A 72089-nucleotide genomic window follows, 5' to 3' on the forward strand; every position below is an offset into this window, starting at 1 on the left:
ATACTTATCATTGCAGTTAGAAAACACTACTGCTGATACTACAAGTCATGGTTATGTGGTGGGACTATAAATTTATGTGATTGCTCTCTTTGAAGCTCACTGAAAACACAAATTTTAGTTGCAAATTTTAAGCCAACGTACTTATGCACAACTTAAGTTGGGATATATAATGTTCCATTTAGTAGAGTTTAAAGTTTTGGTAGACTTGGAATTCAAGAGATGTTCCTCTTACATGTAATATTTTTACTCAAATGGACACCAGCTTTTTCACTGCTTCTTTTAAACTTCTCTGATTTGACAAATGTCACTCGAAAATTTATCAAACATTCTTTAAATATATAATAGCTTTCAGTGCCCAGTAAAGTTCACATCACGCGATGGTGAAATACAAAATACTAGTGTGTTTGTGCATGTACACGCACATGTGTATGTTGTCTATGTATATACGTTCATTAGTCATGTACATTCATTTCTAGTTTGAACATATTGGGGAGTTAAATATGCAGTTGAAACCCTGCCTAATAGCTTGCATAACTGTTTCAGTAATGGTAAAGACTGGCTCTTAATGAAAAACCCAAAACTGAGTCAGACAAATTGTTTTGATTGCAAAAGTCCATTATAACTATTTTTTAAAATAAATTAGATAATTCTTTACTAAAGGAACTATACTAGAAAGTAATTCAGAATTTTTTAAGGTTTCATTTTCTAAATAACTTACAACTTAACATAGGTCCAAAATATCTACAAATGTTTTATGATAGTTGAATACAAACTAATTTTTGCTGAACCACCTCCTTTTCTTATTATTAACTGTTTTATTGTAGATTTTTATAATGGTTTATACAAACTTCCATAATTTTACTACAATTTTTAATGGCTTTTTCAATTGAGGCAAATGTTTTTTAGCCATCCCCCCAAAAAAAATAAATCACAGGTCCTTTTATGTATCCATAACTTTGGTTTTGTCACATATCATTGTGTAAGAAACTCAAGAGCAAAGGTTTTCCTAATTATTTTTTCCCTGCAATGCTTAATACAGAGCATACTACACATAAGTTCCCAATAGATTATTTTAAAGTGATTTGGTATTAGACAAGAAAGAGGTTAAGTAAAAATAAAATTATGAGAGAGGAGCATATTTTTCCTCTGAGGATCAGAGTTTAAATTCAGTGAGGGGTATTAACGACACTGCATAAATGACTTCCTATTTCACTGAAGTGTTTAATAAGGCCTTTAAAACTGTACTTCATAGCATCCTGCTCTTCAGAGCAACATTTGTTGGTTCCTAATAAGTGATAAATAAGAACAGGATTTTTGGTTTGCATAAAGAACTAAAAACGAAAGTTGGTTAAACTGTTCATGTTGCTTTATAATTAGGCTGGTATAATTTTAAAGTGCTATGCCTACAGTTTACCACAGAATATTGTTAACTGCCTCTCTTATTAAATTAAGAAGGCTGTTCTTTAAAAGGGAAACCATAACAGAATGAACCAGTCATTTTTTGTCATATCACCTTATTAAATTCAGATTTTTCAAGAAGAGTTTAAATTACTCCTTACTTTTTATGTGTTATTATGCAGGGGAGATACAAAACTTGATACATTTCATGTTTCAATATTGCATATTAATGCATTCCTAGTTGAAAGTTAAATTATAAGACAAAGAAAAATGTACACACAGCCTTTAAAACACATTGCTTGCAAAGATTCTGAAAAGTGGAGGTTCAAATAACAAAATCCAGTATGCTCTCTGTCAACACAGTGTAGAATACGGAGCACACCAAATAAAGTATATTTGAGAAGGCCTTCCCGGTTCATAATACCTCTCCCTTTTCTAGGAACTGCATTCTCTCCTTCCAACAAACTAATAAGCATAGAATCTGGTGCCATAGGTGTACTGTGTGGCATTGCCTCACACTGCTAAGATTGAGTAGATCAATGCTATCGACATCTAACTCAAATTGGGACACAAAGATGTTCTTTTGGAGTTTTTAACCTGAGACTCATAGAATGAAAATTTGTGCTCTGCGTCATCCTCAATAGCACACAAGCAGAAGAAAGATCCATGTTTCTATCATTCCTGGGACACAATTGCTCTATTTTTATTGGATTCCACTCTTAGATACATCAACTCTCTCTCTCTCTCTGGCTCGCTCTCTCTTCCCCTCTCCCCCCCCCCCCACACACACTGAATACTGCATTGAATTGAATTTGGGTTAATGTTTCTTGTAAGGAAGACATCAATATTCACATAATAGCTTGAAAAAAAAAACAGTATATTTCCTAAGGAAAAGATGATACTACTTGAGAGAGGGAAGTAAGTAAGCAACAAGGACATTTTCAACAATATATTATCAAGCTATAGATACAATTTTTTTCAAGAAGTTCCAGGACATCTCAGTATTGTGTTGTTTTCTTTTTTATAAAACTGAAGAGGAATATATAGGAGGGAACGCTGAAAAAAATGTTTCTCAAAATTTTATATCAATAAGAGCTTTTGCAAAAAACCTTATATATGAGACTATACTGTTTCTTTTAAAGATTTATTTATTTATACAAGCACTGGGTACAGTCAGAACAGCAGACCGACGAAATACACTGCTGAGGGGAGCAGTGGGCGCAGCAGGAGAGGTCTGTGCGCCATGTGGGACCCTCGCTGGCAGCCGGGGATTGAAGAGGCTGCAGGCAGCTTTGCAGCCCAGCGCTCAACTGCTGCCCTACCGGGGAGGCCCAGAGACTATACTGTTTAGATAGAACTTAACAATAATGTAGAAACTACAATTCATTTTATCAATTTAAAAATAAATTATTTGATGTAAATCAAGTTTGACTTATTCAATTTGTTCATTTTTTTTGGAGATAGATAAAATTAAATAAATAGAGAATTCCAGAGAATTTCACAAATACACATCTCTAAGAAATCATAATTACTAAAACTTGCCAATTCACAGACTTAATCTAACCCTAAAAGAAAACAATATAAATAAGTTTGAGGGTAGTTTTTCTCCCTTATCTCAAGGTCTATTTACTTGTTCTCCTCTTTTTTGGTCTCTACCATATATGGATTTTATGCTCATCAGTTGGATACAAGTGTCCTATTCCTCACATGCATTTTTATATTCATAAAAATACACTATATTGTGTGTGTTTATGATCTTTACAGATTTACCTAAGCGTTAGATGCTTTTCACAGAGCTAACTAACTCTCCATAAAAATCCATTCACACTGTGATAGTGTTGTCGAGAGAGACCAGTTAGCTTGTGACCTCACATTCAGATGTGGTTGTTTGATTAGTTTCTCCCAGTGGAATATGAGTGGCAGAAATTGGTGTCAATTGTGGGCTTGGGATTTCGAAAAACTAATGTGTCTTTTTCATTCTCTCTTCCCCATTCAATGGTTAAGTGTAGAGTATTCTGAGATCAAAGAGATGGCAGAGCAATGGGATGGAAGAAATTCCTTGTATCACCACGTGTAGGAAAGCCACATGCTGATGCAGATTGCCATGGACTTTGATATGAGCAAACAATACCCATGTACAGTATGACAATACTGAAATTTTGGGTTTAATTTGTTGTAGTAGCTGGTATCAGAAGAACTAACATAATACATTCCTATAGGAAAACTTTCCCTTTTTATTTAACCTTACGTATTTCCAATCTGTAATTGTTGTTATCTATAGCTATAAAACACTGTTTCTCAGGAGCACTGTTGACGATTTCAACTGGATAATTCTTTTTTTTTTTTCCCCAAAGATTTTATTTATTTATACAAGAATCAGGGTACAGGCCAGATGTGCGGGAGGGTGAGAGTATTCACCAAAGACAGAGTGGGGAACAGAACAGGCAGACTGACTGAAATACACTGCTGAGGGGAGCAGCGGGAGAGACAGGAGAGGTCTGCCGTCCCATGTGGGTATCTTGCTGGCCGGCCGGGAATTGAACCTGCGCTGCAGAGGCTGCAGACAGCTTCACAGCGCGGTGCTCAACCACCTGTGCCACCAGGGGAGGCCCATCGACTGGATAATTCTTTGCTGTTAGAGGAGCAGGCTGTTCTTCTCATTGTAAGATATACAGTAGACTCCCTGACTTCTACCCACTAGATGCCAGCAGCCCCCCTGCCTTATTTGGTATTATAGAAAAAGTCTTCAAACAATGCCAAGTGTCCTCTATTGGCAATAGCATGCCCAGTTGAAAACCACTGATATGATACATTCCTTTTGGCTGTGCAATAAAATTCCATCTTATTCATGAGTTATTTCCTTTATGAAAACAGGACAGTAATGAACTTGCTTACCCCCCCAAAAAAAATTGATCTGTTACGCTATTCATATTAGCTACCTAAGAGGCAGCAGCAGCTCCTTTACTTCAATATCAACCAAAACCAAAGCATTAAGTAATATGTTTCTAAAAAATAGGCAATGGTTAAAATAGGGTGATAGGAATTTAGAGCACTAACCCAGTGCAAAAAGGACTAAGAATCTCTTGGTGGTGAACATGGTGTGGTAATGAACATTTGAAGGATGTGATCCTTTACCTTTGCATCATATACAGCAGCATATGGGTTAAGTCTCATCTCTATTACCACTATGGCCTGAGTCTGATTCCCAGTCAGGGAGCTGACCCACATGGTGCAGCAGACCTCTCCTTTCTCTGGTGCTGCTCTCCTCAGCTGTGTATTTCAGTAGATCTGCCTGTTCTGCTCCCCACTCTGTCTCTACTGAATCCTCTCACCCCCAGCACCTCTGGTTTGTACCCCAATTCTTACAGCAATAAATAAATGTTTAAAAAATAACTAAGTCCCTAACAGTGTTTTAAACAAATGCTACTTAAAAAAAAAAAAATTAACAAACTTACAAAAAAAAAAAAAAGCTGAATTCTACACTGAGATGTAATCATTTCTTAGTTAATTGGTGTAATGGATGCTTCTGAATTAGGAATGTCAGCTAAATGGCCCCACCACTCATTTTCTGGTATTCCTCTCCTCTATGATTCTTACTTTCTCCAGATGAATCCCTACCATTCAGCTCATCTTCACAACCTGTCAGTATTCACTGCAAAACATACCTCATGTGAGAATACATTTTTCCATCAAACCTGCTACCACTCTTGCTCAAGTCACCTGTAAAAAGTAGAAGAGTCTCCTGAATAGAAAAGAATTTTCTAGAATTTTTGAAAACTAGAAAAAGATAAACACCAAAGATGACACCAAAAATGATACGGTGGGCTTCTTGATTCTAAGTTTAGTTTGTGGAACAGAGAAAAACACATATTTATTTAGTATTACTAGAGATGGCAGTCTATCAATATTTAGTTCAATTTTCTAAAATGGTTATATAAAAGTCAAGTTCAACAAGGCAGGGCCATGATAATGATTACACTTTCTCAAACTGGACACTATTTTGGGTCTTCAGTGTCTTGAATATGCCACTGAGGGGTCTGATGGACTATGGGAATCTATTTTGGTGAGCAGTGTACATGTTTCCATACGGCCATCTATATCTGACCTGAAACTCTGACCGCCTGGCCTCTTGTCCTATGTCCTCTGGTGGGAAATAGCATCAGAGTAATGTCCTTAAAAGTGTACATCACACTATTATATTTTCTCATATCTTTCACTGACTTTCACTTGACTTTAAAATGAAATTAAAATATTTCCTAGACTTTTAAGTCCCCTGTTCAACTCCCTTACTTTATCTCCTGGCACTTGGCACAGGCTTCTCTTTTAGCTCCCCAGACACTGGCCTTATTCTGTTCTACAAGTTTCTAAGTTCTTTCAACCCTGAGAGCCTCTGTACATGCTATATCTCTATAGTGAATATCTCGCCCCATCTTTCTCCAAATTTTTTGTAGTGCATAACTCAGGATAAACGTCACATTTTCATAAAGGTTATTAGGTCACTGAAGATTCAAAGCACTTTAATAGTTTGTTGCTTTCATTGTTGTCTTCTTGTGATAGATGCTAACTAGCTTGTATAATGCCTGAAGCTCAAAAGGGATCAGCTTTTACAAACACATGCAAATGTGACCTGAGCTGTAAACAAAGTTGCTTCCAAAGACTCAAGAGAGGGATGGGGCTGAGAGGTTTCTGAGTTTGTGTACTGAAGGTCAAACAAGGAAGTCATTAGGCTTGTTTCTCTCTATTCTAACCATCAAAGTTATTTTTATGTCACAACAAAATATACTTAATGTTATTTATTAAAAACCTTCATTGTTGAAATTGCTGCAGGAAAAATAACTGCAAGTGTAAATAAAATTTTCTAGGTCCCAGACTCTCATATTTTTCCTTGAAAACAATTGCTTCCATAACATGATTTTGGAAATAATGTACAAATGTTCTTTCATAGAAGAGCCAAAAGTCATGCTATAATATATGAGTAGAATATGTGGGCAGAATATGGAATTTGAGTAATTTTTTTTCAATCTAGGGAAAATTCAGAATAAGATATTTTTGGAGGGATCTAAAAAGGCACTATTCAATGTACTTAATACATATACATCTTTTATACCAATTTCAATACTAATTTACATAGTTTTCAAAAACCTACACTCTAGTTTGGTTGGCAATAAGAAAATTTCTGAGACAATTTCTCAAGAAGGATCACACTTTTCAATATAATACTAAGTTAAGATGATTTCATAACACAAGACATTTTTATATCTGTTAACAAAGTCTCTTTCATTGGAGAATAGTCATTCAAGGTCTGTATCCCTAAATATAGCATGCCAGATAGCTTTCTATTTCACACCCGAAAGATTTTCTATGCTATTCTTTATGATAGTTACCAGCAAAACAATAGTTCACATTAGGCAAGTGTTTTCTGGTATGATAGATTTTTTATGTCATCATTTCAAGAATGATATTTTGAAAAAAAACAAAAGCTGCTAACTTTCAGAGTCAATGGCACTTTTCTGCAGAATGAGTAATGATTTAAGAAGAAATAATTTTTAAATGAGTTCTATGTCCTCCAGACATATATTTTCTACTACTTATTGTACAATTCCACCAAAATTTTAATATGACCAAAATTTTAAATGTAGTACAGTCTACTTCAAATCTTCTCTTCCTCAGGTGTATCCCTCTTTAATTAATGGAACTACCATTTACAAAAGCTCTCCTGTCAGAATTTTCACTTTAGGTGCTGGCGCTCTCTCTCTCTCTCTCTCTCTCTCTCTCTCTCTCTCTCTCTCTCTCACTCACTCACTCTTTTTCTGTCTGTCTCAAACACACACACACACACACACATGTACCTCCATCCCTCCCCATCATTTAATTGGGCCTCAACATACATTGATCCCACAACCAAATTTTTTTTTATGTAATATCAAATGTCCCGATTTAGTTCAAATCTCAAAACCTCCATGAACAGACAACTATTAAGACCCCTTAATTGCATTTTCACTCAGCCTGTTGACCCTCCAGTGACTACACAAGTATCTTGTACTTCCAATAAAGTCCCTTTCAAAAGCTAAAGATGAACATGTCACTGCATTTGATTAAAACTCCCCAATGTCTTCCTATTTCTCTTGGGACAAAATCCAAAACACTAAACACTATCTACAGATGCTACTATGAAGTAGTCTCTATTTACCCCCCCAATACCCACATTAATGCATTCCTCTTTCCATATTCTAGACACACTTTCTATTAGTTCTTCAAATGTACTTACTCTTTCATATAACAGGTCTTTAATACAGGCATGTTTTAAAACCCAAAAAACATATCATTGCCACCTTAAGGTAATACAAACTAGAAGAGTTTATCCCATGTTTTTATTTCATGACTAATTTTTATCTTCAAGTAAATTCATGACTACCACAAACTATGCTATAGTGAAAGTTTTTGTTTGCTTGGCTTATCAGATCACAAAAAGTTAAATTTATTTCCTTTTAGCTTAAAAATACATCTCATCTTTAGAAAGAGAGAACACATCTCCACAGAAGTTACTGCTTTCTAATATAAAAATGTTATTTCTTAAACCAGTAGTATAATTTCAACACATACATTTTCCTATCCATTATTTTTCCCATTAATCCTTATATATTCTAATCTCATGGCTGTTCTTCAGGAGTTATCTAATTATTTTGTCCCATATTTAAAATAGTTATAAAGTTATAATCATCATGCCACTAGAAAAAGTCAAGTATAAATTAAAAGGAAAAAAAAACATAGTTTATCACTTAGAGATTTATTGAATTATTTGAGGATCATATCCAAAAGATAGTCATCCATACGTGAGTAACTCCACATTTATGTCTCCTTTACACTCTATCTCAACCCTACATTCTTCTTCCATATAGTTTACCCTAAAAATCATACTATAAATAGTGTTTTGTTTTTTAAAAAAGATTTATTTATGCATACAAGAACTGAGGTACAGGCCAGGGATGTGGGGGGTGAGAGGATTCCCCAGAGACAGAGTGGGGAACAGAACAGGCAGAATGACTGAAATATACTGCTGAAGGGAGCAGCAGGCAAGTCAGGAGAGGTCTGCTGCGCCATGTGGGTTGCTCCCTGGCTGGCTGGGGATTGAACTCATGCTGCAGAGGCTACGGATTGCTTCATAGTGTGGTGCTTAACCCCTTGCACCACCAGGGAGACCCAACAAATAGTGTTTCGAAACCCATTTCTAAAATTCTGTAATAGGGCAGACATTTTTCTATTTTTGTACAGAAAAACATTTTAATATTTGAATTCCAAATTTTGACAACTGGGCAATTTCCTATTCTACAACTCTGTCATAGCTTACATTTATTAGGGAATATTTATGATGTAATTGTGTGTATGCCTATACAAATTTAAGATGCAGTACTATTCTTAAATTGCCTACATAACCTGCAGCAAATATGTAAGAATTTATGTATTCTTCCACCAATAGTGTACAAGCATTACTATTTTTTACCAATCTTGGATAAACTGACCACTGTGCATTTTTTTCCATCCTCACTACGAAACCTTTAATATGTTCTTACAGTATTTTGTCAGCTCCATATTCATTCCTAAGTAAACTTAAGACTCATTTTGAAATTCCTCTTATAGATCTCACTTAAATTATATGTACTACCTACAGAAGATACAGATTCCTCAAAACACTGATAGTTTTTCGATAGTTGGAACAGCAAACTATTTTAAAATAGTAATTTAGACAAAATCTATGTGGAAATGAAGCAGATATTCATCCCAAACATCTTATTCCATAATTAAAAATGTCCTATCAAAAAAAGATCATGAGTTAATGCATTGAAATATGTTACTAATAAACAAATACACATATTCAGATAGAGAAGACATATTCATTGTTTTACACTTAAAAGTCTAAGGGGCTGGAGTCTATGTTTTCTGTAAGAAACAAAGGAACACCCCCCCCCCCACCACTGTGGCACAGCGGGTTGAGCGCAGCCCTGGGAAGCTGTCCATAGCCTCTGCAGCATGGGTTCGATTCCCGGCCAGCCAGGAAGATTCCCACATGATGCAGCAGACCTCTCCTGTTCCGCCTGCTGTTCCCCTCAGCAGTGTATTTTTTTTTCCGTCTGACTGTTCTGCTTCCCGCTCTGTCTCTGGTGAATCCTCTCACCCTCCTGCACCTCTGGCCTGTACCCCAGCTCTTGTATAAAAATAAATAAATCTTAAAAAAAAATAACAAAGGAAAATGAAGTCTTTCTAAATAAAGAAACAAACATAGGGCCTCCCCGGTGGTGTAAGGGGTTAAGACACAACCTATGAAGCTGTCCACAGCCACTGCAGCACGAGTTCGACCCCCAGCCAGGGAGTTAACACACAGGGCGCAGCAGACCTCTCCTGTCTCGCCAGCTGCTCCCCTCAGCAGTGTATTTCAGTCAATCTGCCTGTTCTGTCCCCTGCTCTGTTTCTCGTGAATCCTCTCACCCCCCACATCTCTGGCCTGTACCCCAGTTCTTATATGTATAAATGTTTTTTTAAAAAGAAATAAACATAGAAAATAAGCAGAGAAAGAGTGACATGCACTAAAAAGACCCTTATCTATGGTTGTCTACACAGGGCCGCTAGGAAATCAATTTATTGGACAAACATTTACTGAAATACTGAGTCCTCCCTATATCTTTTTGGGTTAGGTAAAACTGATAATACATTGGCTATCAACAGGAAGCTCAACTTCTACAAATGGACATGCATTTTGTAAACTCTGTGACAAGAGACATTCATGAGGGCTAACTTATCATTTACTGACAATAAACCATGTGACAAATATACTAGGATATCTATCTGCATTATCTCAAGTAAATTCTATATGAATTCTGAGTGTCAAGTTTCAGTATGCCATTTACACAATAGATCCAGAAAAATTAAACAGTTGCAATACTTTGATTCTGAGTCCATTCTACTATTAACTTTTGTCCATGTCACTTATTCTCTTTCATAATTTTATTGGCTTCTTTCGTAGTTATAAGTTCTGTGAAAGGCCTTTCACACGAATCACATAAAGTCAAGGTTATTCCATGGTAACCACCACAATGAGCGAATGAAGTAAACATATCACACAACAGGAAAGCTTTTATAAATAAAAAAGGTATGAGAAAAATCATCATGGAAGTCACGTCTACTTTGATATGAACTACTGTTCTGTGGCAGTGTCTCCTATTTGACATCGCTGCTCAAATAAAGCAAATCGAGGGGGAAAAAAAGGTTGTGTCTTACATTTAAAGAACAAAGCAGAAAAAAAAAATAAAGAACAAAGCAGAAAGAGATCCTAGAAATTCAAAGTCTATTTTTAAAGCATCAATTAAATCCCATGATAACCTCTTCAGAGCTATTCCCATGTTTGAGTTTATGTCTTCTTCTAGGGTACACTGTAGTTTGTAAATAAGACAAAAACAGAAAATATTTTTAAAATACAGTAAGAATTCCAGTCTTATCATCATGGGAGAATATAGAGTATGAGAAGTTTAAAAGGTATCCGATGCTCTGATTTGTTAAGTATCACTACACTTCAGAAAATAATTTATACTTTTTGAGTCTACTAGATTGAGCACTCTATTTATATAAAATTTACTTTATAAAGAGATGATAGCTTATAGCATACAACTAAATTCAATTATGTTTTTCAAATGCATAATAATTGAAGAGAGCCTATTTGGTTCTATGTAACATATACATACACATCCCAACACACAATTTTAGTTCTTAGTAAAACATTCTGGTAAAAAATTAGTTTAACTCTTAAAAAAAATATTAAATTTAAACATACTTAGGTAGATTTACATTCACTTAGGCTTTCTGACATTTGAATAATTGTTTTACCAATTTTATTCTAGAGTGGGTAGCTGAATAGTGTAATGGTTTGGAGTAACATCTCTGAAGTGATACAACTTAGAATCGAGCCCCTGATTATCTGGGGTAACAGCTTTATGATTCAGTTTTTTATTTCCATATATGAATAGGATGTACTCATAATATCTATTCATAAACAGTCGGACATTTTTAAGAATTCATTATTATGTACAATTGACAAATCAAATTCATAATATATAATAGATTGTCAAATATAATGGGACATATTCGTTTACATCATTATCTTTGTTACCTTTTTAAAAACAATGCTTTAAATAAGAGGGCATAAGCTTAAAAGGAGTAAAGTAAACTAGACTGATTTCTTTTGGATGTATCAGTTATACTAATACTTGTTACCTGCTTTCAAATGAAAACTTCAAATCTCATTGTACTTTTTGAAATCTAATTTTAACTATTAATAGTATATATAGCACAGAAGCTAGAAAAGAATGAAGTGATAGTTACGAAAAAGCATCTGATAAAAATGATTGTCAATACTATTAAGTTACCTTTCTGTACTGCAACAAGAAAATACTTTCCAATGATTTTACAGTCCCTTTTATCCTGTAACATAGAGATAGGATGGTCCATGGGCATTATCTGTGTTAGTCTCACTTACATAAAATTTTACCCAAATTTACTTGATCATCTTCAGTGACAGAAAACAATTTCTTCCCAGTAAAAGACCTTGCTGCTGGACATTTGTAATTTCAAAGACCATTAACAAAATTCAAATCAATTTTTGGTTTTTTTTTGCATTTTTTATGCTTGCTATTTCTGTTGCAAAACAATCATTATTAAATATACCAGTCAATTTTAGGCTATTGTGTTGCAACAACAAATTTGAAAATCTTAGACTTAACTTTAATGACTCATATTATCTATGTAGAAATGATACAAGTTACTTCCACTTGAATCTGATTGAGCAAACATGTCATATAGCCAGATTAACTTCAAGAGGTGGGGATATATTTCAATGTACCAGTAAGCAGAAAATGTACAATTTCTAAGACATAGGACCTGTTACATTACTGTTGTAGTTTCAGAGACAACGTCTTTCTTGCAGTGAACAGACTAACAAGGAACAATAAAACAGTCTCTATGTGTTTCTTCTCCATGGGGAATTTGTGCTTAACCAAAGGTAGAATTTTCTAGAAGTAGTAAAGCAGGAGGTAAAATAACCATTGTTATTAGAATACCAAAATCACTCAAGAGTTGGGACTTCTGATTTAGGGAGAAGCATGATTTTCCTCATTAGTAATACTACCTGTGGAAACAACCTTTCAGGTAAAGCCTTAGGGACCATACTAATTATTCTACCTTAATTTTGCAGGAATCTTCTTAAAGCAATATTGGAGGAGCCTGATGATTCCTACCTGTCACAATTAGTTGTGCTTTTAAATTGCACTTAGTAGTTATAATTCTTGGCATCATTTTTCTTCTAAGGAAGATATATACCAAGTATTATGATGCTAAGATATTGGGGAATTATTTCTTTTGGATTTTACAAAATTATGCTCCAGGTTTTTTCTTATGATAAGACAATTTTGTGAGCTAACATAGAGATTGCACCAAATCTCACCACATCAGAGTTTTAGTGTATTTTGGAAAATTTTCTTTTAATATTCTTTCCCCTCCAAAGATATTTTTAAAATAATATATTGGCCTATATCATATGCATTTTCAGATTGATACTTCATGCTCAATTTTTATTCATTCTATTAAATATTTTTCAAAACAATATTTTAATAATTGCATAATGCTCAATCACAATAATCTATCAATGTCTGTTTAACAAATGCTTTATTTGCCAAACTTAGCTGTTGGATGTTTCCTCTTTTTATATTAAAAATAGCACAGTAAAGAACAACCTTGTTCATATTATTTAATCATGTCCTTAGGGAAGAGCCCCAGAAGACAAATTACTAGGACAAAGGATTAAATATGCTCTTTATGCATATTGCCAAACTGCTTTCAAAAACCATTAGGCTGATTTATAATATCAGCAACAAGAAAGGGCATGTCCATCTCACTAACTCCCCTAATTTATTGACCATTTCCAAGTTGATAGGCAAACAATACACTATTGCTTTAGGTGTCTTGTTTTTTTTTTTTTTTTAACTAATTGTTTGAATATACATTCAGGCTTATTAGGCATTTATATTTTACTTTGGTGAGGTATTCTCTTTACTCTTTTTAATTTTTAATAAGGGTGGTTTTATGTATGTTTACCTTTAAGTTGCATGGTAAATAAAATAAGCCAAAACAGAATAAAGACAAAAAATGAATTTCAACTAAGAATCCTGAGTTTTAACAACTTACAAGATTTAAATGATAAAATAATGCCAGTTTGCAAAGAGTATATCAAACTAAGCCCTAATTCCTGGGCAATTCAAATGTGGGATAAGAATTACAAATGGATTATACAGATAACTAATATGCCTCTGTACTATATGGAGAGTTCGCGCATGAAATTGATTTGATAATCTCTGTTCTGTCTTTCGTGAATGAATTAAAATTGCTCTATTGTTCCCACTAAATTAGTTCATTCTTCTTCTATCATTTATTATAAACACAGTAAACACCTTTTGAACTTATACATGAATCTTAGCATAATAATCTAAAAATCACCAAAGAAGTTGTGTTAAATATTCTTTCCTGTTTTCTTTTATTAAGGCAACACTGGTTTATAACATTGCATATGATTCAGACCTCTAGGATCATACCCTTGTGATATATATTCCCACACCACACCCACCACCAAGGCACCTATAGTCCTCCACCATAGTCCATTGGGGCCCTCTGCACCCTGCTCTGCACCCTTCTCCCTCTATGGTAGCCAAAATTCCACAGTCATATATGTTTGGTTATATTAGATCTTTCTATAAGGGATGCCACAAAATAGAGTAAGATCATATCTTCACCAATTAGAAGTCTATACTTCATTTAGTACAAAAATAAATATAAGTGAAGTCCATTTGCATATTTATCTAATTCATGACAAGTGTGTATTCAAGAGTTTTTCTCTTTTCATTTAGCCCTATGTTATAAGAAAGTCTGTCTCATAAGTGATGTTATGAAGCATTAGTTTCTCTCCCAGGGTGAAAAGGATGAAATCTTAGTAATAATTTTAGAATACATCTTATTCAACATCTCAGGGGGATAAATATCTCATGCTTGAATGTTTGTCCACAAAGGCAAATTGCAGAAGTCTGTGCCCAAATGTAGTTTCTGAAAACTTGAAAAATATAAAAGGGGATTTCGTGAAGAAGAAAGACCGAGAGTAGCTCTTTTTGGACCATAATACAAACTCACATTTTCTAAGAAATAGGCCCTGGGGATCATAATCAACGAGTCTGAGCCTCACGGAATGGATAGGCATTTCTGACAGGCACTTTTTAGCTATGTGGCATGATGTGGAATTGGGATAAGAAAGCTTAAAAAGGCTGTAGAGACAAGAATCCAGCTTAACCTTTCTCTCCATGCAAGAATCTCCTTTATGACAGTCTTGAAAGCTGGTCATTTAGCTACTACTTGAATGGTTAACATGGTAAGAAACTCTTGCTTGATATTACATGTGCTTTACTCCTTTAGAATTTTTTTTTTTTAATTACGGTAACATTAGCCTGCAACACTCTATATGATTTGGGGGTATAAGTTCACATCTCTTCAGGTATATGTTACCTTACCACCCCCACCCACAAGGCACCCATAGTCCTTTCATTTCCATCCTCTCCCTTCCCCTCTGGTAGCCTCAATTCTAGTCTGAAGTCTAGGGATTGGTTTTGGTTTGGTTTTGTCTGACCCTTTGTTTCTCTATATTTTGCATGAGTGAAATCATCTGGTACTTGTCTTTCTCCTCCTGGCTTATCAAAGTCCTCTGAGTACACAAACCAAAGAACTGTGGTTCTTGACCTCTCAGAGCATCCAGTTTACAGCAGAGACTCCTGTAAGATCGTGATACTGAGAATATTTAGCTTGCTATGGAATCTATCTGACATAATTGTTGTAAAGTGCTGAAAACAGTATCTTTCAAAAAGTGTTCATTAAATACATGCCAAGTGTGGATTACAGCAAGAGTATCCACATGATGAGGCATGAACTCTAGAATTAAAAAAAAATAGAAGAGATCATAATTCATGTTTATTCAAACTGTAGATATATTATGTAGTAGAAAGTTCTTTCTGTGGCAAAACCATGTCTATTCCCCTTAATGCAAAGAATTCAACTTCTATTTGCCCATCCCAGGACTACTATTCACCTAACAGATTTACACATAATTAAAATGTGATGTTACCGTGTCTCACAAATTATACATATTTTTTAATTTTGGAAAAAAATCGAAGGATCAACGTGTCTAACATTTAACACATGGATTATCTTCAGAAAGAGAATGAGATCAGAAATACTATTGAAAGTACCTAGAGTTCAAATAGACAAAAGGCAGCACAGAGAGCAGAGCCTCTGGAATCAGGCAGAAAGCATTCATGGGCAGAAATTCAGGAAAGACAAGAACAAAAATCTTTTACAACATGAGTCCCATTTACTTTAACAGTTCTTTCTCCAACATCCATTCCAAATTCTGTAATATTCTGGACAGAGGCCAAATTTTTTAATATATTTGTTAAGATGTGAGACAGAAGCGAAATGCAAATCCAAATGTAATCCAGTGCAGAATAAAAGCTGGCAATCATCTTACTGGAAACCACATGAATCAAGTATACATTTAAATAGTCATACCTCTGCCATCAACTGGTGATATATACTGTCATTTACTGTGGATGTGTGATAAACTCCAAGCTACTTTTAACATTCAAGTGAACTATTATTTCTGAAATCTCCTCTGTGCCAGGCATTGTTCTAAAGGCTAAGACTTTAAGTCTCAGTAGCACAATGCTCCTCTTCTACACAGCCTTCCTACATGGCCTTCCACTGTTCTAACGCCCACCATCGACCTTGCCCAACCTTGGGATTTTCTAAGTAAGAATCACATTCCAAGTTCACAAACATATGAGTCTTTTGGTATTTGGAAATGTTTTGACATTTTTAAAATAAATAATTCCTATAAGAGACAATAATGAAGAATTCTATTTTAAATAAAACTAAATTTATTCTTTTGAGTTTTATTATTAGGTAATATTGGTTTACAGCAGTGTAAAAGGTTCAGGGGGATGGAGTCACACACCCTCAGAGGTACACTAACACACCACAACTACCACCAGAGTACCCATCTCCCTATACCATAGACCACTGGGCTCTCTCTCACCAACCCTTCCCTTCTATTAGCCTCAATTCTGCAGAAGTATTTTTAGGTTTAGTTTTGACAGTTCCTGGTTTTGTTTCTCTATATTCCACATGAGCAAGATCACCCTGTATTTGTCTATCTTCCTCTGGCTTACTTTACTTAGCACAATCCCCTCTCGTTCCATCCATGCTGTCTCAAATGGCAAGATTTCATCTTTTTTATTGCTGAGTAGTATTCTATTGTATACATACCACATCTTAATCCATTTATCTGCAATTGGGCACTTACGTTGTTTCCATTGCTTAGCTACTGTAAACAGCACTGCAATAAACATAAGGAGTACATATATCTCTCTGAATCAATGTTTTTGCATTCTTTGACTAAATATCAAGGAATGGAATTGCTGGATCATGCGGTAGATCTTTTTCTATGTTCTTTTTTTTTTCCTTCTAAGAGTCTTATTTTCCCAAAAAGATTTATTTATTTATCTATACAAGAACTGGAGTACGGCCAGATGTGCGGGAGGGTGAGAGGAATCACCAGAGACAGAGCGGGGAACAGAACAGGCAGACTAACGAAATACACTGCTGAGGGGAGCAGCGGGCTCAACAGGAGAGGTCTGCTGCACCATATGGGACCCTCGCTGGCCAACCAGGATCGAACCCGTGCTGCAGAGGCTGTGGACAGCTTCAGTGCGGGGCTCAACCGCCTGAGCCACCATGGGATTCCCTATTTTTAATGTTCTAAAATACCTGCATATTGTTTTCCATAGGAACTGATTTAGTCTACATTCCCACCAACAACGTATGAGGGTTGCTTTTTCTCCACACCCTCATCAATATTTCTTGGTTTTGGCTTTTTTTTTTTTTTTTTTTTTTTGGATATAGGCTATTCTCATGGGAGTGAGGTGTTGTCTCACTGAGGCTGTGATTTGCATTTCCCTTATGATAAGTGATGCGTAACATTTTTTTACATGTGCCTGTTGACCATGTATGTCTTCTTTAGAGAAGTGGCTATTTAGCTCTCCTTTCCTTTTTTTTTTTTATTGGGCCCTTTGTTTCTTTTATTGAGTTGTATGAGTTCTTTGTAGAGTTCTTTGTATATCAGCTCTTCATCAGACATATGATATGCAAATATTCTCTCTCATTTGGTGGGATGTCTTTTCATTTTAAAGAGAGTTTCTTTCCTGTGCTGAAGTTTTTTAAAATAAAACTAAATTTAAATAAAAACAGGAATTAAACCCTAATATTCTGAGTCAGAGTCCTTGTTTATAAAATTCTTTTAAAATATTTCTTAAGCTTTTCCTTCACTGGAAAGGCCTTGAGGAAAACTTACAACCATCTGTTTACAGAACTAGAGATTCAAGGCTTTTTACCAATATGCATCTTTAAAAGTTGCAATTTGGAAATGCTTTTCTTAGCATTTTTTTTTCATTCTGTCCTCTCTAAACGGTGAGCATACTTACAGAAATTAGTCATAAATACCCCTCTACTGCTCTGTTATTCCTTAGTACTGGGAGAATGCTCATGATATGTTAATTTTAGAAATTCTAATATTTTATTAGCTGCTACAAGACTATTACATGTAGCTTAGTCTCACAGCAGGGATACTCACAGAGTGTGCTGTTTGTGAGTAGAACATCAGCCACTGCAGACTAATATTAGCTTAAAAGAACTAAGATATCTTTCATATAAACAAACATGTGGAACCACACAGTCAGTAAAAATTTTATATACAAAGAGAGAAATCTAATGACATTCATTTGGCCTTTGGAGAAGATGCATTTGGGGCATTTTTCATTTTATAAAGGAGAACTGAATCCAAACATTGTTCATAAGGGAATAGTAAAGCTCTAAATGTACATAAGAGAGCCAAGTCAGACATTTTAATATTTATATGTTCTTTTAGTGAAATTGCTCTGGTTCCTGCAGATGATTAATAATACCTGCTGCATTTGCATAATTCATAGCTCTAAATAATTAACAGGATTATAATTATATTCATAATTCTTTATCAATTGAAGTTATTAACTTTGCTCTGTTGTAATGTGTTATGTTATTGAACTGAAATCTGCACTTCAAAACAATGATTCTAGTGAATATTAGCAACACACATTATATATCTAAGCATTTCCTTATATGCTCAATTTCATAAATGTGTATGTGACTAAAATTCCCTATGTTTAATGAAAAGAATAAAGACATTTTAAAATCTGGAAATCTGTGTATTTAAGTACAAATATTAAAAAATATAACAATATCTGTGTAGATCTACATATCTATTATACACGCTTACTTCAGGACCTGATCAAATTTTTCAAAAGCAATATTATAGTTTTATTATGCACATATGGAATGACTACTTTATTATAGTAAAATTCCAGATAATCCAGAAGTATGGATAGATTTCACCTTTCACCCTTGATTTCTATTTCCACCAACAACAAAGTCTGGAAGTATTTAGCCTGATATTTTGTTTTATTCTATCATTTGTTATAATAGCATAATCCATGACTGGAATTCAAAAGCAAAATGCATTCCAACTTTAGAGGAGAATGTAATGAAAATTAATGTGTGTTTCTGGATGAAACAAAAGCTAGAACTAAGGAATCATTTTTATTCAAAAGATGTGTGAGTAAAAATAACAACAGAAAGCTTCTATATCAGTCAGTCTCTTTTTAAAGAGCTTGCATTATAAAATATTTCACAATAGAAAAGATACCTTGTATAAACTGTATTTAAAAATGCATGGGCCTATTTTAGCTGTCTAATGGCTTCATAATATTTTTGTTGAAATTACTTCATATGTACAAAAATCTTAATTGCTAGTTACAAAATACTAAATATTTTACATCAATATGTTAAATTTAAAAAATGTGACCTGTCATAACCACAATAGTCCAGTAGATTGTCGATAATCTGACTCAAACTCTCTTAACAAGTGAGTATGTCTATAGAAAATTAGCAATCATGATTATGTTTTGAAAGAAAATATAAGACCTCTATTATTGAAACAGTGATTAAATATTTTCTTCTTTCAGAAAAGCACACTTTCCAAAAATTGAATTATAATACAGAGAATGTCACTTAAATTATTAATTCAATGAAGTCATTTCTGAACTACTTATATAGCAGATATAGTGAATTAAGAAATTAACTATATATGTTTTACATCTTATGTATGCTCTAATTTGATAAAAATAGATTAATCTATTTTCTCCCTCCAAATTGACAAAACACATAAAGTTAAATCTAAAATAAAGATCACAAGTCTATGTTTATTATTTCAATTTAGTTGATATTTTAATTCAAAGACTTCAAAATGTTCTAAAAGCATGCTAAAACATTTATTGCTGTCATTTTGACAATATTTGGCTTGGAGAGACTGACAGTGAATGGGATGTCTATGTTGTTTCATGCGATAGAAATGGTGAAGTAGGGCCTCACTGGGGGCACAAGGGATTAAGACGCAACCTATGAAGCTGTCCGCAGCCACTGCAGCATGAGTAACATCCTCTAGCCAACCAAGGAGCTACCCACATGGCGTAGCAGACCTCTCCTGACTTGCCCGCAGCTCCCCTGAGCAGTACTTTGGTCAATCTGTTTGCTCTGTTCCCCACTCTGTCTCTGGTGAATCCTCTCACTCCCCACACTTTTGGCCTATACCCCAGCTCTTGTATGCATAAATAAATAAATCTTTAAAAAAAAGAAAATGGTGACATAAAAGGGATGTTAGAGAGTGGCAGATGGATGAATAAATAAAAGAAGCTTTGATGCTCAAAATTATACCAAAGTCACATAAACTTTGTATTCCAGATCAATATAAAGTTTCATAATTTTATATATACACATACATTTATATGCATCATTCATTCATATAAACATATACTTATCATTTATGTACATGTATTATTTATGCACATGCATATAATTTCAATATATACATAACTCCATAGAAATACATACTTTATACCTAATATATAGGATATTTATATTTGTTGGATAGCTTGCTTTCTGTCCCCCTTCCCAGATATTCTTAGGAGAGTTGTGGTCAAAGTAATAAAGTGAGATAAAATGAAATATGAGTAAATTTGAGAAATTTTTGAAATATTATATATTAATTATATAAAAATCATCATAAGGAAATAGCAAACAGAATGATTCCATGTCTGACTGTTAAAACAAATACTATATTGAAATGACATCAATATCCAATTCATTTATCTTTCTCTGTGTATTCACAATGTAGAAATGGTAGAAGGAATTTCTTCAAGGCATATTTTGGGAAGTGATAGAAGTTTCTGAAATTTATCAATGCTATTAGTTACTGAGCACCCACTCTTATGCAAAAGGCTCTGTTTTAGACATAGACACACAAAAGATACAGATATATAAGCAGAAAAACAGAAGAGATGTTTGTCATGTGCCAAATGGTGTGAGGAGTAAGAGGTTAAGAATTTTATCATTTTATGGCTAGCATAATAAAAACAGAAAAGATAAATGTGATACAAAACAGATGGCTAAGAAAAATAATGAAGAGGAAGAGTAAAATTAGGAGAAGACCATTTAAGATTAGATAGATGAGAAAATGAAACGGAACAAGTTTTTCAGCAAAAAGATTTTGTCTTCACCACAGCTATATGACATCCATTTAAGAAACACAGAATTGTGGTGTCATTTCAGTTTTATGAGTCCTGGTGGTAGTGGCACAATTTTTAAAAATTGGAGTAGAATAATGGAGTAAATAGCATGTAGCTGGGAACTTTACTAACATTTTCCATTAACATCTTAAAAACCCAAATACAGCTAAATAACTAACCTGGCCCATTTGAATGCCAGTGTGGATTTGTTGGGAAGTGTAGACCCTACACGATGCAGATGACTGACATAGAAGTAGGAGAACCATGTACTTTTCCTTCATGCTATTCACGGTGGTTACACTCTATAAAGTAACTGTAAGCACTTAATTAGCAAATACTGAAGCATTTCTCCAAGGAGAAATCCAGTTAGTTTCCTGCAAGCCTCCGGTCACAAAATTTTTGTGAATGGGTCAAAATATAATCTTGTTTTATGTGTGTTTCTGTTTACAGATACCTTATTTACTATATAAGTTGACTCACTAATATTGAACTCAAAGCCAACAGCACTATAACCCAGGCCTGAAAAAAGATTATCTAACACAGATTTCCTCTGCAAGTCACATCAGAAACTTTTTGCGCACTTGGAAATACTAGACGTAAGTTCATTTCCAAGGTCCATTTTAAATCGCAAAATCTACAATAGCACAGAAATGTGATACAGGTGGTACTAAATAGGCTGCAAAAAGGACATTTCGTTACAGTATGAGAGCTGAAACTAGTAGGCAGAAAGACATTTTGGTTGACATGAGCTAAGAGTGTAAGGGAGAGGTGACTCAAAATTTCTGCTTCTCTGGGAGTATCTGTGAATGATGGTAAAGGTACTATGAGTGTTGATATTGTGTGTTACAAACAAATTTTAGCAAGTCATATCATTCATAAATATGAAATCGGTGGATTATGAAATCATCTATCTATATAAGCTTTTAGTCGGTGTCCTAATTGAATGGATCCCTTTTGTTAAAGACTCTACTGTTTTAAGTTGCAAATGATTTATTGTTTTCATCCCTTTCAGTGATGGAATTTGTGCATAAAACTAAATTATAGACTTATACATGTTGTTGACTTCTCTAATCATCCTTTGGAATAATCTCAACAGAAGATCAACTGCTAGGCCAAATCGTACAGCAAGTCCCTAATATCCAGATTTTACCAAGCATTATGGTTAAGAAATACTGTTAGTTAATGTCCACTAAAACCTTAAACAAAAGATTTAAAAATACCCAAATCTACCAAATAACCAGGATAAGAAAAAAAGTGCAACAAAATTCCAAGAACTTTGTTGTTAACAACTAAAAACCATATTATTAATTCAGTTGCATAAAGAACTACTTAAAGCTTCAGTGTCTTCTTAAGCAAAGTATATGTAAGAAAATGCAAAAGAATATAATAAATGCAGCAAATACAAAGTTGAATTTCTAAAATATGGAGCTTGTAAATGAACTGTAGGTGCCCTTTACTTTGGAATAGATACCAAATCCAAATTTTAATAGCATCTGTCACTTTGTATACCAAATCCTGTTCATCAGTGAAATGAAAAAAACCTAGATATATATTTGCTTTGATGATGTTTACCATGAATTTCATAATCCTAAGTCAATCCCTATGCATCTTATTCACAAAATTGTGAGCTGTCATTGGAGGAATATAGATCTGAATATGGTATGTTTTATACACGTGTACAAGTGTGTATATTTGTGTATGAATATTTGTTACCTTGTGTTTAAGATGTGCAAGTTGAAAGCATAACAAAAGTTTATTTTATGAGACTGATGCGCTACCTACTGCGCTAACGAGGCACCTAACAAAAGTTTATTTTAAATTACCCAAAGACACACATATGTATACACACAAACAAAAAATACACATATATAGTATTTACATTTTCAGAATTTATAATATTTATATTCTGCCATATTATTTTTCTATTGCTTATGTAACATCATTATGAACTTAATACCTTAAGCAAACACATATTTATTATCTTTCGTATAATGAGGAGGTCAGCGGTCTGACACTAGGCTAAAATCAAGTTGTCAACAGGGCTGTGTTCATTCTGGATGCCCTCGAAGAGAATCTGTATCCTCGATGTCTTCCAAGTTCTAGAGGCCTGCATTTCTTTGGGTTATGGACCCTTTCCTCCATCTTCAAAGCCAGCAGCATAGTAACTTCCTATTCACATCATGTTACTCTAATACTCTGTCTTCATTCTCACATTTCCTTCTCAGACTCTTTCAGGTATCTTGGTGACTATTTTGGGCCCATCCAGATAATCCAGGATAATCTCCCCATTTCATGGTCCTTAACTCAACCACATCTATAAAGTTCCCTTTGCCACTATGCAGTAAAAGATTAACTCTGCAGGCACAGGTTATCTAAACTCAGATTATCTAAACTCAGCACATTCAAAAGAAAGGTCTGGCTCTTGATTGGCTTTTGGGAGATAACCTCTAAACCTCTGGAATATTCTGACTGAGAAAAGTGTCTTTGTTTACTTCAGGTGATGGGCTACAAAGAGAGTCTATACTAACAACATGTTGTGTAGTATAGCCTTTGAGTTAAGTCATGTTTTATCACTTTGACTTCTGGAAAGGCTGGAGACTTAGGAACTAAGGCTAATAACATGAACATTACAAGTCTATATTACCAACCCCAATGAAACCCTGGAAACTGAGACTTGGGTCAACTCTTACTGGCAGTACTGATGACCCTTGCACAATGTGGGAGTTAGGGATGCTGATGCCCCCTACATCTCCTGCACAGTCAAAAATCTACATAGAACTTTGTAGTCCCCAGATGCTTAAAAACTAGTAGCCTTCCACTGACTGGAAGATTTATGAATGGCAGTCAACTAACATACATTTTTTATGTTTGTATTATATTCTGCATTGTTAGAATAATGCTAGAGAAAATAAAATGTTAAGAAAATCAAAAAGAAGAGAAATTAAATTTAAAGCACTGTACTGTATTCAGAAGTACCATAAATTTACATTGCTATTACAAGACTTGTCTGTTAGCACCCACATCAATAATAAAAGACATGAAATACTGTAGATGTATACACATATACAGTAAACATCAAAATGAAAAGATGTGAAAAATTCATACATATTGATAATGAAATATTTTCCAATGTATTTATTGAAAAAACTCTGCATGTAAGTGGACCTATATAGTTAAAACCCAAGTTGTTCAAGGGTTAAATGTATTTTATATTGCTGACATTCAACCTTGCTAGGAGAATTAGGTGCTATAGGATACTATTGAGAGAGAATGATTGAAAGCTGGTACCTGGCCTTTTCTGAACATTGCCCTATGCACATTCTGCCTTTGTTGACTTTATAATTATCCTTTCACTTATCAAACTGATTATATAAATAATGAGTATAATCACTTTTGAAATTATGTGAGTCCTAGTGAATCACCGAATCTGAATTTGAGTGTGGTCTTGAGGAGCATCAAGCACAGCCACATAAAGTAGCATTCACAAATTCTCAGATTGAGGACATCTTTGGAGGGGGATCATTATCATTGCCACCACACTGCTAAACAGGTGACTGTACTACAGGCATTTCCTCAATATATTTGACCAGAAGAATAGTTTTGAAAATATCATCAAGAATTTGGAAAAGTATTTCTTTATTGAGTACATTAAGAATTTCTCTAGAGATATTTATAAATTGTTTTATAATATGTTAACTTTTGCAAGATACTACTCTTTCCTGCATATAGAATAAAAATAGAAACAAAATTAAAGCAAATGCAGTACCACAGTACTAACATGTTGACTATCCATAAATTACTATTTAGTCAACTTTTATCTAGAGACAAATAATATACCCTGCATTCATCTATGAGGACAGAGGCAGTCAAAGGACTGGAAAAACTCAGTTAACCAATTAAAACTGCAAAACATCTACTTCGAACCCCCCCCCCACACTTACTTATCAATATCTTTAAAAGAATAAAAAGTATTAAATTCTAACAAAGAAAGATAAAATGTTCCTGTCATAATTACATTAAATTTGAGCCAAAGAAATACTATATATCCACATATTATATATGATAATTCTAGAACTTTCTTTCCCTCCCATATTTTTTCCCTCCCTTCCTTCCTCCTATCACCTATCTATCTACCTGAAACTCTAGGGTGAAACTGTCCAGGTTACAACTATTTCCATAAGAGGAACCACTTATATTATATAAATCATATAAAACCCAAGCATTATTTAATTTCTGAAAAGGGAAAATACTGCATATGACTTATTATACTGAACCTGATTCAGAGGCAAGCTTTCATACTGAAGGAAGAGATGATTTACCAGCTTTGTCCTGAAGCTTTGATTTCAGGCTTACAGTTTTATCATTTTTTAAAAATTTCTAGAAGTTTCAAGACAACTGTTTCAGAATATTTGGGAACAGATGATGACAAGGAAAAAGTGAGAAAAAGACGATATAAGACAGCATTACCATTGTTAGTATAACTGATAAACCAAAAGGATGCAATAAAGTATATCCTATGTGAACACTGACTATGGAAAATTAATCTCTAATGGTATAGGATGGTAAGAAAATGCACACCTACATACTTTATCTATAATAATTATTTTGAATATGGAAATCTACATGATACCAGTGGAGAGAGTGGCAGACTTCCGCTGTCACTGGCTACATCTAATCCTGCATAACTCAGACAAAAATTCTTAAAGTGTACTAAGCAGGCTGATATGACACTCAAAATCTGTATGACATTTTATGTTCTCTTTGTGAGTTTCAGCAATGACATCCTTTTTTTACTGCGGAGAGGAGGGTTAGAAGTGGCTCAAATAAAATTAGTCATTCAACCATATAAAATTTCAGTCACCACCAAAAAATCACAACTACACATATACCCACACACATACACAACTTATGTAAGACCACACTGGGTACTGAAACCCTGGGTTACTTTCACAGAAGTGAATCTATGAGATACTACAAGCCTCCAAGGATATCTCAAAATATTTTAAAAATTGAAATGAATACTATTAATATCTTGGCATGCAATTCAATCTCCATTCATGATTTTTCTTGCTTATGTCTCTATCTCATGGCATCCTTCATATTCTCAAAACATTGAAACATTCATCACATGTAGAAACCTAGTCATGCTGATGTCATGACACTTATTCAGGAGATTTATCATAGGTACCTGTGCTTTCATCAATTCACCTTACATAAATAACATATAAGTAATATGAAGCAAAGGAAGAGTAACTCAAAAATACATCTAAAACACAAATGCCTATTCTTTTTTTCCCTGATGAAAAAGGATACAGTCACACTACTTTTTCATTTTAACTAAAAATCACTTACTTTTGACTTCAACCTACACTACCCAATGATTGCAACAATAATTTGAGCAAATAGATTTGCTTTGATAAGTCTAAGTATGAGAATCCCTAATTTCTACCTTTAATCCTAATACATCAAAAAAGGGAATCAAGTTGAGGATAAAGTTTCCTGTAGAAATGTAACAATAGTCATATTTCACATTGCCACTAAGCACTGTATATTTCTATTCTCTTTCCTCTACATACTTCTCTTCCTCTTCCTATTTTCATCTCTGTGAAAAATTTACATTTGGATGTATAGATTCACATGAAGTTATAACAAATAATACAGACAGCCTCCCCAGTGGCCTGGGGGTTAAGTCTCAGCGCTAGCACCGCAGAGGCCTGAGTTTGATCCCCAGCCAGGGAGCTGACCCACATGGTGCAGCAGACCTCTCCTTTCTCTGGTGCTGCTCCCATCAGCAGTGTATTTCAGTAGATCCACCTGTTCTCTCTCCACTCTGTCTCTGGTGACTCCTCTCACCCCTGCAGCTCTGGCCTGCAACCCAGTTCTCCGACACAAAAATAAATAACTATATCTTTTTTTTAAAAAAAAAGCAATAATAAAGCAATATCATATATCTTTTATCCAGTTTTTGCCAATAATAAAATATGTATTTCAATATACAAATGAAGTTAACATTGATACAATACTACCCTCATTTGGATGTCACCAGTTTTTAATGCATATTTTTTGAGGTAACATTGGTTTACAATATTGTTTGTGTTTTAGAGTTATATACCCCCCCCACTTCTGGCAGTGTTACCAAACCACACCCACTACCAAAACATTCACAGTCTTTCACCATAGTCCATCGTGTTCCTTCCCTATATAGCCTCAGATCTATGGTCAGATTTCTAGGATTTGTTATTTGTTTGGCTTTATTTGACCCTTTTTTTGTTTCTCTATATACCACGTATAAGATGTCACCAATTTTATCTGCACGCTTGTGTATTTGTATTACTTTGTATTTAGCTCTATGCAATTTCATCACATATGTAGATTTATATGATTACAGCCACAGTTAAGATAGAGTCTATTTCCATCACAAAGACTAGTCTGCTGTCCTTTTTAAGCCCCAGTTACCTCCCTTCATAACCCTTCCTCCATAACTCCTGGCAACCAGGACTCCATAGTCTATACGTTTGTCATTTCGAGTACGTTTAAAAAATGGAATAATATAGTATGTGACTTTTGAGTTTTTTTTTGTAGTCAATATAATTCTCTTGAGAGCCATTCAAGTTGTTACACATACCACGAGTGCCTTCCCTTTTATGCTGAGCAGTATTTCATCATACGGGTATACCAGTGTATTTAATGATTCATCCATTGAACAACATTTAGCTTGTCTCCAGTTTTTGGCTATTGCATATAAAGCTGCTATGTACATACCTTAATGTGAATGCAAAATATCATTTCTCTGAAATAAATGTTCAAGAGTGCATTTTCTGGGTAACAGCATGTATGTTTGGATTAGAAAACTACTATACTGTTTCCAGAGTGACTATAACCATTTTTTTGGATTCCTCTCTGCAATGCATGACTGATCTAGTTGTTGTCATCACTATTATAAATTTAAATAGGTGTGTGATGATGTTTCATAGATTTTACTTTTAATATATCTTCAATGTCAGTGATGTTGAACATTTACTCAAGTGCTCCTTTGACATGTATATCTTCTTCTGTGAAGTATCTGTTCTTCTGCCTATTTTCAAACTGGAATTTTTGACATTTTTCATAATGTTGAATTTGGAGAATTCTCTATATATATCCAGATACAAATACTTTCTGAGACATGTGGTATGCATATGTTTTCTCCAATTCTATAGCTTTATTCTTTTATCATTTTAATAGTCTCTCCCAAGGAAAGAGTTTTTAATCTTGGTGATGTCCAATCTATCAATATTTACTTTTTTAAAAAAATATTTATTTATGCATAGAAGAACTGGGGTGTAGGCCAGAAATGCAGGGGGTGTGAGAGGATTCACCAGAGACAGAGTGGGGAGCAGAACAGGCAGACTGACTGAAATAAATTGCTGAGGGGAGCAGTGGGCAAGACAGGAGTGGTCTGCTGCACCCTATATATGTGGGTTGGCTCCCTGGCCAGGGATAGAACTCAGGCCACAGTGCCGATAGCACTGAGACTTAACCCCTACGCCAGCAGGGAGGCCCTATTAATATTTACTTTTATTAACTTTCAGTGTTATTATTATTATTAACTTTCAGTGTTAAATCTACGCCAGCAGGGAGGCCCTATTAATATTTACTTTTATTAACTTTCAGTGTCAAATCTACAAACTCCCCATCAAGACTGATATTTCAAGGATTTTATGTTACTTTTCCTAGAAGTCTTACAATGTTTATGACTCATTTTATTTCTATGATCCACTTTGAGTAAATGTTTGAATTAGGTATGAGGTTGGGTTGAGGTTCGCTTTTCTGCCTATGTATGCCTACTTACTCCAGCACTATTTGTTAAAAATGACATCATTCCTCCTGTAAATTGCTTTTGCACCCTTTTAAGAAACCAGTTGGGCATATTTGTTTAGGTCTATTTCTAGACTCTGCATTCTGTTTCATTGACTTGTCTGTCACAGCAACAATGTCACACTCTCTTGATTACTGGAGCTAGATAGTATGCTTTAATAGGAGTAGGAAGATTCCTCCCAATGTTTTTCTTTTTCAATCATTAAATCTACAGGGCAGTTTTGGGGGAGACTGACACATCTTCACTAAGTTTAGTCTCCTCATGAAAGAATGTGGTATATCTGCAGTTCCTTAGGCCTTAATTTCTTTCATCTGCATGTTGTAATTTATAAGATGCAGGTTCTCCATATATTCTGTTAGTTTTATATACAAATACTTCATTTTCTTGGGCAAAATTATAAATACAATTGTCCTACTAATTTCTAACTCAAAACATTTTTAAAATTACCTAAAATTTAAAATGTCAAGCTCCTTTTATCAATCATAGGAAACAAACACACATTTTGCGACTTCTTTTTCTCTTCTTACAGATGGTAGTGAACTTCAGTGAAAAATAAACCTTAGTGGCGATCTGAAGAGATTAAGAGCTCTAAATGCTCTTAAAGTGGTTCTATTGCTCCATTACCTGGAGAAGACCATCCAGAGACAGGCTTTAGATTTTAAATCATCAAGTATATATTATCATAAATATAATCCCTTTATACTACAAATTCTGCAATATTTTTCTAAAACATAAGCAATTTATCCTTATTTTATATCTACTCTTACATTTTAGAAAATAGCAGTGTTGCAAAGTAGCAACTTTCCTAGACAGTAATATTTCCACCAAGAACTGCATGGTAATCAAATAACGCCTTTTATTCAGATTCCCATACATAAACAACTTACCTCTAGGATTTATAAAATATGTTATATTTAACTACACAAAAATGCTGATGATAGAAGTAGAAACAGTTTTTACTCCTCATATTAATGATTGTACTTTATATCAACTCCTCTTCCATTAGTCTGTTAGTTTAAATGCACACTAAATGGGATTTGCAAAATTAATCATAATGTTGTCTAGGCAGACATAGCACTTAATAGAGTCCACTGTCTCTGTAGGAAAGGACTCTGCCTGGTTTCAGCCAAATTTATTTGATTTAGAGTTAGGTAAATTTGATTAAATATCAAAAAATTTATATCCATATTTAACTCCCTAGTTGTCTATTTTTTTTCACAGTGCAGTCCATTACTAATAGCACAAGGATTGTGTGGAATTATTAAGGTTTCTGCAGGAGAGAACTTTTTTCCTTTTCTGATTTCAGTAGGAAAGCAGATAGATTTTACAATACAAAACCACCAGTCTATTTTCCAAATATTTCATATGTTTCATGTATCCTAGCCTTATAGTACTGATTAAGTGGAGTGATATAGGGCTGGTGCAACACTTCTCATGCCACTTGATTAGCACACTAATAGCAGAATTACTAATTAGAAACATATTACCATTAATAAGTCAGGGATATCAAATATCAGTCCTATTGTATGGGGCAACCTATATACTACTCTTAGATATTTGGATTAATATATATAGATGGATGGATGAATGAATTCATTGGCATATGCTATGACTAGATGAATTTAAAAAATTGTGTTCAGGGAAGTGCAGTTCTCTGTACAACAAACGTTTTGCTGGGGCAATTCATTTTGTTTTATTTATTTATTTAAGATTTATTTATTTATTTATTTATTTATTTATTTATACAAGAACCGGGGTACAGGCCAGATGTGTGGGAGGGTGAGAGGATTCACCAGAGACAGAGCGGGGAGCAGAACAGGCAGACTGACAAAATACACTGCTGAGAGGAGCAGCGGGCAAGACAGGAGAGGTCTGCCTTGCCATATGGGGCCTTCGCCGGCCGCCCAGGATTGAACCAGTGCTGCAGAGGCTGTGGACAGCTTCACAGCGCTGCGCTCAATCTCCTGAGCCACCAGGGGAGGCCTGACAATTCATTTTAATCTTTATATATATACATATTTTAGTTATGTGACATAAAGTTTAAAATTCATAAAAATAACTTCAGAAGTTTACAAAGTAAATAATTATACATTTTTGTCTCCTTAGTCTTTCCCAGATTTTTTTCCTCTCAAGAATTAAAGATTGGCCTTACTCTCTTCCAAAATCTAATGAGTCTCTCTTAACATGCTCATTCTATCCACAAAACACTCCTAATATTTATCCTAGTTTTACTTACGGTATGTTATTCAGTGATAGTTACTTCACAGTGAGTAATATCAAAAAAGATTCAATATCAAAGCTATCAAAGCATCCATAGTCAAAGGCTGGGGCAGGGGGTGAAAATGAACAGAATCATAAGCATAATGTACTAGTGTACAGAGGAATATGCAGCAGAATTCCATTAACTGAAACCCCCTACACACACACACACACACAGAGAGAGAGAGAGAGAGAGAAAGAGAATGTATTTGAAAATTCCTAGTGAGACAAAAAAAAAATATTCACCATCATCCTCATTTTGCTCTGAACTCCCAAGAGATTTATGTCATTCATTTTTTTTTCTGTAAGTACTTACCGCATTCTACCTATAAGAGTAACCTATAATGAGAATTATCATAACCATCATCAACTTCACCATTACCATCTTTACTAACATCATCATGAAAGAACAGATATAAATCACAGAGAAGAAAAATATGTGAAAATTGACCTGTATTCAAATAGGAAAACTTTCAGCCTTTTCCTTCTATCAAAATCTGACAAGTTGACTTAAAGCAGTTATGTATGTTTATGGTTTCTTTTCTCCTTGCCATTTTCCCAGGTAATTATACTGCAATACTTCCATCAAATAAGGAGACAGCATTGCTTGGAGTCAGTTACAGGCCTTCTATGAACAACAAACTATGATCAAAAAGATAAGTAAATGTGTATTCTACAGATTTCATATGCAAACGTATGCAAATGTGGTGAGTTACACTTTTTGGTGAATGGGTGAGAGATCAGTTCAAACCCTGTATGGAGCTAAAAACCACCCAGCCTTAAATATGGTAGCATTAGAAGCATTTCTAGCAGTCTTTATATGATTATCTAGAGACATGAACACAGCCAGGAAGGGCAGCAAGTTTACTCGTTGCTTTATAAAATTTCAGTGAAAATTTGTCTGAGTCTGGCTTGAACAAAGGAAAACATGGCTTGATGGTGATAGCATGACTTTGTGCCAATGATACAATGAAATCACTTTATAAATTCTATACCTTTTCCTATACTGGCAATGGCCATAAGGGCAGGAGTAAGATGATTAGAGAGAGGCTGATGGAGTAGAGTGGAATTAGTTATTGTACAGCAATTATATATTCTCTGATTGTGACTTTTCTACCCTAACTACTGTCAGCTTCTTGAGTACAGAAATCTTTTCTCATTAATCGTTCTATTGCTCTCAATATTCAGCATAAGAACTTCCACATAGCATGTACCCAATAAATACATTAGAGAAGTGATATCTGATAGATACATAATGAAATGTGATGATAAATCAACTAAGAAAAGATATCTCTATGCTTCATTCAGAACACAGTAGGATACACATTTGTATTATCAACAATGAACATGTGGGACTTATAAAATATTATAATGCAATGTTACTTCAATTAAAAAAGAAACAGTGGGGGGGCCTCCCCTGGTGGCACAGTGGTTGAGCGCTGGGCTGCGAAGCTTCCCACAGCCTCTGCAGCACCAGTTCGATCCCCGGCTGCCGGGTGAGGGTCCCACATGGTGGGCAGACCACTCCCACAGCCCGCTGCTCCCCTCAGCAGTGTACTTCGTCAGTCTGCCTGTTCTGCTCTCCACTCTGGCGCTGGTGAATTCTCTCACCCTCCAGTGCTTCTGACTATACCTAGTGCTTGTATAAATAAATAAATAAATCTTTTAAAAAAAAATAAAAGAAACAGTGAGTATACAAATAGCTGATAGCCGTAATATGGAAATTGACCTAAAGTAAATCAATATCACTATCCTACAACGAGTTATAATATTACCTGTCCTGATATGATAATTGTATTACTAAGATATTGTTCAGTGGCAACACAGTGCTTGGTGTTGAGACTATTGTCGCTACGAAAATTTACTCTTAAGTCACATGGTTCCTCCCCCCAATGGTCTCAGACCTCCAATCTTTACCAGTACTATCCTTAGCACAATGCTACTTCCGTTTTTCTCCTTTATCACTAATTGTTGAGCTTAATCAAGCACAAAGTTATTTAGTGAAATCATCTTACTCCTGCCCTTATGGCCATTGCCCTGAATATTATGGTAAAACAAAATGTCAGTATAGGAAAAGGTATAGAATTTATAAAGACGTGATTTCATAGTATCATTGGCACAAAGTCATGCTATCACCATCAGGCTTTTGGTTGTCAATTGAGCTTCCTAAAGCCTAGGTGCTGTTTACATATCAATGTTGACTTCCATCATAAGTCCATTATAACTGGCAGACAACAGGATAGCAAATTAAGTCCTCTAATTAGTAACTATACTATATTCAATACCGGTTCTAAACACTTGTACTGTTGTATAAATATCTATATTCAGTCTTAGTTGGTATATATAAGCTTTATTAACTTAAAATGACCTGTTAGCTTTTTCCTGGTTATGGTAAAGTAGGTAAATAAACTCACTTCTAGAATTATATACTTAGAGTTAGAAGCAGTTATAAATATTACCTAATACTGTAGCTTTTTTTCCAATCCTCAGGGTACTACAGCTATGCCTATGGGGTGGAAGTGGGGATAAGTAAGAGTTGAATCAATTTCCCCTGTCACTTTTCATCCTGAATGCCTACATTTTCAATTTGTGTTTTTCTATTGGGATTTCATATAAGATTGCTCTTAAAGAATATGTTCTATATATTTTTAAAAAATTAAATGCACTCCAATCTATTCTAGATATGATAAAAATGGAACATAAGCTTCTGTATCCATTGCATACTTGCTGGGCATGTATGACATTAAATAATGGCACATTTTCCCACGAGTACTGGACAGTTTCAAAATATGTCACAGCACACATTTATATTATTATAAAGAAACTGTACCTGGTGTGAAAGTAACATATTATTTTCACTAATTTCATTCTTTTCTTTAACCATATGTGATCTAAGGTTTTCATTTTTTTTTTCAGATGAAAAGATAAGGTCCAGCATGATAACGACTACTACGAAATCACAGTGTAGTAAAATTGGTGTGCCATTTCTAACAGTTTCTGTAATGACCAAACCCATATGTCCTTTAATAATTGCCCTTGTTCTTTCCAAATATACATGATGTTAACAGAGAAAGGATGAACATGTTAGAGGTAAAATCAGTGGTAATAAAATATGTTGTCTTGGTTTGTTTTGACCCAGAAGTAGACCCTGATAAAAGGCTTTGAGTGCAAATAAATTATTTCAGAGGACATAAGCTCCCAGGAAATACAGTAATGAAGTGGGTGAGACTGAAAAAGAGAACAAACCCAGTATGGCATTAATAGATAAGCAAGTTGTTACTGTTAACAACTGAAGCTCAATGCCACTTGGGACCTGAAGGGCACTGAGCTGCCTAACCTGACTGAAAAGAAAGATAGGGTATTTTCACATCACTTCCCTCCTACAATGAGTTAAGAGCAATTCCTAATGGTCTTACTCCTAATACTTTCAGCTAAGTCAAAAGCAAGTGGAAACCATGAAGCAAAAAATCACACTATAGTGGGGAGTTTTAGGCATATTAATATTATTAATTGCTTACAATGTTGTTCTATTAGAATGGGTCTTAATGATACCAATTTTCTCCACCTTTGGGGCAAAGTTCATTCCACATTTGAAATAAGTTTCTAATAAAAATGGGATTTGTCTTCAATCAGTTAAAAGTATCATTATCTTGGGATGATGTATCCCAAGTGTCCCATCTGCTTGGGAAAAGTTTCTACCTGGATCCATTACTGGTTGAGTAATACCATCGCACTGGCTAACACAGTGATTGAGGTAATTGGTCTCCTAATAGGAGCAATTCTCTCACTTTCCCCAAATATGTTAGACCAGCATTTATTCTCTATCTTTAGTACATTAAAGATTACAAACATTTTCCCTTGATTTTTCTGGACATAAATGAATATCAAGATGACATTATTTTCTCCAAAATGGAAAAGTAAAACAAGCAAACATCTATAACATGTTCCTTTAACATGCAGTTATGAGTTTTAAATGCATCCCCACTAGATATTACAATTATATCTTTCCCCTTCTCTTTTACCCAATCTATTGCCATACCAAGGTCTAAATGTTCATTTTTTAAGCTATGCAACAAGTACCACACTATTTGAATTTTTTTTACATGTAGTGACACTATTTTATTTTCTTGAATAATATAATGAAATGTATCCAATGTTTTGGCTCCTATAATTCTACAAATGGTAGCAACATTAATTTACTACAGAATGAAACAATATGCACAATGAATTGTCAGACTCGGTGTGTTTTTTAAACACAGTGCACTAAGTTCCACTATGCATGAAAAGGATGACTAGATATAAATATCAATAAAGAATGAATAGAATTTCTATGAAAAGAATCAAAATAAATAATTAATTCCTGGCATAACTTCTGGCATGTGGTTTTCCTGTCCCAGAGAATTGTGATTTTAAGGAACGAATAAATTTTAGCATCAATTTGCTATATATTTGTGCATCTTGAGATTTTCTCTCCACAGAGATGATTTAGGAGATTATAAAATAAATACATTTGTTCAATTCTTTATTAATTCCCTAATCACTAAATTGTATATTAGAGCAATGAGGGCATCAACATCCCACGTCATCAGACATGTTCAATGAATTTTAATCTGTGCCAGCAGGGAACCTGTGATCTGTCAGACTGTCCAAATGTGCACCTGAGGTTTAGGCTGTAAACTAACCATACATTACTAGTATTGCTTTCCTACTGTTGGCATTGTATACCCCCTATTTACCAACTTCAAATTCTTTATCATCTCATTTTCTTTGTTTTAATTGTATTGTTTTTAAGATTTATTTATTTATGCATAGAAGAACTGGGGTGCAAGCCAGAGGTTTGGGGGTGGGGGTGAAAGGATTCACCAGAGACAGAGTGGGAGAGCAGAACTGGAGGATCTACTGAAATACACTGCTGAGGGGAGCAATGGGTGAGACAGGAGAGGTCTGCTGCACCATGCGGGTTGCTCCCTGGCTGGAAATTGAACTCAGGCTGCTGCGGAGGGCCATGGGGTAGTAGCACTGAGACTTTATCTCTAGGCCACCAGGGAGGCCCAGTTCTCTTTTTTTTTTTTAATGAAAATGCACTAGGGAAATGGAATTAGATACATATTTTTAATTTCAGGTATATCTTTTATAATAAGCAAGCTGAATAGCAGAACTGGGTGACTGGTAAAGTCCATTATTTTCTATTATTGATGAAAGAAGGAAAAATATAACCAGATTTTAGCTTGGTTATTACTTTACTAATATGCCTGAATTTGTTTACCATAAACTTGATTGTCATCTTATTCTTCTATGATTTTATTTGATCATTTCATTAAATTATTTTTATTGCTTTCTTGGTGGATACTTTGAATGAAGACCTTAGGATAATCACAAAGGAAATAAAACCTTAAAGTACTGTGTTCTACAGATATCGAATATGTAGGTGAAATATTATATGATTATAACTAAATATCTCAAATTCTATCAACATGTAATATATCAAAACAATAACCTCATTCAATGTATTACCATAAATGAGATATGTAGCAATCTTTAAAACCTACTTTTCATGTGCTATGTTTCATTACAATAGGAAAGAAGAAGAAAATGAAAATTATGCTATCATAGTGCTCAAAAAAACATCTTGTTATGTGGCTGTGTAATTCATTACAACTTTAAGTAAATTTTAGTCACTCCTCAGATGCTATGCAAGGGGTGAACAGAGAAAACACAAATAGTTTTTAAATAAATAACCTCTAAACTATAGCACAGAAAGGTAGGGGTTGATACAGATGAAGCTCGTGCTATGGGGTTCTATACAAGGGTCCATGATTGAACCAAAATTGAAAAAAAGAATGTTCTACCTATACTATCTTGGAGGATTATAATATGTACAACAAGTGAACACGTAGTAAGCATTGCTTAAAAGTATGGAGTGGGGTTAACATGACGAAAAGCACATGTCAGGGAAGTTTGTTAGCTTCATATTGTGTGGGAAATACTAGATGGGGCACAAAAAGGCAGGTAAATGCTGTAAAGGGCCTTTTCTTCCATCTAAAGTTTTCTAATAGTATACTAAATATAATGAGGAGCCACCTATGGATTTAAGTAGAGGAATGAAAGAGAAGAGACTATCTGCCTTGTACAGAGTAAACTGGAAAGAGGCAAGACCAGAGGTAACTTAGAAGCTATCACTATTAAGTTATAGGAATCTGAAGTAGAGCAGTGATTGGCAGGTTGTATGGAAAATGGATGGCAGACATAAACTCCCGACACAAACAGACATGTGTATATATAGAGAGGAAATAATACTTCCTTCCTGGGTTATCTCACATAGTTTGTATGAGAATAAAAAGTATGAATGCATTTTGTTAATTCTTAAGCTCTGCACATTTAAGGAATTAGTGTTACCAAATAACTTAATGCAGAGCCATTCCTACTTATTCAGACACAGTTAAATATCTATAGCAACAAAAGCATTTTTAAATAAAATGTGATTTATAATGACGCACCCCTGAAATTAATGTTTTAATGCAATATTAACTGTAACAAATAAGAAAAAAAAAACTGAACTCAAACTCGTATATATGGAAAACAGATTGGGGTTGCCAGAGGCAGGGTAGGGATAGGAACAATGGGATAAAGCAGGTCAAAAGGTTCAAATTCCCAATTATAAGATAAATAAGTCATAGATATATAATGTGTAGCATGAGGACCATGGCTAGCAACACTGTATTGTGTATTTGAAAGTTGCTAAGAGATCTTAAAAGTTATTAGAGTACAAAAATCAGTACCTATATTGGTGACAAATGTTAACTAAACTTTCTCTGGTGATCCTTTTGCAATTTACACATATAACAAATTAAAAGCAACAGCTCTGAATACCACTTTAGGAAATGAAATTATTTAATGAGATTAGAACATGGAAATATCCTAAATCCTATGGTAGAGGACTAAATGCATGTAATGGCCCATATATCCATTGTTAAATCAGTTTCCTACCAAGTAGGTAGGGTGGGATCATGGAAAGTATATGACATCTGAAATATGATAAATCAATTTTATAATCCAACTAGCCCAAATTCACTGAGTCTCAGTTTCTACAGCAGTAAAATAGGGGTAAATATTTTTTTTCATAATTCTAGCAGAAAGAATCCAAGGAAAGTACCTAGCATTGCATCTAGAATGTAAAAAACCAAATAGTAGGTATTATTATCACATTCACTATTTCATATTTTAATTAAATTTACTCCTGCTTGACAAAAGAAAAATATTAGAAAATCAATGTTCTTATTAATCCACTACAGAATATCTGAACTTTCAATAAACTAAACCAAATGTGAAATGAGAAGATAGAAGCAGCAAGAACAAGTATGAGAAATTGAATGTATTAATAAAGCTATGCATGAGGAAAAGTAAAATCTGATTCCAAAAGGAAAATACAAATTTAAATTTTGTATGGTCACACAATACACCAGTTGGTTAACTGGGTATATTTTTGTTCAGAGAATTAATCTGATTAATCATGCATTACTCTGCACTTGCTATTATAATAACTATGTCACACATTTCTTGGCCTTCTCAGACAGACAAGGAGCTTGAGTCACCATAAAAAAGGACTGAAGACTCTACATGGTTTAATAGAAAAAGTTATTACTTTAGTGTTTGGAGATTTCTGTTCTATTTCTGATCTTCCTACTAACTAGAAGAGGTTTTAGCAAGTGACTTTATCTCTATACGTCCCAGTTTCCTCATCTGTCAAACTAAGAGAATGGACTAAGTATTCCTTAAAGGTCTCTGGGTTTTGAATTCTAGGCATTTACAGTACATATCACATTAGATGTTTATAACAGACATATTGGCCATGTGCAGAGAAAATGTAGAATTCTGACAAATCAATAATAAATATAAAACACCTCAATAGAAAATTAAGCATGACTTTAGAACAAGCTCCTTACTAAATATAATATGCATATGATCAACAAATTTTTCAGTGTTCGTTAGTCATTAGAACAAATGGAAAGAAAACCCACAATGAGATACAATAGCACAACACCTGCTTGGGAAAATGAACCACTGCTAATACCAAACATTGGCAACAATATCCAGACATTTTATACACTATGGTATTAAGAAAACATGTTTACCTATGTTAAGCTAGACTTTATCACCAAAAGTGGGTACTTGACCAGTCTACGGCCCAGCAATCACACATCTCGGTATTTATACAACGAAAGTGCATGCACATGTACAAAATATACAAGAATTTTCTGAGTAGCAATTTTTTTGTTTTTATTATTTTTTTTTAATTGAGGCAACACTGATTTACAACTTTGATTATGTTTTAGTGGTAAAGGACCTTCCCCTGCAGGTGCTGTTACCTCACTACACCCACCACCAAAACACACTCCTCCATCATAGTCCACTGAGCTCTCTCCCCACTTGGTTCTCGCTGCCCACCCCCACTCAGCCTCAGTTCTACAGTCTGCAATCAGATTGGTTTCCCTTTATCTGACCTTTAGTTTCGTTCTCTATATTCCTCATATAAGTGAGACCATCCAACATTTCCTTCTCCTTCTCCTTTTGACTTATTTCACTTAGCATAATTCCCTTCAGTTCTATTCACGTTGCTGCAAAAGGCAAGAGTTTATCTTTTTTCTTAAAGATTTATTTTTATTTATGTATACAAGAATTGAGGTGTAGGCCAGAGGCACAGGGGTGAGAGGATTCACTAGAGACAGATTGGGGAGCAGAACAGGCGGATCTACTGAAATGCACTGCTGAGGGGTGCAGCGTGTGAGGCAGGAGAGGTTTGCTGCACCATGTGGGTCACCTCCCTAGCTGGGAATCAAACTTTGTGCTGGCGCCCGTTTAATAGTGCTGATAGTTTAACCCCTGTGCCACCAGGGAGACACGTGTTTATCTTTTTTAACAGCTGAGTAGTATCTCACTGGGTACATATACCACAACTTCCTGATCCACTCAACTGTTTGGGGGAACATTAGACTGATTACTTAACTTGGCTATTGTAAATAGCGTTGCAATGAACACAGGCAAGCATGTCTCCCTTAAAATTAGTGTTTTTGTATTTTTTGGGTAGATAACAAGGAGAATAACTCCTGAGTCATTTGGTAGATCCATTTTTACTCTTTTGAGAACCTCCATATTGCTTTCCATAGGGACTAGACCAGTCTACAGTCCCACCAACAGTGCAAGAGTGCTCTTTCTTCTTCATGAACTTGAGAATACTTGTTGTTTCTGCTGTTTTTGTTATGGCCACCCTCACAGGTACAAAATGGTATCTCCTTGTTATTTTGATTTGCATTCCACTGATGATAAGTGATCATGAACATATTTTCATGTGGCTTTTGATCATCTGTATGACTTCTTTGGAGAAGAGCCATTTTAGCTCTTCTGTCCATTTCTTGATTGGGTTATTTTTATTTCTGTTGAATTGTAGGAATGGTATTATTTTTAGAGGACCCAATGGAATCAATTCACATGTCCATCAATACCAGATGGTCTCACTCATAGCAGGAATCTAGAAAACTTAAATAAGGGACCAGGAAAATGAATAACTATAAGAAAGTGAAAATCAAAATCAACGAAAAACTATAAACCAGAGACACTTTTTGGGAGGTGGGGGGCGGGAGGGGAGGGACTGGGGTCAGAATGGGGGGGTTGCAATTGTATGGGGAATATAAAAATAAAATTTATTATTTAAAAATTAAAAATAAAAAAAAGAGTGAATGGGGTAAGCAATTGTGGTATATTCATATGATGGCATACTAGACAACACTGAAAATGATTGAAGCACAACTGCAAACAACAAAATAGATGGAGCTCACAAACATAATGCCAAGAAACAGAAGCCATACACAAGAGTACATGCTACATTTTCCAGAAAAAAAAAAATCCAGAAATGGTCTGCCCTAATCTGTGCTGTGTTAGAAGATGGCATGCTGCTTATCTTCAGAAGTGTAACGAAGAAGAGGAAGACTGATTTGGGGATACTGGTAATGTTCTTTTTCTTGCTTTGAGTAATAACTGGGATGTACTTGCTCTGTAAAAATTCATTAAGTTGTCCACATTGATTTGTACTTTTTATGTATTTCTGTTATATTTCAATAAAATTTTTAAAAAACAAGCCTGATTGAATTACTTTCATCTACAAAGGAAAATTACTCCAAAGATGAATGTTGAGAGGAAATTTTCCTCAACTTTAGCCTATATAACTAAATTACTTCAGACAGTGAGAGATAGAGATATCTATCTATTCATGCAGCACACACATACACACACACACACATGAATAATGGAAACAAGAAAGCAAAGAGTGGAGAGAAAAGGTAAAGAAGGGAGAGAGAGAAAGGAGGAGGGGAGGGGAGAGAGAAATTGAGAAACTTTCAAGACAATTCAGTTGTTCACAAAATATCCTGCGTATCTTCTATTTCAAATTAAAAGGTACATCTATGTGTTTTTAGGAGGAAACAGGAGTGAAGGTGGAGACCAATTAAATTAGATGATTTTGAAGCTAGATGAAACATTTGTATTATCTAATCATTTCCTCAAGTTTCAGATCTATGGAGCCACAGGCCTATACTATATAAAATGTTCTTCTAGTCCCCACGTGTTATCTTTAAAGATAACATAGGAAAGAGTTTTCAGAGGTAGATGTACACAAACTACCAAGAGAGATAACTGTTTTTTAGTTCTTCTAAGAGAATATTTGCATGGCCACACTCACAGTTTTTAAAATGTTAGATCTCATTGTGATTGACTATCACAACAGTCTAAACCACTTCCTTCCAGATTTGATTTCAGTGACAATAAGCAAAGACTGGCAGACATGCTCCTGCTTATTTCTAGTGAAATTTCAAATTGGTTACTTTCTCCATTATTTTGAATCACTAGCCATGTTTCACTGAATTTGTGTTCTTTCCCTTCAGGTATCATTTTGCTCTTTGATGAAAATACCAGTTCAGCAACATCGCTTAAACTGGGAACCCTGGAAACCTCTAGCTCATTCCCACTGTGGGTTTTCTGTCTGGATTCACAGCTGCCACTGCCCTCTAGTAAACTTTCACTTTGCCTATTTTCCTGTCCTCATCACACAATACATATTTATCTCTAAAATCCCCAGGGGTCACATCTTAGGCATCTTACTCTAACACAGCCTGATAGAACTCATCAATAAATATTTGTGGGATGAACGGATAGCAGCAGAGACAACCTGTCACTTTAGTTGGTGGGCTTTAAACCTGTTCTGGATTACCTAATGGAGAAATGGACTCTACCTCTTGTACCATGGCCAACAACCAGCCCATAATTGCAATAGCAGCCAAAGGAAGATGGTGCTGAGGTTCCTATTCACTACACTATCACTCTCATCACAGGCAGGTTTTACTCAATCTCCCATCCACATGTCACAGATCATAAATAAGTGTCACAACTGATCTAACATCCATAAAACTTCAGGCTTACATTAACATTGCTTTTCATAATCTAGTTTATTGTTGCTGTAATGCATAACTCTACCCATATGTAAAACAGAAATCGGTCCTAGTAAAATGAAAACGATGGCCTTTTTCCCTATTTTACTGTTGGGAGCAATGCAATCAATTGTGACAATGGCATAACCAGAGTAGACCGATGATGATAAATTTATTTCCCCTACTTGTTCTTATTAGTTCTTTATATATTCCTCCAGATCGCCAAGTAATGACACCATTTCTCTGGAAAAGGTGAAAGGCACCAGAACATTTATCTTCAGAACATTTATCTTCAAATGTATACGGATGGTGATTAATCTTTGTGCACCTTCCAGATCGGTCAACCCCCACTTCCTATATCAACCCTTGTCCAGAAGATTATCTCATCTTTACTTCCCATAATATTTTCACTTAAGATTATATATTTGGGGCCTCCCCTGGTGGCTCAGGTGGTTGAGCACAGTGCTGTGAAGATGTCCACAGCCTCTGCAGCATGGGTTCCATCCGGGCCGGCCGGCAAGGTTTCCACATGGCACGGCAGACCTCTCCTGTCTCACCCGCTGCTCCCCTCAGCAGTGTATTTCTTCAGTCTGCCTGTTCTGTTCCCTGTTCTGTCTCTGGTGGATCCTCTCACCCTCCCACACATCTGGTCTGTACCCCAGTTCTTAAATAAATAAATAAATCTTAAAAAAAAAGATTATATACTTGGCCATTTCCTTATTCTGTGCAGTGTAATCTATATTGTGAAAGTTGAAAATAGAAATAAGGTTTCTAGAGGCTACTCATGCTAGACTTACTCAGGATATTTTATTTTTATTTTTTTAATAATAAATTTTATTTTTATATTCCCCATACAATTGCAACCCCCTTATTTTGACCCCAACCCCTCCCCTCCCACCCTCTACCCCCCATGGAGTGTCTCTGGTTCATAGTTTTTTGTTGATTTTGATTTTCACTTTCTTATAGTTATTCATTTTCCTGGTCCCTTATTTAAGTTTCCTAGATTCCTGCTATGAGTGAGACCATCCAGTATTTTTCTTTTTCTTTCTGGCTTATTTCGCTGAGCATGATCCTTTCCTTACTGGGGATATTTTAATTTTTAAATTGAAGTCAAGTTTCTAAAAGCAGTGTATATATTTAACATTTAAAGTAGCCTTGTTTTACTCACAAACCAACCTTTAAATTGTAATTACCTTTTATGGTTCAAAATATAAGTTTTTTTTAAAAAAATATTTTCCAAAATTATCACAGATATATTACAACACTATAACTAACTCTTTTTGTTTCCATTTAACTTACAGTCTGAACAAGCCTTGAAAACATTGCCTTATTTTTATGAAAATCTACACAGATTGGATTAAATTTGTGAAAAGTTATGAAATATCTGCACAGAAAATCTATACATTTGTAGAGGTCAGAAAGTAAAATAGAGTAAGACCTAAATTCTCAAAAGCCTTAAGCACTAAGACTTGTGAATAAACAATAAACATCAGTTAATATGATCTTATAAAATATAATTTGAAATATATTTTCTTCAACATTCATAATCTCAACTTTCCTTCAAGTTATGAATTTTTGCTTACTTGCCTGTGCTAATATTGAAAACATCTATAAAAGCTTCATAACAAGACAGTCATTTGTTTCTCTGTGATTTACATTTTCCTGAAGGATATAAAAATTGCACAATATTTTAAATACATTTGGCTATTTGATAGCACCTTGAATATAGACTTTATATTTTTTTAATTTTTTATTTTTAAAGATTTATTTATTTATACAAGCACTGGGTACAGTCAGAAGTGCGGGAGGGTGAGAGAATTCACCAGAGCCAGAGCAGGGAACAGAACAGGCAGAAGGACCGAAGTACACTGCTGAGGGGAGCAGTGGGCGTGGTAGGAGAGGTCTGCACACCACGTGGGACCCTCACCAGGTGGCCGGGGATTGAACCCATGCTGCAGAGGCTGCGCAACCCAGCACTCAACTGCTGCGCCACCGGGGAGGCCCTGAATACAGACTTTAAATCAAAGGGAAAAGAGAGTCCTATTTCTCTCCTTTTCAAAACAACACAAAAATCGTAGGTTCTTATTTTTTAAATTAAATATAAGCAGTAAGGGAAAAGTGAAACAAATGGAATATCAAATATATTAAAATATCTGGGACTTATTGCTTTTTAAATTATTTTATCATTTTTAATAAAAGAAACAAAGTAAAACATAGAAACATAAAATCCTACTTAACACTCTAAAAATGTTCAGTTTTCAAATAAACAGCATGTTATTTTGGTAGGTATAGAACTAAAAAGAATGTCTTGGAGGACAATATACTTTCATAAGTCCTTGAAAAGCAGAGTGATTATGAGGAATGCCAACCAGAGCTCACTATTCCAACCCTTGGAATCAAGAAACAGAAAGTCCTTAAAAGGATCAAAATCTTTGATAGCAATAACAAGAAGTAAATTTGCCATGGGTAGAGTCCTCCCCTTATCAAATCTAGGCAAGAAGCAATGTTTTCTGCATAGTGAAAAGCAAACCAACTAGGGAAAAAAATCTGTCTAACTTCAATTACATAAAATTGACTGGATGGCTGCAAAACAACACTTTTAAAGGATCTATTCTCTATCTGTAAATTTGACTTATATGTTGGTTTTTATTTCATTCTGAGATAAAAAGGAAATGAAATGCTTTTCACACAAAAAATAGCTCCCTCATGACAGTTTCTTCTCAAATGCCTCTTTTGCCTTCCCTCAGCTTTATCCTCTTCCTCAGTGACTCTCCCTCATTGCTCCATATTCCTAAACCAATAGGAAGAATTTCCTTCAGACCCTTAAGCTTTGTATCTGTTACCATAGAGACAGGCATCACAAGATAGCTGCTCAGTAACATCCTCATGGAAATAAAATAAGCATCATATAGATTTTATAGGAATTTCCAGTGCAGATAAATCTTTCTCTAGAAAAAAAGTAGGAATTTTAGCTTTACAACTGTGGAATTTTGGAGACTGTTATTATGATGATAATTTAGAATCCCTAACATCTATACTTAGAATTATGGTTTCTCATATGACATGGAAAAAAATTTCCTTCTCTTATATTCCATGTTTTCAGGGAACTATCTCATAAATAGCTCATAGCTAACTTTTAACTCTAGCTTATCTTATCAAACATTTACTAACAGACTCCAATGTTATTGCATAGTGCTATGCATATATTTTTATTTTGTTATTCATTTATCCCCTCTAAACAACATTTGATCAAGAATAAACTCATCTTTTAAAAACAGTAGCCACACCTTCAGATCTCTGTAATACAAGTTTCTTGGAGAGTTTATAGACCTATGAAGAAAAAAAAAATGGTAGTTGCAAGAAGTGACTTCCCCATACTTTTTCCCCACTGACTTATGCACTTTCTATTAGTCTCTTGAAATCACAGAACAACTGAATAGTAATAGAAAAAAATAACTAAATCTTAGCACATAGGTAAATTCAGTAAGATTAGTAGCTTTGGGCAAAGCAGATATTAAATATAAGTAGTGATTGTAAGACCTCACATTTTCTTTTAGCAATACTACATAATGAACACTCCTCAGCAAGTAAAAATTCTCAATAGATTAGCAGTCAGAATGACCCCATCATTAACTCCTATGTTTGAACCATTTTTCAAAGTCTGTAGTACTTAAATATTATAGGTGACTGCAATTTATGTTTATGGTCTTCAGTTGATATTTAATGACAATCTAGCTTGTTCTAGATACTTAATTCAATGGGCAAACAGCAAAGTTCACTTAGAGTCCAGAAATGAAGTTGGCGAACTTTTACTACAATTGGCCAGACAGTAAAAAATTTTTGGCTTTGTCACAAGTACTTAACTGCTATGTTTGCATAAAGATAGCCATAGACTATATGTAAATAAAAAGGTGTGACTCCCAATAAAACTTTATTAATAGACACTTAAAATGAAAGATGGCATAATTTTCATGTCACAGAATACTATTTGTCTTTTAAAAAACATTTCAATTCCTTTGCCATTGGAATTGCATACCTGCAATTGAAGTCTAGAAGTGTTGCTACTGTGTTTTAAGTAGTTTATGATTTCAGGTCTTATGTCCAAGTTTTTAATGCATTCAGAATACATTATTGTGTATGAAGTCAAGTAAGGATCTAGTTTCATCTTTTTGTATATGGCAGTCCAAAACTAATGGAAACAAAAGGAAAAATAAACAAGTGGTACTATATCAAACTAAAAAGATTTTATACTTCTAAAGGAACCACCACAAAACCAGAAATGAACTTATAGACCGGGAGGAGGTATTTGGAAATTATACATGCAACAAGGGGTTAACTTCCAAAATATATAAAGAACTCATATAATTCAACAATAAAAAAAAAATCCAACCCAATTAAAAAAAAAAAAACTGGCAAAAAAATCAAAACACACTTCTCCAAAGAAGACTTTTAGAGGAACTACCAACACATGAAAATATGCTTAACATCACTTATTGTTAGTAAAGTGCAAATCAAAAACACTATGAGACACCACCTCACCCCTACAAGAATGACCTATAGAGAAAAGAATGGAAGCAATGCTGGAGAATGTGGAGATAAAGAAACACTCATCCACTGCTGATGGGAATGTACGTTGGTGCAAAAACACTGGAGAACAGCATGGAGATCCTCAAAAAAAGTAATATCACTTACTTACAGGTATTTATCCAAAGAATATGAAAACACTAACATAAAAGAAATTATGTGCTTTTATGTTTCTAGCAGCATTATTCATAACAGTCAAGCCATGGAACAACCCAAACACTCAAGAACAGATGACTGGATAAAGAAAATGTGGACTATATACTCAATGAGATACTATTCATTTATGGAAAAAAGATGCCTATTGAGACAATGTGGATGGATCTTGAGGTGGTTAGGCAAAATGAAATAAGTCAGAAAGTGAAAGACATTTACCAGATGTTTTCACTCATTTGTGCAATATAAATAGCCAAAAAAAAAAACCTGGCAAATAACAACAAAAATAATTCTTAGATTCTGTGAACAATATACTGGTACCTTAGGGAATAATGGGGAGGAAAGAGGGAGCTGGGAAAGGAAGGAATAGGACAGAAGCATAGAATTCTGGTGGCTAAGTGAACCATGTGCACATGTGGGATATGAAGTTGTATTCCCAAAATTATATAGCTACGTAAAGGACTGACAGATTAATAAAAACATAAAATAAAAAACTGCTTGGAAATGTAAAAACCATTCTCAGCTAGCTGGTCAAACAGAAACAAACACGGTACATGCACCCTAATTTGCTGACTCCTGGCCTGGAAAGCTCCTGTGGAGTAAGTAGACACAGTGAAAGAAATACCTGAAAAGGGAAATACTTTTTTATGGAATGATAAGACTGATAGATTCTTAAAATTAGAAATTATCACAAATATCTCTTCGTTTAATTTCTCTTCAGTGAGGCTCTCCACTCTCAGCAAAGAAAACTTTAGAGACAAGGGGTAAATATCTCACAAAGAGGTATATTCTTTGCTTATACAGTCAATAAGAAGAAGAATTTTTGTTTGCTACCAGAGAGAGGCCAGTGAGTCTAATTCCTCTTCTACATTATCACTTATGTAATATTTGAAATCAATTTGATTTTTTTTATTCCTTCAAATATTCTTCAACAGTTCTCTATCGAATACCTTAAATGATCATTGAACATTACTATTTCTAGTCCCTTTCATCATCCAGATACTTCTCACCGAACACTCTCACAAACATTAAACTTTCTTAGACCATGCTGAACTTCTGAAAAAAAAAATTCTAAATGTTTCTTCCTCTCCATTTTTCTTTTCATATTGCATGGATCTGAGTCCAGCAAGTCACCTTTCTTCATTTTGTTTCGGTGCCATATGAGACCATGACTGAGATCATGGAAACTGAGGTCATGGCCAACGAAATCATTCCATCTTATTCAATGAATTATTGTCAAGCCTTAACTTACAAACTGTTCATGTAGAGCTGATTTTTGAACCTTAGTAAGAATATTATTTCTATTAAAATTTATCTTTTCTTTTTCACTTGATCACATTTTCTAGGCGGTAATAATCCTTTGATGCCCTAATAATGCAATATATTTATTTTCCTTCCCAGCTACATAATCCATTTTGATCTTCCTTTATCTTCTTGGCATTAATATTTCACAGGTCAACCAGGGCCAAGGTCAGAATCACAGGTCACAAAATGAGATCTGGATCAAATCACATAGAGCCGGTTGATTAGAACTACATCACAGTTCTGTGAAAGGCCCCCTCCCTGGTTTAGTGATTCATTAACTGACACAGCAAAGGCATAATAATTTAGTGAGTTAATCTACCAGGCATATCAAATGTCAAACATTTCTCTATCTTGACTACATCATAAAAATCTTCAACATATTCCACAGTATAATCAAGATAACATGTCATATCACTTACTGTTTCATAAAACCTTAGAGGATTATGGTGTATAGTTAACTTTCTCCCCAATTCTAAACCACTCCATTTTTCTCAGGAATTCTGTTATTCCCCATGAGGGTAAACTATTGTTTATTTTTCTCTCAAGAAATATTCCCATTATGAGTTGTTATTTCATCTCCTCATTATAATTGTGAACTTTCCTCATTTGTGCACATGCTTATGTGTTTTTTTTTTTCTTTTTTTCCCCCTCCATTATTCACTCTTAAAAGATAGATGACATAAGAATTGGAGAATAACAGTAAGGTGCAAGCTTCTTAGAAAACATATTTCAAAGCATATTTCTTAAGTGATACGTAACTCCCCTTGCTCATTTTTGCAGGTGAAGAACAATACCTCTGAAGGCTGGTCACTCTATCACAACTGAGAATTTTCACTAGACAATGTTAGGGAGAACTAAGAGATGTTTTTGAATTAAAAACTAATGCTACTCTATAATACTTTTACCTAAAAGAGAAAAATAGGTGCTACAGTTGCTTTTATAGTATAAATGCCTTAGTACAAAAACAGTCTGGGTTTGCAGAGAAGTGAAAAAAAGAAAACCCACGACAATGTTTACAAGTCACCAATTTCATTCTTTAAGAAATGTTTAAATGTTTATAGTTCCTTCCATTTTTCCCATCTCTTTCAGACACTATTTTTATGCATAGCTTTTTTTTTTTTTTTTTTTAAGAATCTTTTCAGAAAACAAGTAAGCTACTGTGGTTTGGAGACTTCACATGGTCTCCAAACTCTGCATGCTAATCATGTTCCAGAGTCAGAAAGATCAGCAGGAATTTCCAACGCTTATAAATCCATTTATCAATAAGGGTACGCCTGCTCTTCAGGTGTGTGACCCAAAGCTTTTAAGATTTCATTAATAATCAACAGCTGGTGCCACCTAGTGTCTGTCCTCTCCAAACGAAGCAGCCTGAACTACAAACAAAACCCCACGATTTGGGGAGTCCAGTGGCTGATTTAAATTACACTATCTTCATTGAATGAAAACCCTTCTTTTGAAAGTAACTATGGTAACAGGAGTGTGAGGCTAGCAGGAAGCTTGCATTTTTCTCACAGGAGACAATTCACAAAAGGAGAGTCCTGCTAAAGATGTAAAAGAGTTTTTCCAGACTTGCATTGTCACTTAAAATGGTCATAAAAAGTTCAGAAATGAAATTGACAGAAGTGAACTGTATTTTAAACAACAGTATAGATAATAGCTGATTTTTGTCCACCAAAGAAGGAACAATCCTGTATCGTTTGGAAGCAAAATTCTCTGTCAGTCTCTGAGCTTTCCAAAGATTAAACTAGTACTCTTACAGACTATACAAAAGCTTTTACGGTGTTCAAAAGTATTAACAGGAAATAATTAGGTGGCCTAAACCACATTAAAAAATGATGTTTGCTGTTAAAACTACACATATTTTCTTTCCTGTTAGATGTATAAGTTATGAATTATATATTCAATCATAGTCCTGTATGCTTCAAGGTTAAAAAGTACTCATCCAAATTTCTATATTTCAAAACGTAAGTTAGTAAATAATTTGGAGGAACCAAGTAGTATCATTAGCCCTTCGTTTTTCAATTGCTTTAGAACATGTATTCTAATTGAATACATGTTGTTTTAAGTCACTCTTTAAAGAGGAATACGTAATTGAAAAACATGGACTAACAGTCAGGGAAAAAGTTACATAACAGCCAGTAGCGTTCCTTGACCAGACTGCCTGGGATATTACAATCACCCCAGAAAAGGTACAGCACAGATGAGCGATACTGTGAACATCAAAAGGTCATATTAGATGTTTATACATGATAGGCTATTAACTTGGATGATTTAGCTACTCAGGTTATTGACAAGACTGGGTAGAGAGCTGATAGATTCTGTATTATAGAGAGAGTTAACAATCATGCTGTTCATACTCAGAAAAATCTATTTCTATATTATTTGACATCTGTTTTAAGCAATCACTTGTTACAAACAGCTTTGACTGTTTTATTTTCTTGCTACCCTAGTGGTGATAAAAATTATTTCAATATGTTCAGTCCAATATATACTCACTGACAGATCCCCATGACAGCATATGAAGATAGAATGTGAAACGATACAGTTTCTCCAAAGAGCTGAAATTGTTCCTCCTTTTCCAAAAACTTTATTTTTGGAGACAAACACAGCCTAGGTTCGAGCTTCATTTGTTTAAAAGTACTTATAAGTGTAATCGACTGGCTGAAGGGAAAGAAATATTGCAAAAGGGCAAAAGGGTTCTAAATACTGTACGCAGGCAAGAAAGAATGTTAGACAAAACTCATTAAGGCTCCAAAATAGTTAAATAAATATATACCCCAATTTTCAATAATGTATCATTTTCTGTCATTTTTCATTAACAGCTTTCAAAGCCCTATCTGAAACAAGCTGATACAGAGAAATTAAGAGCAGTAATCAAGCGAGAAATGATAGACCAGCTGGGTCGACATCAACTTGGCAAAACGTGAATACAGTTCAATAGCTGAAACAGATGCTAGAGTTGTTGAAAAACCCTGCAGGAGATATTGATGTATTTTCTTCATATAATGCAGAATGACTGAATAAATGTCAAAAGCTAGAAATTGATGAAGAGAAAAGACTGACAGCCAAACTCCTTATAAAATAGAAACCAAGTGAAACAATTTCCAGCCCATCCAAACATTCTATACATTCTCATTTCTCAGTGTCTGAATATGACAATATATCAATCAGTCCTTGAAACTAAATTGCATGGAACTGAGCTGGGGTAGATTTCCCCATAGGTTCCCCACCACCCCACCCCCTCGCCCCCGGTCCTCATCTACCTGGAGAAACCTAGACTCCTGAAAAATACTTTATTCTAAAAAAACCTTCTAACACTGATTTCTATCCCAGAAGTGTTTCCCTGAGGTTGGAGCAAGCACAACCCCCCAAACCAAACGCAGCACAAGGAAATTTTAAAATCCATTCTGTAAAAGCAACACTGTTTGCAGAGTTTGAAGAGCTCGGCAACAAACCCCAGCTCCCAACAGCTGCTTGTTCAAACATATGCTTTGTCATGGTCAGCTTCTAATTGTATTCATAATGATGTAATAGCTTTAATAATCCTACCTTCCATGCCAGCTGTTTTTCCTGTCACTCCATCATGCCAATAAGTTGGCTGCTGTAACAAATCAAGATAGTGCAAAACAGCATCTTTCTCCTGATTCTGTCATCTTCCTGAAAGCATTCTATTACTGCCGACTGCTGGGAACCAGAAAGTCTATTTGAATTCCAACAGCTCCCCTTTCGCATGATTCAAGTTAGGTTAGGTGGGCATGCCTAACATGATTCTCTCAGTCATTTATTATGCAGCTGCTACAACGTCGGTGTGGTAACCACTCTGACTATCTGATACGTCAGTCGAACAAAACCTACACCTCGGAGCAAACACATGAGCCAGAGCAGCGTTCTGCATTTAAGGAGCATTCTTCCTGCCTAAAAAGCAGTGGATCTGCAAATCTCTTTCAGTATCTACTCGGTCCTCTATACAGATGCAAAGTCTTTGGATTAAATTATTTTCCTAACTATACCAACAGGAGAATTCCTTTGCCACACGTCATATTATTCACACTGGAATTTTGGCTGATTTCCACAGCTTTTTAAGAGTAAAAACTCTCTTTTGATTGTACTTTTGAAATAAGGACGCTGTGTGCTCAGTTCCACATATCTGCTTTATTATAAATATAACATTCACGTTCTCAAGTGGAGTTTGCCTTTTGATAGTCTATGGAAAATTTTCTAAGAGAAGTATTTTTTTTTTCAAGAAAATACTTTACACATTGGAGTCATTTAAAGTCCGATGCTCTGCATTTCACTCAAGAGTGGACTTTATGGACTTTATACTTGACATATTGACCTACACGAGTGCTTTCTTCAGGAAGTAAGGAATTAAATTAGCTGAGCCCCTTACACAACTTGTTTACCAAATAAATAAGTGTCATCTCAGGAAAATGCATTTTATATTTTAAAAATACCATGCCTGAGTAACTATATTTTAAAAAACTGTATTTTTCATCACCCATACAAGTATTAATTTTATCTAAAACTTCTAAGTATGCCTCTCTTGGAGGATTAATATTTCTGATACGAAACAGCAAAACAGGAAAATGTGAGAGGTTTAACATGAAATATTTTTAATGTGGGAACTGACAACATTTTATGTTTCTTTCAGCCATCTGTTAGATATTCAGTTGGTGGAGGAGCTAACCCCCACCCCACAAAGAGTAAACACCTTTTTGGGTAGCTACATGATGGAAGCATAAGCAGAGCTTAAGAGATGTATCAGTGTCACTGTTATGAAATTCTATTTCCCGAAGGTGGGTATAGATTTTAGATATTCTACCTCCACTTGTGTTTTTATGCAATAAACACAAATAACCCTTACGCATATGGGTACACATAATAATCGGTAACACAGCTAATTGTGTGTGACTTATAAATGCCAGGGGAAATGAAAACAGAAAGACAAATTGAGTCTATTTGCACCCACAAAAGTTTTTCTAAAATAATATATACACTCCACATAAAATACTGTTTATGTTTTTCAATTACTGTTATTTTGCCTAAAAAGGCACTTTTGTAGTTAGCATATCTTTTTAGGGGTTGTGAACAGCATCAGTAAATACCATGAGATTTTGTTTCACTTTGAACTGCTGCTTACCTCTGCAGCTTCCACCCTGGCTTCTCCTTCCTCCCTTCACACTTTGTTCTAGTCACAATGAACTTTTTGTTCCTCTAAAACACCGTTCCCTTTACTGTCTCAGAGAAATCTCATGTTCTGTTCCAACTTTTCATAAGACTCCCTTCACTTTTGATTGCGAACATTCCATCCCATCTTCAGGTACCAAAATGAAACATAATTTGCTATGTGAGGCATCTTTCATCACCTAGATAAAATTGTATTTCCTGCTATGCAATTGCATAGAACCTTGTATTTCCTTTGTCTTCATCACAATAATGGCAAATGTTTAACATAAAGTACTAGGCACTGTCTTCACATACATTATGCATATCCACATAGATATACATACATGTTTCTCTGTACATATGTATAACTATTTTATGGATATTCATTCAAACCTCATACTGAATCTCTGAGGTAACTATTATTATACCCATTTTACAGATGAGGAAAGTAAGGCTCTGAAAATTTAAATAACTTGGCCAGGGTCACATGATTTTATTTCACTGATTGTATTTCCTGCTCTACTATTAGTTCTTGAGACTGGAGATCATGTTTGTTCTTGGCCATTGCTAAATCCTAGCATTTAACATAATATTTGGAAAAATGTATGCTATGCACCGCTTCAAGCACTGTTATAAGGCAATAATCAAAAGAGACACAGATTCTGTTTTCACAGAGATTATGCACAAGGAAAAGAGCTCTAAACTCAGGCCCAAGGGTCCATGGATAGAATACAGATGTCTGTTAATTTGAATGAGAGAGAAAAATTACATCTTTATTTTCATTACTCTTTAACAAAAGTGTAGCATTATATATGTCTGTAGCCTATAAACTGTAATAGCATCAACAGTACCTGTAATTTTGTTGCTAATGAAAAACACAATTTTTTGCTACCATTTTATAGATATCGCATATATCTCACAATATCTTTTACATTTATCATTACTTTGAAACTTTGTGCTTTATTAAGTCCATATTCTATTAATTAAGTCCATGTTTCTATTAATTTAGAAAACTGTATCAATACAACTGACTTCTCTTATAATTTTAAATATTTTATTTGTGTATATATAAATAGAGTTCAAATAAACTTCACCACTACCAAAAGACAATGGTATTAGGGTTTTAAGCCTCACCAAATATCAAAGGGATGTGTGTTCGAATCCCTGACCTAGAGGAGAGAAGAATAGAGTATATTGGTGAATTCCATAGTATCCAATGTTTGACAACCTGGATTCAAATCACAGACCCATGACTTAAAATTGATGTGTTTTAGGGGAAGTTACATATCCTTTGTTTATTCTTCTGTAAAATAGGAATAATAATTGCTGCTCTTCATTCCTGCTGTGAGAATTGAGTAACAGAATGATGAATGATACTTAGCACAATGCTTTCCATCTTCTAAATTCATGACTTTTAGGTATTATTAGTGAGAGGGTCACATACTAAATTATTTTGACAAATAAAACCTATGAAAGAGATACAAAGTATTTACAAACAATTTTTGAATAATAACTGGAACTTTCATATAGTACCAGTTGAACTGTAACATGGGATGGATGGATGGATGGATGAATGGATAGAAGATAGATGGCTGCCTGACTGGCTGGCTGGCTGGCTGGACAGAGAGATAGAGATGAATGGATGCCAACATGTATTACACTGTATATTTTAAATATTAATAATTTATTGTTTGCCAATTATAACTCAATTAAACAGTCAAAAACTCCTTTTTATCAGATTTTACACCACTCATTAATTGAAAAGCTAGAATTTCTTTTTTTTAATTTTCATTTTTTTTAAAGATTTATTTACTTACTTACTTACTTACTTATTTATTTATTTATTTATTTATTTATTTATACAAGCAGTGGGTACAGTCAGAAGTGCTGGAGGGTGAGAGAATTCACCAGAGCCAGAGCAGGGAGCTGGACAGGCAGAAGGACCAAGGTACACTGCTGAGGGGAGCAGTGGGGGGCAAGAGAGGTCTGCGAGCCATGTGGGACCCTCACCCAGTGGCCTGGGATGGAACCGGGCACTGCAGAGGCTGCGGGCAGCTTTGCAACCCAGAGCTCAACCGCTGCGCCACCGGGGAGTCCTGAAAAGCTAAAATTTCTTTCGAAATTTTAATCTAGAAAATTTCCTAATAAAGAATGTCTGCTCTAGACAATTCGATCAACCTCGTGTAATAACCATGAGCCTCCCAAGAAAATAAATGTCCCCATAACACCAGTTTTCATGCCATCACTGAACAAGGGGGAAAAAGATTTTTGCCCAATAATGCAGAAGAAATTTGTCCTGCTCAATATATACAGTTTTGTTTATTTATTGTGAGGGCATAAGTTGGTTAAAAAAAATCTATTAGGCTGGTTATAAAGTGATCAATTGTATAAAATCTAAGATATTGATCAATATTAGCTTGTTTCCATATAACTCCATATTACAGAAAACGTTAAATAAGCTTCTTTTTGTTCAATAATGATGGAATATTGAAATATTTGATTGTATGTTTTCCCTATTTCACAGCAAAGGATATCTTATAAAACTTGAATATTTTGAAGGGAAGATAACTGAGGAAAAGTCCATTGAATCCATATGACAATAAGACTAAAAACAATAAAACACACTGCCACATAAATTTTTCTCTAAAATCATGTTAAAAGTGTTGAGGTGGTAAAAATTGTAGCCAGATCACTAAACTTTTAAAAATTATTACCTCTATGGAGTACAGCTGGATCAATGAAAAGCAGAAAATCTTGGCTTCATAATTTGAATCTCACACTATCCCCTTCTCAGCCTAGATTAGTCAAAAAATATTAAGATGTTTAAACCATGAGTATGTTTGGCATAAACTCATGCACACCTACCCAGATCATGTCTCTGACTTAAATCTCTCCAGCGGCTTCTCATCACTCTTAGAACAAAAACACTTACAATAGATAAAACTTTTCTCTTCTCCCATCCTGTTTTTAAGCATGGAATTAAAGAATATTGGTAGTTACAGAGGTCAAGGGATAAAGGTGGAGAGCAATATAGGTAGAAGGAATTAGGCGGGAAATCTTTCAAAAATTGAGACGTCCATGATGAATGGAGTATGGTGAATGATGGGAAGTGTGAAGCACTAGCAGTGAAGCACTGATAAATACAACAACGGTCTTAAGGTGGGCAGGGTTCAGATAATGCAGCCATTTTTGTCAGACATCTTAAAGATGCTAGAGTTTATCTTAGGGACATTGGAAAATGACAAAAAGTTACTGAGTAGCACGATCAGACTGGATGTCAAACATATAAATCTGAATATATTGGGAAGAATGGACTAAAATGGGGTGGGGAATATTTCCAGAGGTACAGGGGCTTATTAAAAGTCAACCTCAGTATAACAGGTCCTCAAATAAAGCCATTTTTAAAAATTATTTATTTATTTATTTATACAAGCACTGGGTACAGTCAGAAGCACGGGAGGGTGAGAGAATTCACCAGAGCCAGAACGGGGAGCAGAACATGCAGACTGATGAAATACACTGCCGAGGGGGGCAGCAGGCATGGCAGGAGAGGTCTGCGCACCATGTGTTTCATTAAACATTGACAAGGAAAATTTGACGAGGCCTTGTTAATTCCTGAAGAAGGCCTCTTTGTGGTGTTTGCACATTCTCCCCCATATCTGCATGGATTTTCTCCAGGTTTGCCAGTTTCCTCTCACACCCAAGAGATGTGCATGTTAGGCTCACTGGCATGTTTAAATTGTCCCAGTCTGAGTGAATGTGGGTGTGGGTGTGATGTGCCCTTTGATGTCCTATCTAGGGATGGTCCCAGCTTTCACCCTGAGCTGTCAGGTTAAGATCTGGCTACCCAAGACGTTGAAGTGGAGTAAGAGGGCTGGAAAATGAATAAGTGAAGGAACGACTGAATTAATACAAATTATTGTTAATATTAGAAGTGTTTTAAAGTCTTTATTTAATTAGATGTTTGATGCTATTTTTCTTACCAGAAATACACCCTGGGAACTTAACTCTTGTTAACGTAGTTGATAGTAAAATTGGTTTTGTTACAGTTATTTCACCTAAAGTCGCAGTTTCTGATAATATTCTATGAGTACTTAGTGTATACCAGATAACATAATTTGACTAGATAACTAGCAAAAAAAGAGAAAGCAGCAGTCAGATTCCAGAAATGTTAAAGAGCAAGAACTGATAGAACATGGTGATTGGGGATTGAACAGGGTTCAGGGATATGAAGGTTCAATGGTTATAGCCAGATTTTTAATTTATTCTCAATTTTTTTAAAGATTTATTTATTTATACAAGAACTGGGATACAGGCCAGAGCCACGGGAGGGTGAGAGGATTCACCAGAGACAGTGTGGGGAGCAGAACAGACAGACAGACCGAAGACACTGCTGAGGGGAGCAGCAGGGAAGACAGGAGAGGTCTGCCACGCCATGTGGGTATCTCCCTGGCTGGCTGAGAATTGAACCCATGCTGCAGAAGCTGCAGACAGCTTCATAGCACTGTGCTCAACCTGCTGTGCCACCAGGAGGCCCTTATTCTCAAAATTTATTGATTTCCCAAACATTAATATACTCTACAAGCTGGGGAGCACAGTTTCACTCACCCACCACCAAAATTCCAGTACTAAGGTCATATCCCATCCCTTCCTCTATCTTTTCTTCCCTCCCCCTATAACCTCTGGTAACCAGTATATTTTTACAGAGCCTAAGAATTATTTTGGCTGCACTTTTCCAGTTTAATTTCTTTGGTTATTTATATTCTGCCAATGAATGAAATGATCCAGTAACAATCTTTTGCTTCCTAAATTATTTCACTTAGCATTAACCACTTCAAGATTCATTCATTTTGTCCCCAAAGACGCTATTTCATCTTCTTAAATGACCAAGTAGCATTCCATTGAGTATATATTCCACAATTTCTTTATCCGGTAATTTCTGATAGGTGTTTAGGTTGGTTACATGTTTTGGCTATTATGAATAATGTGCTGCTGTGAACATAGATGTGCATAAATCTTTTCATGTTAGTGTTTTCAGATTCTTTGGGTGAATACCTATGTGTGATGTTGCTGAATCACATGGTCTTGCCACTTAAATATTTTTGACGAATCTCCATACTGTTTTCCATAGAAGTTGCACCAAATTCCATTCCCACCAATAAAGGTATAGTTATCCTTTTTTCGTATGTCTTTGTCAGCATTTACTGCCTCCAGTGTTTTTGATACAGACTGTTCTCATGGAGGTAAGCTGCTATCTTTCATAGTGGTTTTGGTTTGTATTTTCTTGAGCATTTTTTTTATGTACCTGTAGACCATCTGAATGTCTTCTTTCAAGAATGTCTATTTTTATCTTTTGTGCATTTTTTGGACTACTAATGTTGCTGCAGAGTTATATAAGTTCTTTATATATTTTACAAATTAGCCCCTTGCTGGACATGTGATGTACTCTTATCTATCAGTCCATAGGTAAGGTTGCCTTTTTCTTTTTTTGATGTTTCCTTCAAGATACAAAGCCTTTTAGTTTGATGCCATTACATTTATTTGCTTTTGCATTAGTTTTCCTTAATATTGGTGTTTACTGGGCCTCTCCAGTGGTGTGGTGGTTGAGTGCTGCGCTGCGAGGCTGTCCACAGCCTCTGCAGTGCCGGTTCGACTCCCTGCTGGCCAGGGAGAACCCCACATGGTGCAGCAGACCTCTCCTGCCTCGCCCACTGCTCCCCTCAGCAGTGTCTGTGGTCCATCTGTCTGCTCTGCTCCCCGCTCTGGCTCTGGTGAATTCTCTCACGCTCCTGCGCTTCTGACCTGTACCCCAGTTCTTGTATAAAAATAAATAAATCTTTAAAAAAATTGGTGTTTACTTCCATATTTTCAACTTGAGCAACTGAGTGAATGGTGGCAGTATATCTGGAAAAGTAAGGCTGAAAAAGGGACGGTGGCTTGAGTTTTGTTTCTGCTGAGTTTGAGATTCTTGAGAGATATTCAAGTACAGATATAAAGAAGGATGCATTTATATATTAGGATCTGAACTTCAGAACACATAAACATTTGATATTTGTTAGCATTTGATTATTTTGTAGAACAAAATAACTTGGAAATGGAATTAGCTATGAAAAGAGATTAGAGCCTAGAAAGGTATCCTGAGGAATAATTAATGACTAGATTGAAAGGAATGGCACTGTTAGGATATTGAGAAGGAATGTTCAGAGAGAAAGGACAAAACAATAGAGTGTGGTATTCTGAAACTTCATGGGATAGAGAATTGAAAGACGAAATCATCAAGTGTGTCAAATATGGTTGAGAGATATAAAAAGACTAAGTAGCTCTGCATTTAACAACATAAAGAATACATGAGCTGAACGTGAACAATTTCATGGGAGTAAAGTTAGAAGACAAGTTAAAATAGTCAAAGAGTAAGTGGATTGAACTCCTGCTGCAGTGGTTATGGATAGCTTCAAAGTGCTGAGACTTAACCCCTTGCATCGCCAGGGAGGCCCTGGACAACTGTTTTTCCATCCAGAAAATGCTTCTTCATCCTACAGAATGGCCATAGAATTTACACTGGTGTATAGCTAGTGATAAATTATCTCAGCTTTTGAAAGACTGAGACCAAGGCATCCCTGGTGGTATAGGGGTTAAGTCTCAGTGCTGTCATGCTATTGGGGACCTGAGTTCAATCCCCAGCCAGGGAGATAACCTACATGGCACAGCAGACCTCTCCTTTCTAGCCAGCTTCCCCCTCAGCAATGCATTTCAGTAGATCCACCTGTTCTGCTCCCCACCCTGTCTCTGGTGAATCCTCTCACTCCCACACCTCTGGCCTGTAGGCCAGTACTTGCTTGCATAAATAAAGATTTTTTTTTTTTAAAAAAGAAAGACCAGTACTTGCTTGCATAAATAAAGATTTTTTTTACAAAAAGAAAGACTGAGACCATATTTATTTTGTTTTCCTTTTTTAACAAGTTCTACATTGAATGGTTATAGGTTTACATGCAGATGGAAGAAATCCTATAAAAAGATCCCACAGACTCTTCACTCACTCTTCCCCAAAGGTCACATCTAGGATACCATAGCACACTATCACAAACAGGAAGTTGACCTTGGGGTAAACTCACTTCACCAGTTTTACATGCACCCATTTCCCACACTCCCTTACTTTCCCCCTGTATTTTGTTGAAGGAAATTTGATTATGTGTGTATTTGTGTTACTACAGTGACAAAGACAAAAAGAACTGACAGTAGATATCAATAATAGGGACAGAATAGGAGCTATCACTGGAGTTCTCAAAGCCATTATAAGGATACTAGGAGAATAGTAAGAATATTTTTTTAATCATAAAGTTCACACCTAATTTCTGGAAAACCAGAAGCTACCAAAATTCAATCAAGATGAAAGGAACAACATGAATAGTCCCGCAGATATTAAAGAAACAAGAGCATAACTTAAACACCACAGGAAAAGTAATCTCCCAGGCCCTGACAGTTTTACCAAAGAAATGTACCAAATATTTAAAGAATTAATGATGTTTTTATACACTCTCTTCAAGAAAATAGAAGAGAAGCGATTATCCCTAACATATTTTATTACCTTCACATTTCAAATTTTAAAAATACCAGATAAAAATCACTACAGCCCAATATCCCTGGTTAAAAAAAAAAAAAAAGATTTAAAAATCTTAAGATTTAGGGCCTCCCCTGGTGGCGCAGCAGTTGAGCCCTGGGCTGCGAAGCTGCCTGCAGTCTCTGCAGCACCGGTTCAATTCCCAGCCGCTAGGCGAGGGTCCCACATGGTGCGCAGACCTCTCCTGACTCGCCTACTGCTCCCCTCAGCAGTGTATTTCATCAGTCTGCCTGTTCTGTTCCCCACTCTGGCTCTGGTGAATTCTCTCACCCTCCCATGCATCTGACTTTACCCAGTGCTTGTATAAATAAATAAACAAATAAATAAATAAATCTTTAAAAAAAAGATGTAGCAAACAATTCAGCAATGCATAAAAACATAATTGTATACCGTTATCATACAAATAATTACAAATTCACAAGAAGTTGTAAGGATAATTCAGAGAGCTTTAGTGTACCATTACCCAGTTTCTCCTAAAAGTCACTTTTTTAAATACTGTAGAGTTTCAAAACCAGGAAATGGACACTGGCATGTGTATGTATAGTTTGTTATTTTATTACCTATGTGGATTTACATAATCACCACTGCAATACAACCACAAAATCTCCATCATCGCAAAAATCTTACACGCACTACCCCCTTATGGCAACCTCTCTCCACAAAATTCCTAAACTTTGAGAGCCATTAAATTGTTTTCTACATCTATAATTTTATAATTTCCACAAGGCAATATAAGTAGATTATAAGTAGAATCTTAGGGCATGCAATTCTGACATTGACTCTTTTTATCCTCAGTGTAGTGGCCTAATTTGAACCAATTTATATTTATCAATAGTTTATTAATTCTTATCACTTGAGTAGTATTCCATGATATGTATACACGTGTTGTTTAAGTGCTCACCTATTGTAACATATTTTGGTGGTTTCCAATCTGAGGATAATACAAATAAAGCTGCTGTGGACAATCATACAGAATTGCTGGGTATTGTGAACATATAATTTGTTTCTTTGTATAATACCCAACATTGCAATTGCCAGATCATATAGCACTTGAATGTAGTATTTTTAAAAGAAAATGCCTATATATTTTCCAAAGTGGCTATGTTACTTTATATTCCCACAATTCTCCCATCTGAAACAAATTCACTGCATTCTCTGTCAGCACATGGTAACATCATTAAAACAAAAATTAGCTCTTATAGTAAGTGTATAAAGATAATATCTCATTGAGGTCTTACTAGCCATTTCATCGGTGGTTAGTGATGTTGCACATATTTTCATGTGTTTGTTTACCATCTATACATCCTCTTCAGTGAAACTGCTTTATACCTTTTGCCTATTACTTAAAATAGATTGGGCCTCCCCAGTGGCACAATGGGTTGAGCACCGCGCTGTGAAGCTGTCCTGCAGCCTCTGCAGCATGGGTTCAATCCCAGCCCACCAGGGAGAAACCCACATGGTGTGGCAGACCTCTTCTGCCTTGCCCACTGCTCCCCTCAGCAGTGTCTTTGGTCCGTCTGCCTGTTCTGCTCCCCGCTCTGTCTCTGGTGAATTCTCTTACCCGCCCCACCCCCCAGCACCTCTGACCTGTACCTGTTCTTGTATAAATAAATAAATCTTAAAATAAAATAAAATATTGTTTTTCTTGTTAGAATTTGAGAGTTCTTTATATCTTTTACCTAAGAGAATTTTTAAATCACATATGTGGCTTGTACGTGTTTCGTCCATATCTGGATTTTGTATTTTCATTCTCATAATAAAGACTTTCTCAGAGCCTTTTTTTATATTGTGAAGTCAAATTTATCAATTTTTAAATTTTATAAATCATGCTTTTTATGGAATGGCTAAGAACTCTTCATAAGCCCTAGGTTCCACAGACTTTCTTATGTTTTATTCTGTAAGTTTTCTAGTTTAATATTTAAATATACAATTCATTTTGAAGTAATTGTTTAATAAAGTATAAGACTTGTTCAAGTTTCTTTTTTTTTCTGTTCTATGGATATCTAATTGCTCTAACATAATTTATTGACAAGACCAACCTATTTCATTAATTTTCTTTTGGAATTAAAAAAAATATAGTTGGCATACTTGTGTGGATCCCCCCACTTCTCCATTCTATCCTTCCACAAATTTTATCTTGATTAACAGCCCCAAATTATAAGCCTTCAAATCAGGTACAGTGATTCCTTCCATTTTATTCTTATTTGTTAATATTATTTGGGTGCCAGTGTATTTCATCTAAACCATCAAATTTATTAGGGTAAAGTTTTTCATAGTACAATATTCCTTTATCACCTTATTGATATTTTCAGGATCTTATGTGATAAATTCGTAACACTGGCAATTTGTGTTTTTTATTCTGTGTTAGTCTTGCAGAGGATTTTCAGTTTAATTGTCTTACTCATCTTTGAATTATTTTTTCTTCCACTGATTTCCTCTGCATTTTATTTTAATTTTAATTGTTTTCTGTCATTTTTATATTTTTCTTCTGCTTGCTTTGTCACTATTCTTTTTTCTACTCTTAATATATGAGTTTAGATGACTAATTTGAGCCATTCCCTCTTTTCCAATGTATACATTTGATGTTTAGAAGACTCTTGTTAGTTTCAAGTGTCTGGGATTATCCTCTTAGCTTTTTGATATTGATATCTGGTTTGATTCTACCGTTATAAGAGAACACTTTGTGTATGAGTTCAATTAAAAAAAATTATTGATAGTATCTATTTGATATGTGTTCCATGGGTACTTGAAAATATTGTGTATTCTGCATTTGTTATGTGTTGAATAGATCTTGTTGGTTAATGGCATTGTGAAGTTCCACCATATTCTTAATGATTTTCTGTCTAGTTGTTCTATCAGTTACTAAAAGGGGGCCTTGAAGTTTCCAAATATAATTGTGGATGTGTCTATTACTCCTTCCAATTCCATCTGCTTCTAGCTCATGTATCTCACAGTACAATTCTGTTGGTTGGTGCATAGACATTGGGACTGATATCTCTTCGTATTATATCAACCCTTTTGTCATATAATTTCATCTCTATCTCATTATTTTCCTTGTTCTGAAGTCTACTTTATGCGATTTTAATTTAGCTATTCCTTTATTTTAAATAATGTGCACAAGTATATCTCTATTATTTTATCTATGCTACAGTATTACAGTTAAACTCAGTTCATCTAGATAGCATACTGGTGGGTCATCTTTTCTTTATCTACTCTGCCAATATCTGTTGTCATTTTTTTACATGGACCATTTTCATTTAAGATAATTATTAATATATTAAGACTTAGGTCTGGTAATTTATAATTTTGTTTACTCTGGTTCTGTACCTCTGTTTATCTTTTCTTGGCTTCCTTTGGGTTACCTGAATAATTTTTAGGACACTATCTGTGTTAATATGGTATGTTTTTTTTTTTTTTTTAAAGAGGCACATATTTTATTTATTTATTTATTTATTTGTTTGTTTGTTTTTATACAAGCACTGGGTACAGTCAGAAGCGCGGGAGGGTGAGAGGATTCACCAGAGCCAGAGCGGGGAGCAGAGCAGGCAGAAGGACCGAGGTACACTGCTGAGGGGAGCAGCGGGCGGCAGGAGAGGTCTGCGCGCCATGTGGGACCCTCACCAGCTGGCCGGGGAGCAGCCGGGGATCGAACCGGCGCCACAGAGGCTGCGGGCAGCTTTGCAACCCAGCGCTCAACCGCTGCGCCACCGGGGAGGCCCTAATATGGTATGTTTAGTGCATCAGTCTGTATAGTGTACTTAGAAGTGCCTTTAGATAATACAATGTATATACATAACTTTTCACAACCTACTGTTTTTATTCTTTTATTATTTTAAGTGAAATATAGATATTTTACTTCCTTTTAGTTCCCTTTACCCTACACAGTTTGAAAATATAATTATCTTAATTCCTGCACATTCATTCAGCACCACATCAAGTGGTATTACAACTTCTGCTTCAACCATAAAATATCATTTAGGAAACTAGAGAGAAGGTTAGTCTATGACACAAATCCTTGTTCTTACCCATTCCAAAGTTCCTCTTTCCATTTTGACTTTCCAAGGATTTTTCTGTTATTTCCTCTCTGTTTAGATAATTTCCTTCATTCATTCTTTAAGGGTTGGATTGCTAACAATAAACCGTCCTAGTTTTCCTTCATCTGAGAGTATTTTTATACCTCCATAATTCCTTATGGAATATCTTCTTTGTTATGAGAACATGTGCCACAATTTCTTCTATTTTAATCCTCATAGTTTGGGTCCTATTTATAAAAGTTTGTTTCTATTATATACTTAGTGCTAAATCAGTGTGAACTGTAGAATTAATGTTTTTTTCACTTTACCCATATAATCACTGCTTTGATCAAGGCTCTGATCATCTTTCTTCTGGACATTCTATTTTCCTGGTTTGTCCAAATTTAAGTACCAGAATACACACTTTTCAATTCCCCTGTGAGAAAATGGTGTCTCTACATTAACTAAATAGGTATCTGTTGTTGAACACTTGTGATGTACTTAGGCACCTGGAGTATTCAGATAAGGAAAGTAGAAAACAGGAGGGAAGAGAGAACTATGGACTAGGGTGGAGGACTATAGGTGCTTTGATTGTGGGAAAACTATGGTGACCACATCTGAAGGGAGAAATCCTATATTGTGAAAAAATAAACAAGGTTGTTTAAAAAAATTAAAAAACTAAAAAAATGAACAAAATTAAAAAAAAAAAAACACTTAACAACAGGGCCTCCCTGGTGGTGCAAGGGATTAAGCACTGCACTATGAAGCAGTCCTCAGCCTCTGCAGCACGAGTTTGATGCTCGGCCGGCCAGGGAGCAACCCACATGGTGCAGCAGACCTCTCCTGTCTCGCCCACTGCTCCCCTCAGCAGTGTACTTTGGTCAGTCTGCCTGTTCTGTTCCCCGGTATGTCTCTGGTGAATTCTCTCACACCCTGCATCTCTGGCCTGTACCCCAGCTCTTGTATGTGTAAAAAAAAAAAAAAAAAAAAAACAACATTCTGCTTTTATAATAATATACAGTAGTCTAGAATGTAAAGACGCGAAACTGTCTATTAATACTGGATGTCAACATATATTTAAGTACCAAAATCACAGGAACTCCTTTTGCAGCTTAAAGGCCCCTTCACAAAAGAAATCCATTTAAAATTTCTATTCTGCATATCCTATAATCAATATTACTACAATAATGAGAATACTCTTTATACAAATAGGCTATTTCATTCAATGCAAAGTTCCTGCTCAAAATTTTATAAAATTTGGGCCTTCCCTGGTGGTGCAGCAGTTGAGTTTTATTTATATATATATATATATATATATATATATATATATATATAAAATTGTCCTAACAATGAGGCAAAGGAAATACACATTCTTGTTAGTCTTAAGATTCCTGATAACACAAGGCTGAAATGTTTCAACTAGTTAATAAAAGTGACAAAGTGGGTGCACAATCCTGACTCCTAATCCTTAGTTCCTTCTATTCAGTCATCATTTTTATCATCCTATCTCTCTGCTAATCTCCCTTATTCCTCTGAAGTAAGTCTGCCTTTCCTCTAATCATTATAAGAAGTAAAATTAATGCATTAACTATTACTCTAGATTTGTGTGGAATATTGTCAGATTTAACAGACTTTGATAACTGTCCTTAACAATACTTCCCAAATTGTGAGCAGAGCTGTTTTTTCCCTATCACTTTTTCCCTTTATGTCTATCTTCCTTACTAACTGGAGCAGACAGTGACACTCCCTTCCCATCTGGAAATCCATACTCACCATTACACTACTGCTGTGCCATTGGTTATATCATGTTCCGCCTTAATTGGAGTACCAAAAGTAATATTCTTCTTGTTTTGGTCAGTGTATTATCAATTGCTATTCTGCATGAGGGCTCTAGAGGCAAGAAGACTATCTTCCGTGTATTTGTCCTGTCTTCTGCTTAATTCTTCAAAGGTCACCATATTGGGTTTCCCCTTTGTAGTTCAAACACTAAGCACATTCACGCTGTTATCAAGCTGGTTCCTAAACTGGTACAGTGTCCACTGGTCTTTTCTGAAAGTTGCAGGCTGAATACTCTTCTATTCTAATTCCAAAATTCACTAACATTACCCCTTCACTTAGTCCTCTCTGTATCCTCCAGCGTTATAACTGATCTAAGTAAATATTTCCATTAAAAGAGGGGAGGATCTGGTTCAGATTTGTTTGTTGATTTTGATTTTTACTTTCTTATAGTTATTCATATTCCTGGTCCCTTATTTAAGTTTTCTAGATTCCTGCTATGAGTGAGACCATTCAGTATTTTTCTTTTTCTTTCTGGCTTATTTCGCTGAACATGATCCCTTCCAGCGCCATCCATGTTGCTGCAAATTGCATGTGTTTATCTTTTTTGATTGCTGAGTAATATTCCATGGTATATATGTACCACATCTTCTTGATCCAGTCATCTATTTTTGGGCATTTTGGTTGTTTCCAAAGCTTAGCTATTGTGAATAGTGCTGCTATAAACATAGAGGTGCAGGTGCTCTTTGGAATTGATGTTTTGTGTCCTTTGGGTAAATACCTAAGAGTAGAATTGCTAGATCATATGGAAGCTCTATGTTTAGCAGGTAAAAGGGATTGGGTCAAAATAAGGGGGTCACAATTGTATGGGGAATATAAAAATTAAATATATAAAGAGGGGATGCTCTTGAGCCACAGATAACACCATTTTCAGTTATCATTAGTCAAAGTATTTGGGGGCATTTTCCTGGAGAATTGATCACCCTTCCTTTTCCAAACTTAAGCAATCCTTCCAATGCTGCAATTTCAAATTCTGCATAAACAAGTCATAATGCCATTGTAGGCTAGGTGTTTGCTATAAATGAGCCTCTTAAATTTATCTCTCAAGTCATACAATGTATCTAATGCCAGTTCTGTGAACATTATGGGCTGCTTTGACTAAAAAGTCAATTTGTTTTGACTAACAATTTTAAGCTTGAAATCTCTTAAGATATCATTCAGAATTCCCTGATAAATATTTGTTTTATGTTTTTCAAGTGTTGACTTATTAAACCTAGGTCTAAATTTTAGACATTTATTCTGGGTAAATGCTTAACAAAATGTTTACTAACAGCCATACTTTCCCCAATACACAACAGCAATTTACTAATCCATTCTAGGTTGATTGTGAGCTCTTTCATACTTCTTAATTTTGACATGTATATTCAAATCTCATCTTGGAAAAAACAGTAGCAAAGATTCTCAATCACATATATCACTTAGATAAAAACAATTGAATTCTCCCCTAATCTTCCAATACTTCCAGTAAGAGCCAAATACTACCCTGAAAAGACATGCATATATTTTGGTAGATTACTTACAGTTCTTTCAGTCTTTCTTGGAAGTATAAAGAGTGCTTTTGGCAATTCTGGTCAAAGAAATAATAATAAACTCAAAAAAGGAGTAAATTTACCACTAGTTATGAGCACAGTGCACTTAACTATTACTCTACCTTTATTAGATATAATTTACAGATGACGAAAAATTGCTCTTATCTTCAGATCACTGATAAAAATTATAGTGATTATAAACACAGTATATAATTTTGACCAAGAGGTAATTCTTCTTGTGTATATTTTCAGGGGGTTATAGCAATTCTAGACTCTATTATTTTTCTTTTTGGTGCCAAATGAATTTACTAGATATCTGAAATCTTTTTGAAACCCACAGTCATTAGTTTATTGTAACAGGGTTTACAGTTGTGCACTGGATCATTTACCTGTGGACAATTTACTTTTTGGGTTCACTGCTGCTTGCCTTTGTCGCTTTCCTGCTTCCTTTGAGCTGAGTTGCTAATGATTCATGAAAGTAGAATAAAAATTCACAGGGAAATAAGTTGATGCAAAAAACATTTTTGTTTAGTTCCAAATTCTCAAAGTGATAGCTTTTAGTATAGTTTCTGAAATCTAAAGTAATATCTCACAACTGAAAGGAATTTTAATTCCTCTTCACAAATGATAGAATTTTCCTCCTTCCTTTTGATTTTAAATAATCACAAAGATAACACATTGTGGAAAACAAGCTAAGAGAAGTGACCAAACCTAAAACAAAATATGAAAAAAAAATGTTTGTATGGGACATGTCCTTTAGTTAAAATCAGAACTAATTCATAATATCACCTTTTCATTTTGCCTTCTACATTGCTGGGCATTTCAATTGATAAGATTTCTCACCAGTATATATTGTGGACATTGTTCCCAATCAAAAATAAAAATGTTGCTTTTATGAAACAGTCGATTTGTTTTTCATAACTGTGAATTACATGACAAATCAGATATTTGTTTTTAATTTTAAAGGTCAGGGTTTGGATACTCAGATTCAATGGTTTTATTATAGGAATCACTAAATATATATTCACTGTATTTTTGTGAAGACATAGACATAGGGACAGCTCAGTAACTCTGTTTACTGTCTCAGCTACCCACAAGTGGAGATGGAGTCATTGAGCAACTGATCTCTTTGTGCCAAAAATTTGCTCCTTAAACATAGAGTCAAAGACTGTTACCCAAAAAATGAAGGACTAAGCTTTTGGATCACACTGCCACATAAAGATAGAACCAGAGGATATTAGAAAAGGAAGGAACTGACCGTTCGTATAATCTTTTTCAACCCTCTCTATTTATGAAGTAGAAAACTAAGACTCATAGACAAAAGGAAAACCCACAGTAGATTTACTAATTGTTTTGGGAAAAACAACATTGAATGCCAGTCCAATACCCTCTAGGAGATCCTAAAGGCCAATCAACAATTCCTGTTACTGGTTCCAGGTTTCTTGTTTCTTACTGCATTCCTTTTTAAATAGTCCTTCTGTAAATAACCATTCCTCAAATTGTCCTATTTTGAGTGTGCTGTCTGTTTTCTATTATGATCCCACAGATACAGATACACTAGCTCAGTCATAATACAAACTTTCTGCATGTCATTTTTTCATCTGTAAGAGAGAAGTGATAAAAACATAGACTTCAAAGAGATGGAATGAAAATTGGGTAAGATAATGTATGCCAGACACTTAGAAAAGTGCCTGACATATAGCAAACACTCCATATTAATGATCTCTAATGCATGTACTCTCTCTTACTCGTATCCTTAGGTAAAGCTATGGAAGGATTTTGATACCTAGCAGGTTTAGGAGACATAATGTGAGAATCCTAGTAACTTCTAGAAAAAATGACTCTATTATTCATTTAGCAAGTTCAATAAATAAATAGATGCAGAGAATCAAATTTTAAAGTATCTTATATGCTACACCTAAATGTTTCTCAATTGGAAATTATAACCTTCTACTCCAAAAATCTCAAAATCTTACCATTTTTAATCTTGTATTTTAAGTGAGCTATGACTTAAGAGCTCCTGTCTCACATTCAATAGTTTTAGAAAAAATAAAGATTATCATAGGATTCTAAAGCACATCCATATCATCAAACTGATCACTAATCCATACATAATTTATATGTGTGTATATATATGATATATGTATAACTGCTATGCATATGAGTGATACAAGGGGAAATGAAATAGTTAGAGTGCCAAATAAATTTCTCTTTGCATTACAAGTTCAATATGGACTATGTATATACTTTCTAAATCCAGTTATTCAGGAAATTCAACTATCTAATTAAGGGAGTTTTTGTCTTTCAATCAAAGTTTGACACAAATTTAGCAGATTCGGTTTACATTTTATGCAACCTGAAACACTGTAATTCTTATTTAGAACACACACATTTGTGTCCTATTTTTAAATTAATCTCAGAAAGAAATCTAGATCCAAAAAGAATATAGCAATTCCCTCAGGGTGAGCCAGAGCCAGAATGAGTTTGAAGTAACTCCCAGTCAGAGGAGAGTGGCATGAAGATGCTATGATTTAATTAATTTAGCTTATATCAGTATCCCTGGCAGTCTCTGCTTACAGGATGCCCAGAGCTGAAATAACATGGGTGCATGCCGGTCTTATGCTGGAGTCTTGGCACATGGTCATGGCAGTGCTTATGACGGACCTTAAAAAGTACATCATTTTTACTTCCTTTCTCATTTTCTTAAGCACTGTTTTTTTATCCCTATGCCCATTAGGTGATAATCACTAAGTTCAGAAAAATCCTTCCTATTTAAAAGTTTTTCCACATATTTTGATCCATGCCAGAGCTCCACAAAGCAGTTGTAAAATTTTAGCAATTTAGTTTTAATTCCTTAATCTTATGAAAAAACGGCAAGAAATTCTGAGCAAGTGTCACCTTCATTAAGAATCAAGAGAAAATCTACTCTGAAAATCCAAATAAATGTCAAGGTCATTAACATTAAGACCCCAAGGAAGTTAATTTACTTTAAAGCGGAGACATAGGGAATATTTAAGAGAAATGTCAGGACAAGTTAGACAAGTTCAAGGTTAAACAAGATAAGTCACAGGTGGAAGGTAATGCTCAGAGTTTATGCAAAAAT

Source organism: Talpa europaea, assembly GCF_964194135.1.
Source record: "Talpa europaea genome assembly, chromosome: X".
NCBI lineage: Eukaryota > Metazoa > Chordata > Mammalia > Eulipotyphla > Talpidae > Talpa > Talpa europaea.